This window comes from Xenopus tropicalis, chromosome 10 (assembly GCF_000004195.4).
Source record: "Xenopus tropicalis strain Nigerian chromosome 10, UCB_Xtro_10.0, whole genome shotgun sequence".
In the NCBI taxonomy this organism is placed as follows: domain Eukaryota; kingdom Metazoa; phylum Chordata; class Amphibia; order Anura; family Pipidae; genus Xenopus; species Xenopus tropicalis.
In genome coordinates, this window is record NC_030686.2 from 7,721,405 (window position 1) to 7,793,493 (window position 72,089).

General features: G+C 41.5%; 3 protein-coding genes and 1 non-coding gene across 4 annotated transcripts; 3 read left to right on the forward strand and 1 right to left on the reverse strand.

Moving 5' to 3' along the window:
* Positions 1-6,656: 6,656 nt before the first annotated feature.
* krt15.1 (keratin 15, gene 1) lies at positions 6,657-16,038 on the forward strand. Its single transcript, XM_004918697.3, has 8 exons — positions 6,657-7,347; positions 9,468-9,550; positions 10,757-10,913; positions 10,992-11,153; positions 11,245-11,364; positions 12,918-13,138; positions 14,139-14,167; positions 15,746-16,038. Exons 1-8 carry the CDS (start codon positions 6,934-6,936, stop codon positions 15,820-15,822), a joined length of 1,263 nt encoding a protein of 420 aa, XP_004918754.1. The 5' UTR covers positions 6,657-6,933; the 3' UTR covers positions 15,823-16,038.
* A 5,124-nt stretch (positions 16,039-21,162) lies between these two features.
* krt15.2 (keratin 15, type I gene 2) lies at positions 21,163-29,941 on the forward strand. Its single transcript, XM_002939037.4, has 8 exons — positions 21,163-21,696; positions 23,251-23,333; positions 24,121-24,277; positions 24,721-24,882; positions 26,553-26,678; positions 27,876-28,096; positions 29,027-29,055; positions 29,179-29,941. Exons 1-8 carry the CDS (start codon positions 21,241-21,243, stop codon positions 29,274-29,276), a joined length of 1,332 nt encoding a protein of 443 aa, XP_002939083.3. The 5' UTR covers positions 21,163-21,240; the 3' UTR covers positions 29,277-29,941.
* Positions 29,942-39,903: 9,962 nt separating this feature from the next.
* krt34 (keratin 34) lies at positions 39,904-46,179 on the forward strand. The gene is made up of 7 exons (XM_002939036.4): positions 39,904-40,351; positions 41,128-41,210; positions 42,067-42,223; positions 42,777-42,938; positions 43,315-43,440; positions 44,589-44,809; positions 45,676-46,179. The coding sequence occupies exons 1-7, from the start codon at positions 40,001-40,003 to the stop codon at positions 45,776-45,778; spliced, it is 1,203 nt and encodes a 400-aa protein (XP_002939082.4). The 5' UTR covers positions 39,904-40,000; the 3' UTR covers positions 45,779-46,179.
* A 19,588-nt stretch (positions 46,180-65,767) lies between these two features.
* On the reverse strand, positions 65,768-65,839 carry trnac-gca. Its single transcript has one exon. It is a non-coding gene; the product is annotated as a tRNA-Cys (tRNA).
* Between the last annotated feature and the right edge of the window lie 6,250 nt (positions 65,840-72,089).

Here is a 72,089-nt window from a genome sequence, read left to right on the forward strand (position 1 = left end):
AGACAAATGTGCCACCAACAAGCTGTGACAAATTCCCCGAATTTTGTTTTAGCTACATAAGCAAATAAAAGTTGTAGTAACAAAGGACAGCAATGTCCTGTTGTGACATCAGCATAATCCTGCCATTTTGGTAGCGAAACCAGACTGCCTTTCTGTGCAAACAGAAATAAACATAATTAACTTGAAGGCTGATGTCACTCACAGAGATTTACAGTACAAGTTTTCAGCCAGCTGAATAGGGCCCATTACTGTCTTCTGTGGCTGTGAAGGTTCTCATTCATCCAGGTCATCTGACCGGACTTTTCAATTGAGATAGGTAGTTGGATGACTTTTCATTTGAGATAGCCAGTCGGATGATTTCTCAATTGAGGTAGGCAGTCGGATGACTTCTCAAATGAGATAGCCAATTGGATGACTTTTCAAATGAGATAGCCAGTCGAATGACTTCTCAAATGAGATTGCCAATCGGATGACTTCTCAATTGAGATAGCCAGTCGGATGACTTCTCAAATGAGATATCCAATTGGATGACTTCTCAATTGAGATAGCCAGTCGGATAACTTCTCAAATGAGATTGCCAATCAGATGACTTCTCAATTGAGATAGCCAATCGCATGACTTCTCAATTGAGATAGCCAATCGGATGACTTCTCATTTGTGATAGCCAGTTGGATGACTTCTCATTTGTGATAGCTAGTCGGATGACTTCTCAATTGAGATAGCCAATCGGATGACTTCTCAAATGAGATTGCCAATCGGATGACTTCTCAATTGAGATAGCCAGTCGGATGACTTCTCAAATGAGATTGCCAATCAGATGACTTCTAAATTTAGATAGCCAGTCGGATGACTTCTCAATTGAGATAGCCAATCGGATGACTTCTTATATGAGATAGCCAGTCGGATGATTTCTCAATTGAGATAGCCAGTCGGATGACTTCTTATATGAGATAGCCAGTCGGATGATTTCTCAATTGAGATAGCCAATCGGATGACTTCTTATATGAGATAGCCAGTCGGATGATTTCTCAATTGAGATAGCCAATCAGATGACTTCTCAAATGAGATAGCCAGTCGGATGACTTCTCAGTTTAGATAGGCAGTCGGTTGACTTTCCATTTAAGATAGCCAATCAGATGACTTCTTATATGAGATAGCCAGTCAGATGATTTCTCAATTGAGATAGCCAGTCGGATGACTTCTCAGTTTAGATAGGCAGTCGGATGACTTTCCATTTGAGATAGCCAGTTGGATGATTTCTCAATTGAGATAGCCAGTCGGATGACTTTCAATTTGCTATAGCCAATCAGATGACTTCTTATTTGAGATAGCCAGTCGGATGATTTCTCAGTTGAGATGCCAATCGGATGACTTCTCAAATGAAATAGCCAATCCGATGACTTCTCAAATGAGATAGCCAGTCGGATGACTTTCCATTTGAGATAGCCAGCTGGATGACTTCTCAATTGAGATAGCCAATTGGATGACTTCTTATTTGCGATAGCCAGTCGGATGACTTTACATTTAAGATAGCCAATCGGATGACTTCTCATTTGCGATAGCCAGTCGGATGACTTCTCAACTGAGATAGCCAGTCAGGTGACTTTTCATTTGAGATAGCCAATCGGATGACTTTTCATTAGCCAGTCAGATGACTAAGTGCATTTGATTTGACTTATTACTACAGATATGTCTGTGTGGCTGAAATACTCTGTGTGTGAGATAATAAACCTAAAGGCCTGCTCCTCACTGTCACCCACACTCATTATACAGTCAGCAGGGAACTTTTGTCCTTCCGTCCTTTCATCACAAAGATAAACAACATCTTGTGCAAATATTTACACCAAGTCCAATCATTTACTGCATATTTCCCTTTATCCGCTCTGATGCAAAAATGTCACTTTTCTTGTTGAACACCGTAAAACTCCACTGTCAAACTGAGAGCGGTTATAATGAAAAATGATAAATGTACAAACAAGGTCAGGGGCAATATATGAACTAAAATGTCTGCGCTGTTTAGTTGATGAGTACAAATCGTCCTTCCAAAACCAGTTGCAAATTGAGCTCATATTCCATTAAATGAACTGGCGGGGCAATCAGATAGATATATGGAATATTTGCCCTGGTGGGAATGAATTCTGGACCAAGTGCCAAGAAAATCTGTTTGACTTTATGGCTGTAAAGCCCAGAGCTAGAGGTGAGGGCTTAATTTCCCCAGTGACTGGCAAGTAGTCTAACTACAAATATTAGGTATCGTCCACCTAGCTTAGTAACAGTGATCCCAATAAGGCCGGTCATTCATGGCCCTGATTGGTTTGGGTAGTTTGGCTCATTTCAACCATAGAGCCCAACCATCTGGGCAAGTATGGCCAATCAGGGGGCAGTTTAGACCATTAACCCTGATAGATAGAGGATTACAGGTCCTGATGGAAAATTACCTTTGATTGGAAGAAAGGAAGTGAAGAGGAGCCAGGTTACAACTGCCACGTAATGGATGGGGCTACACACAAAACGGGTGTTTGGGTGCATATGAGGTGGCTTTTTGGACATGTCTTTAGGTGACATGAGTGTCCTTTTTCCATGCCCTGCAATTTGCCAATAGTTAATGGCAGATGTAACATGGGCCACTTGGCTTCTCTAAGGGTGAAGACACACAGAGCTACTAGTAGCAGCTACTTGTTGTGGCTACTAAAATAGACAATGCTGATCATTTACTGATAACTCTACGTGTGTTTTAGCAGAGGCAATTCCTAGTATTGTCTATGGCAGGGGATTTTCTGGAGTTGAGTAGCCGTGACAAGTAGCTGCCACTGGTAGCTCCGTGTTTTTTCACCCTTAATCAAATGTTGGCAAAATGTACGTCAGACATTTGCTGCCCTTTTTAATTTACCTCCAGATCTCAGGTCAGGACTCAGGTCATGCAGCAGTGTTAACCGGGTTTGGCATTCCCATAGCCTGGTCATCTGTTTGCTGTCATGGAAGGACACTCAGGTTTGCAAATGTGTAGGTCAGAGTTTGTTCTAATAGCAGGCTGATATCCCCCCCCCCCTCACCCCCAGCAGCCGATCAGCAGAACAATGGGAAGGGAGCAAGATAGCAGCTCCCAGTAGGTATCAGAATAGCACTCAATAGTAAGAAATCCAAGTCCGGCTTGGGACTCCTCCAGTTACATGGGAGTAGGAGAAACAATAGGTTAGCTGAAAGCAGTTCTAATGTGTAGCGCTGGCTGAAAGCTCAGACTCAGGCACACTTTACTGCTGTGCTGCAAGTTGGAGTGATATCCCCCCCCCTCACCCCCAGCAGCCGATCAGCAGAACAATGGGAAGGGAGCAAGATAGCAGCTCCCAGTAGGTATCAGAATAGCACTCAATAGTAAGAAACCCAAGTCTGGCTTGGGACTCCTCCAGTTACATGGGAGTAGGAGAAACAATAGGTTAGCTGAAAGCAGTTCTAATGGGTAGCGCTGGCTGAAAGCTCAGACTCAGGCACAATGCACTGAGATGGCGCCTACACACCAATATTACAGCTACAAATACATTTGTTGGTTCAAGAATAATAGGTTAAATGGCAGAGGGAATTATTTGCTGTGTAACAGTGTCATTTAGAGATAAAAAGTTCCCCATCAGTGACAGTATCGCTTTAACGGTCAGTGTTAGGTATCACTTTTGATAAAATGATTTATTACATTCCTAATGCAGGGGAAGAAAGGAGGGAGTAGTTTATCATATAAATGATATTCTCATTATTGCTATAGGCACGGGTTGAATAGTTTAACATGTTATGCCACTGGCAATAACTGGCAGGTCCCTGCGGCACGAAAGGAGACGAGTGAGCTAAGCGTTCCTGAAGGGAATACATTTTCTACTCCTTGTGGAGCTGTCGGGACCTGTCCTTTTGCTCAGTGGGTATTTATGAGACAGCGAGGGGAGCAGATATATATTGCAGTCAATTAACTGATATTAATATGGTCCTTATTTGCTGTAATCCCATTTAATGCAAGGTCCCTGCACATTTATACACATTCACCTTCCGCCAACTAACCAAGCCAAGGGCAAAGGGGTTAACCCAGGGGTGGGCAAACTTTTTGGCTCAGGGGCCGCATACTTACAGACGGGCCGGGATGGGGCCAGCATTACACCGTTTCTGCTTGTCAGTCTTGCGGAGTCGGTGGGCCAGATTAAGAAGACCAACGGCCCAGACGTGGCCCGTGGGCCGTAGTTTGCCTACTCCTTGGGTTAACCTCTAGAAAAAGTACTATGGTGCATGCAGTTCTGCTTGAAAGTTCATTAAGTAGGGTCATATATGCCCATACTTAGTCTTTTTTTAGCAATCTTACTGGGAAGGTGAGATGGAAATGGCAAGTGAAGGACAAATTATATGATTCAGTTGACTACTGTATGTAAACAGGTCTGTATTGAAGTGGTGGAGAGATTGGTGGATATATATACACTACAGGAGCCCTTGGCTAGATTAGTGTTAAGGTCCCCATACACGGGCTGATTCTAGCTGCCGATATCGGTTCCTTAGACCGATTTGACAGCTAATCGGCCCGTGTATGGGCACTTCCGATGGGACTGCCCGACCGACATCTGGCCTGAAATCAGCCAGATCTCAATCGGGCAGGTTAGAAAATCTAGTCGGATCGGGGACCGCATCGGCTCGTTGATGCGGTCCCCGGACCGACTTTGCCTATACCCATCATTATATACCCTGGATTCTCCCAATATCACCCACCCGTAGGTGGGGATATCGGGAGAAGATCCGCTCGCTTGGCGACATCACCAAGCGAGTGGATCTGCCAGTGTATGGGGACCTTTAGGGCCTGTTCATTCTCCAAAGGCATTCTGTGTCGATCCACAAGTTGAACAATGTAATGTTGAGGGATATAACTCAACTGGTCTGGAACCTTTTCTAAAAGCCAGGCATAGATTCTGCTAGTATATTATGGAAAAGGCATTGTTTGCTGTCTATATAGGCAGACTTTGCAGGTAAAAAACTTTCATACATGCACCGGTAAAATAAAATATTTTCGGATCATGAGTGGGCTCCAAATTATTGTCCTGATAATTTTTTGTATTATGGCGATCGGTCGTTTAGTCGGTCGGACAGGTTAGAAAATATCGGTGGGATAAGGATAAAATCTGCGCATGTATCTGTGTATCTGCCGATCCCCTTGGGGGCCCTACAATGGGAGTCACTTTCCTACGATTGGTGCCTGTAACTATTTCATGTTCAGAACATCCTCCCATTGGTTATTTTTAGGTCTTTATCCTACAATTTCAGCCTGAATGTGAGTTTTAGATCGTTGCATTTAAACGTCCGATTCATATCTCAACGTTCGCCGGAAGAAAAGTTAAATCTAAACGTGTATGGCCAAGCTTTAGAGTAGTGTTTATGGTGCAGACACAAAGATTCAGTCATTCATAGCAAAAATATAGTAAAATGCTAGAGCAGTAAACTCAGCTTACTAAGGGTTTTCTTGAGAAGGTAGGTTATACTACATATTTCAAACAAGGCACAAAGCACAAAATGGAGATGAAGATGTCCTTTCAGGTAAGATCAATAAGGACAGGGACTAAAGCCGGCCATACACACACCGATGATATAGTACAAAACCTCGTATGATACCTGTGTGTATGGCGGATCAACGAGACTCGTTGATCGGCCAGGGTAAAAGATTTTGATCGGGCGCCATTGAAGGCACCCAAACAAAATCTACGTTTAGCACTGAATCGGCAGGTGGAGGTAGAATTTCTATTGTTTCTACCTCCATATCTGACGATTCAGCCCTGAATATCAGTGGGGGAAACAAAAGATCAGAATTGCTACGTGTATGGTCTCTTTAAGTCTCCCACCTCCTCCGATAACCCCAACCTTGTGCCACAGACTCATACCTGGCTGCCCTGCCATAACCAATCTAGCTTTTTCCAAGCAATCTCACATTTAATGGTGAGGACAGGAGAAAAGTCCAACAGACCACATCTCAAATAAAAAGTGATGACAGAGCATTAAATAAAAGTACGAGGCAGAAGTCTAGGTGATTTTATACGGGTCATGGAACTCCAAGGTTCTAAGCACCAATTACATGGATAATTTGCAGGATATTGTGCATTATACCTGTAATGTTCTTTTGTAAATGTCCATATAAGTCTCATAATTAACACCATATTCTATTTGTAAGTTGTTTAGTAAACAAGATATGTTCCTATGAATACAATGGAATATTGTCTCAATAGGGCACCTCAGCCACCAATTCTTCCAAAATCTAAAACTATTATTTTTTTATTTACTTGTGTGTTTCTGGCTTCATTACAGATTAAAAAAATTATTCCATTTTCTCTTGAAACCCTGATCCACCTGATACAAATCTCTCTCAGTGTCAAAAGTTGATGCCTGTTTATTCAAGAACCTGTTTCTACCGTCAAGTTCATCGATGGGCTCTTGGCAGAGATGCGCAAACAAAGAATAATGAAAAGAACAAGATAAAACCAAGATTCAGCTTTGCGCTTGGTCATCAATCTTGACGTTGACCTTAAGAACATAACCCTTGTATTTTGTATTATTTGTCCCTCTGCAAACAAGGAAGTGTGTGTGTCTTTGTCTAAGCTGACAGAACTCCAATAAATGCAAGCTGGCCCTTGCATAACAATCATAGCCTAAAGGATAGAACTGAATCTGAAGGAGGCTTTTTGAGAATCCAAGAGAAAGAAACCTTGATACACATCTGTCACAGAAGCATCTGTACTAAGTAAAGTTTAATATCTGGCATGTCTCCAAATAGGAGGGACATTAGAAAATAACAAAAAACAACTTTGTCATGACAACACCAGTTAACAGAATAAAGGGAGCCTCATTCAGCTTAGGACACGGACAATCCAACTGCAAGCTCAGTAGAGTTTTCTGAAGTCTTTTTGCTTCTCTGCCAATCTCATCATGAGCTTTAGCTCTTCTAGAGTAGGCAGATTATCTACTGGTGTTTATGGAGCACCATCAGGTCTTCAAGGTGGTTATGGAGGGTCAGGGATTTCTAAAAGCACAGTTAGACTGACGTCTTCAGCCTTGGGAAGTAATGACCTGTCTGGATTTGGTGGCAGTGGAGCTTCTGGCTTCAGCACATCCTTGGCTTTCACCAATGGAGATGGCTTGCTGACTGGGAATGAAAAATCCACCATGCAGAATCTGAATGACCGCTTATCCAATTACTTAGAGAAGGTCAGATGTCTGGAAGAAACCAATGCTGACCTTGAGAAGAAGATTCATGGGTGGCATGAGAACCAGGGGTCAGTTACTGTGCATGAACAGAACTACTTGCCATACTTTGCAACAATCGATGAGCTACGTCAGAAGGTATGAGGAAGAATGTAATTCCCTTTGACATGTGTATTCTATAGTAAAACGTAATTACCTTCAGTGGTGGATGCAAGACATTATTCTTGTTTATGTACATTAAGTCAATATCTATTGAGATGACTGGCAACAACCTTTATTGCTGTAGAACATAACTGCACATCCAGAATTCACACTCATAGTCAATGGATGGAAACTATATAGATAATATAAGTAAAGATACATTTTGCATGTTATATTAATACATAATATTGGCTGGCATCATTGGGTAGTTACATATAGTTACATAGGGTTGAAAAAAGACCAGAGTCCATCAAGTTCAACCCATCCAAGTAAACCCAGCACACACAACCTATACTGACCTATCTATACACTCACATACATAACTATATATACAACTACTAATACTAACTGTAGATAATAGTATCACAATAGCCTTGGGTAATCTTAGATATAGTCAAAGAATCTTAAATAACCTTCCCAGGTCTTAAGCACAAGACCTAAAGTATTTTAAAAGCTTTGCAAATTACCCATCTGTTTTACTTCACAAAGGACATTTTTACCAGGTTTATTGATGACTAAATATGAATTATGACCCTTCCTAACCACAATATTGATAGACTTTGCTTAGTAAGAGCAACAAAGAAACAGTAAAATTGTTGTTATCTTTTTAATGTCTCCCATTTGTCTAACAGTTTTATATTGATTTTGGAATCACAGGCTGCTTTTTATTCGCACCAATAAATGGGCAGTTCCCTCATATATGGTCATTGTAGACTCTGGCTGTAAAGCACTCTGGTTGCTTCATCATAGATTATAGTGATTCTTTCATTTCTATGTAAACTTGTGTTTTGTTGGGCAGAAGGATCTTTTGCTTATCAAAAACTGACAATAAAAAGTTTATATTCCAAAATGCACAACCAATTCTTACCCCACAACAGTTTCTCTGGTGATATATTGGTTCATCAAGCAGTTTTATCTTTGCCTTAGCTACCATTGTCCATTGGCCCCTAACCTTACTTCTGACCTCTCATAGCCCTCCTCTTGTGTTGCCCTGAATAAAGGAGCATAAGCCAATGACATAGGGAGTGTGGCCATCTCAACAGGGCAGTAAGAGGAAATCTCCATAGCAGGGAGACCTCCTTAGATTTTGTCATAGACTGTACTGAATGATACTACAGACGGTGCAGACATAGGTATTCCCCCAATACTGAGCAAAATGATACAGGAAGGTTTGATGGTAGATTGGTCCTTTCTAAATGAAAAATACTATAAAGAAATTTGTTCCTGGTATTTATAAAAAAATGTAACATGAACAATCCCATAATGCTTCCTGTTGATTCTACCCCAGTTTTATGGAAGGTCAGGGAGACATACATCTCCAATATACTTTGCGTACCTAACAACTATTTAGTAGTGATAAGCGAACTTTTTCCCCAGGCACGGATTCACAGCAAATTTCCGTATTTTGCCATTGGCGAATTGTTTTGCGAAACTTCCGTGAAAATTCGCTGCGGAAAAATTTGTTGCGCGGAAATTTTTGGTTTGTCGGGTGTCAAATCGGGCGCGGTCGTTTTAAAAAAAGGCCGCGGTTGCATCAAATAAGGCATGGTCGCATCAAAAAGCACGGGCGACAAAAAAATAGACGCGGGCGACAAAAAATAGACGCGGGCAACAAAAAAAAATCACGCAACAAATGCGCTTCATGAATTTTTCGACAGATTCGCTCATCACTACTATTTAGACATATACAGTATGTACTAAAAATATTGCTGGATCACGTGAATGCAGTAAGGCTTGAAAATTCAGAGTCCTACCATAGGTTCCAGTATTCAAAGGAAGTACTCATCAACAGGTAACAGGCTGGCTGTACAACTTTCAAATTCAATCCAAGCAGTAAGGCTTGATCCCAAATAAACAATCAAGGATTCTAGAAAGCTTCTTCCGTGCTTGTGTAACCCCAAAACATAAGTATAAAGCATATGTGCTGTGGCCTCTGCTGAGGCTGCTGAGGTTGGACCAGACTCAAACTCACTAGGTTTAACCAGACATAGACAATCTAAGCCAAGTCCATGTGTCACTATTCTGACTGAACTATTGATTCTCCTTTTGTACCGCAGATCCACGCAGCATTTATTGATAAAAATCGCGTCCTTCTTGGGTTGGATAATGCAAGGCTGGCAGCAGAAGACTTTAAATTTAAGTGAGTTAATATAGATGGTTTCAGCCATAAGGCTAGGTGAGAACATTGCCATAGGTTGCACTCTGCAAGGATGGTGAAAGCTCACATGGAGTGCAAGCAAGAAGCAGCTTTTATTGAAGAAAGAGAGTGACTCCTCCTTGCTCATCCATTGGAAAAACATGGGCCTCTGGAAAGAGAAATGGTCTACCAGGAGGCCAGGATGTGAGATGTAGCAATAGCAGTATTGGGGAGCTCAACCCTCTGTTAACTTACCCAAACGGGTATCAGGTGCAAATACTGGAAGAACCTCACCTTGCAAGTTTCTTTTGTCAATATTTTTGTCTCCAATAAAGCCTAAATGTTAGGTAGTCCTTGTTTGTATGTATATTTTTATACACATAGGAACTTGTTGATATAGAACAGTGATCCCCAACCAGTGGCTCAGGGGTAACATGTTGCTCACCAACCCCTTGGATGTTGCTCTCAGTGCCCCCAAACCAGGGAGTTATTTTTGAATTCCTGACTTGGGGGCAAGTTTTGGTTGAATAAAAACAAGATTTCCTACCAAATAAAGCCCCTGTAAGCTGATAGGGTGCATAGAGGCTGCCTAATAGCCAATCACAGCCCTTATTTGGCTCCTCCATGAACTTTTATGGTGCTTGTGTTGCTCCCCAAGTCTTTTTACATTTGACTGTGGCTCAAGAGTAAGAAAGTTTGGGGACCCCTGGCTTAGTGGCTCTTTGTCACCCAATGGTAAAAAAGATTATTTAAGGCACAGCATGAAGGCCAAACTTCAACCAAGACTAATTAGTAAGGATAGAACATATAAGTCCTCCTTCTTCTCTTTTCTAGTACTGCATTATTCCTTGGAACCTAAATTCCAAAATATCTCAGAACCACTATCCCCCATATGTAATATAAGGCACTAACTTTGCCCAAGAGCATGAACCCATAGCAACCACTAAGATGTTTGTTTTTAAACAAGTTTCTCACCAACCCCTTTGGATGTTGCTCCCAGTGGCCTCAAAGCAGGTGCTTATTTTTGAATTCCTGGCTTGGAGGCAAAGAGAGCCTTCTGTAGGCTGCCAGTCCCCATAGTGCCAAATAGCCAATCACACCTCTTCTTTAATTGTGGCTCATTGGTAAACAAAAGGTTGAGGACCTTTATATAGAGCTATATCATTATACACACACACACTCACAAACACACACTACTTGTTTTGCCAGGTATGAGAATGAACATTCAATGCGCTTGAATGTAGAAACGGATATTAATGGTCTCCGCAAGCTCTTGGATGAGATGACCCTCTCTAGGGCTGATCTGGAACTACAGATTGAGAATCTTAAAGAAGAGCTCACCTATATGAAGAAAAACCATCAAGAGGTGGGGTTCAATAGCCAAGGTGTGATAGACTATTGGTATTTATGGAGCTTGTGACTCTTATTTTTGGCTTATTAACAGGAAATGGGTGCGAAGAGCCAACAGGTGATAGGAAACGTAAATGTGGAAATGGATGCACCGCCAATGAATGATCTGACCAAGATCCTGAGTGAAATGAGGGAAAATTATGAGTATCTAATGTCCAAAAACCGTCGGGATTTAGAAACTTGGTATCTGTCACAGGTACAGTATCTATTAAAACTTGATATCCCACTCACTGTATATCGCTGGTTATGTGTCAGTGGATCATGACATTGAATGTTACTGGTTCCAGAGTGAATCTTTGCAGAATAAAGTGGAGTACATTACCGAGCAGACCAGCAAGAGCGAAATCACAGATGTAAGGCGTAATGTGCAGGGATTGGAGGCCGAACTGCAGTCCCAGTACAGTAAGGTGAGTCTTCTGCTGGTGAGCTCAAACATCATGTCTTTCTTACTTATTGTGGTTTTCAATCACTACAATATTTTTAAGTTATTTTCCAATATACTTAACGGAATTCTGTTATGGGCCAAACGATAGAATTAAGGTCCCCATACACGGGCCGATTCTAGCTGCTGATATCGGTCCCTTAGACTGATTCGGCAGCTAATCGGCCCATGTATGGACACTACCGACGGGCCTTCCCGACCAATATCTGGCCTTAAAATCAGCCAGATATCGATCGGGCAGGTTAAAAAATCTAGTCGGATCGGGGACCGCATCGGCTCGTCCCCGGACCAATTTTGCCTCTACCCGCTGTAATAATTCGATCTTTTGGCCCCAGGGCCAAATCGATCGAATTAGCCTGGATTCTCCCAATATCTCCCACCCGTAGGTGGGGGATATCGGGAGAAGATCCGCTCGCTTGGCGACATTGCCAAGTGAGTGGATCTTAAAGGGGAAGGAAAGGCAAAGTCACTTGGGGGTGCCAAAATGTTAAGCACCCCCAAGTGACTTTAACCGCTTACCTTGTACCCCGGGCTGGTGCCCCTGTTAGGAGAAAATAGCACCAGCCCGGGGCACCTGGAGCGCATCGCTTCCTCCTTCCGCCTTCCACTTCCTAAACTGCCGGTGGCCGGGCATGCACAGTAGAGCGAAAAAGCTGACTTAAATGTTTAAGTTCGGCTTTTCACTCTACTGCGCATGCGCGCGCAGCGAAGCCGGAAGGAGGAAGCGCCGGCAGCTACCCCGGGCTGGTGCTGTTTTCTCCTGACAGCGGCACCAGCCCGGGGTAAAAGGTAGGCGGTTAAAGTCACTTGGGGGTGCCTAACATTTTGGCACCCCCAAGTGACTTTACCTTTCTTTTTCCTTTAAGGTGTATGGGCACCCTTACAATGATGGGAGTAGGATCCGATGGAGTAAAGACTGCATCAATGACCCAATGCGGTCCCTGATCGACATCTGGCCAGATATTGGTTGGGTAGGCCCACTGGTGGTCCCCATACAAGAGCAGATAAGCTGTCAAATTGGTTCCAATCTGCAGCTTAAATCTGCCTGTGTATGGCCACCTTAAGTCAGCAAAATCATTTATCTGCCCAATAATCCATTGACTGGACTTTGAACATCCTACCCAGAAACTGAGGGTTGTAGTATTTTGTCCCATGTAGTTGACATCTCCAGAAACAGTAACTTTACATCTGCAAAGAAGGAGAATAGCTACACACATAGTGAAGGCCATTAGAACTGTCTTGGCAGCACTGGCACCGGAATCGGTTCTAATTGGACTGGTTCATTGGAAAAAGGCCATGGCAACATTTGATTTAACCCAACCAACACTGTGAATCCTACAGAGCAGAGTAGCCCCCCAGGAACATGTATCTAAAAATGACAATTTAATTACCCCCCCCCCCCACATATATGCACCGTTCCACATCTCCACTCCTCCACACCTCCTATAAAAACGAAAATTATGTTAATAATGATCTAAATGATGTTTAAAAATCTATTTTATGTTCCATAATCAACAGAAAGCTGCAATAGAAGATGCTCTTGCAGACACCGAGGAGCGCTACGCCATGCAGCTCAGTCACATCCAGTCCATCATTGGCGGCATCGAGGCTCAGCTGTATGATCTCCGATATGATCTGGAACATCAGAACCAAGAGCATAAATCTCTTTTAGCCATTAAATCCCATTTGGAAGCAGAGATTGCCACCTATCACAAGCTGCTCGAGGGCCAGGAATTCAGGTAACTGTGAATTTATCAGATACATCGATTTGGCAATCTCAAATCTTAGAAAAAAGTACAAATGTATAAGCTGGTAGGAGCAGCAAGCCAAACATTGCATACTAAAGTTGCTTTGTGGTGGGATATTACCTGAAAATACCCCAAATAAAACAAAAAAGTTTATTCAACTATGCAATAACAAATGTAAAAAAATTACAAGTGTTTATGAATCTCCTAGTAGGGATGACCGGTAGGAAAGACCTGAATCCATCATTTTTGAATGTGGCAGAATAGAGTAGGGTTGTCTAACTGAAGGCCCTGGGCCTGGATGTGGCTCCACTATATGACATCATCCAACCTGCTGAGGTATTATTGACCCACTACATGTACAAAAAAATTTGACCAAATGGTTCAGCCTCAATGGTTCACCCAGGCACTTGTGTCCTTAAACATATTCTGGACATGGTACAAGCCTACGAATAAGCTCTCTTCATGGAAAATGTTGACCAGCACCAAACAGAGGATTCACTTTCTAGACCGGGGATCCCCAACCAGTGGCTCAGGGGCAACATGTTGCTCCCCAACCCCTTGGATGTTGCTCTCAGTGCCCCCAAACAAGGGAGTTATTTTTGAATTCCTGACTTGGGGGCAAGTTTTGGTTGAATAAAAACAAGATTTCCTACCAAATAAAGCCCCTGTAAGCTGATAGGGTGCATAGAGGCCCCTAATAGCCAATTAATAGCCTAATAGCCTAATAGCCCTTATTTGGCTCCTCCATGAACTTTTATGGTGCTTGTGTTGCTCCCCAAGTCTTTTTACATTTGACTGTGGCTCACGAGTAAAAAAGGTTGGGGATCCCTGTCCTAGACCAAAAACATTTGCTAAGTTGTTTTACCCAACAGACTAATTTCCAGCTAAACATATGAAAAATCCATAATAATTTGGATTATTTTAAAATAATTGTACTTGAAAATAATGATATCAATATAAATAAATTAAACATAACTATTTTTAATTGCAGCATTGGTGACTCAAAAAAGGGGAGTGGAGGTAAGTATATACTAATCCATCAATCTGTCTATCACTATTGGGGCATTGACAAAAATTTTTTTTTTTGTATTTTTTTTCTGCCAAAATATGATTTTGCGAAAAACCACTCATAATTTTCTTTACATTTATTATGAGACAAAATTGCAACAAATCTGAAAGAAAGAATACGCCATCGTTAAGACCACGTATAAGTCAATGGCCGGTGTCCTTTATACAACTGGAAGATCTTTTTGTTTGTTTTTTGGTTTTAGAGGTTTTTGTTGTTTTTTTTATGATGGCATTTGTGCGCCAATACAAAAAGTCACGGTTTTCACCTATTTTTCGGGTCTCTCTTCGTTCCTGCTTTTTCAATTCGGATCTTTTAATAAATGACTAGACATTCATGAGTTTAGTGGTGGTTTAAAAAACCTCTAAAACCATGAAAACAAGAATGTTGATAAATGGGCCTCCCAGGGTGGGATTTTTTTTCCACAATTTGTATTTTTTTGCTCAAAAATCTGATTTTGTGATGGAAAAACATACTTTTTTGTGATCTATTATGCACCAAAACTGCAACGCATTCGAATGAAAAAATACACCGTCTCCATAGCTGTTGAGATCATGTAGAAGTCAACGTCAGATGTCCCTGTTTACTACTGGAAAATCTTCCTTTGCTTTGTGGTTTTAGAGGTTTTGGGGTTTTTTTCACTTGCATTTGTCCAACAATATGAAAAAGTCAAGTTTTTTCCAAGTCTTTTTTCGTTCTACTTTTCCCGTTTGGATCTTTTGATAAATTACTAGACATTTTTGGTTTTTTGAAAACGAGTTTAGTCTTGGTTTAAAAAAAACTCTTAAACCACAAAAATCCCAATGTTGATAAATGTCCCCCTAACATTATGAAACTCCACCCTCCCCCATATATATGCTGTAGGAAATGAGGAGATACTGTATATAGTTGCTGCAACAGGAAGGGGTCACAATAATCACAATTTATGCACTGTTGCTGCTTTATAAATTTCCAATATGTCCCTTTCAAGGCATTTGAAACAAAACAAAGTGTGTGGCTTGATTGAAGGGTATTTAAAGGAGAAGTAAAGTCATAGATTCAATACATTAGTGCCACCTAGAACTCTATATTTATTCTGCAGAAAGCTTTACCATACCTGAGTAAAGAGCAGTAGTAGCTTGGTCTTTATAGCTTCCTGCTGCAGCTCTAGCCATTGGTAGCTCAGATTACACATTCCTAAGGGAGGGGGGAGTGAGTTTTATGAATTCTTATGGGAGGAGGAGGAGGAGCAGGAGAAAGAAGAGAGCTGCACAGACTCCAGCCCGGGGAAAGAAGGATTTTTCTGGGAGACAGTCAGATACCCAAGAACATGTTTACAAAAAAGGAGACAAGAAACCCAGTGCTTCCTCAAGCTATCATCTTTTTGAAATACTGGCCTGGCTAAGACCGATGTTTCCAATAACTTAATTCTTTATCTTTCTACTACAGTACCTCTCTGTACTCCACTCCTATTAGCCACTATACCCAATTCTAGCAGTAGTAATCGTCACTAATTGCTCTATTGCAACAGACTATTTTCTTCTGTCCTGTAGGCACTGCCACCATCACCACCACCATCACTACAGTTGTGAAAGAAGAAGAAGTGTCTTCGGGTCAAAAACAGAACTGAATTTTACCTTCACGTGATCCTATAACAAACTGACGGAAAGTCTGCCCCAGGCTGTGACTTGATTCTAAGCAATAAATAACTATTTGATGTCTTCTTGGTCAAACAAATATGTACATGTAATGAATCTGCTCTGAATACTTTCTCTCCTTTACTCTCTGCTCTGAATACTTTCCCACCTATACGATGCTCTATGTGCAATTAAAAATTGTAAAATAATAAGTGACTAAAGAGGAATATTTTTTATTATAAATGCAAATTTGTTTTTACAACTTTTATTACACTTCCCCATTAAAGAAATGCAGTCGTAATGAAGATCCACGGAATATGTCCTTTGTAGTCCCCTTTGTTTCTAAATCTTTTTGGCCCCACCCTTGCTATCAGTAAAGGTGGCCACACACGTGGCGAACAGCGATCTTTCGTGCGACCATCAGTCGCACAAAAAATTGTCAGACTCGCCACCAACCTTCAGGGCTGAAACGGCAGGTAAGGAGGTAGAAACAATAGGATTTCTACCTCCTTCTGTCGATTCAGCCCTGACGGCAGATTTTGCTCAGGCGCCTTCTATGGCGCCCGATCAAAATCTTTTGACCTGGCTGATCGGCGAGTCGACCGATATCAGCAGCTTCCTGCGATACTGGTCGACTCACCGACTTGCCATACACGCACCGAATATCGTACGAAACGAGGTTTCCTACGATATTATCGGTGCGTGTATGGCCAGCTTTACACTGCTCAGCTCACCGTAGATAAAAATTTTATAAGATGTGGTACTTGGGTAGCATATTTAGAAGTATAGGTATTCCCTATCTGAGCATCTCATTGCCTCAAGGATACCCAAACTTTTTCACACGTGAGCCACATTCAAATGTAAAAAAGTTGGGGAGCAACACAAGCGTTAAAGGTTTCTGGGGCTGCCAAATGAAGGCTGTGATTGGCTTTTTGTCAACTGGCAGCCTACAGGAGGCTCTATTTGGCAGTACCCATGGCCTATATGCCTCTAAACTTGCCTCCAAGCCAGAAATGAAAAAATAAGCCCCTGGTTTGGGGTCACTGGGAGCAACATCCAAGGGGTTGGGGAGCAACATGTCGCCCTTGAGCCACTGGGGATCACTGGCTTAGATACCAGTTATGTTTACTGGGTTGTACTGTAATTGTATTTTGGATTACAATTATGTCATGGGCTCCTTCCTCTATTACTGTATATATGGGTTAGTTAGAAGGAAGGGTGGTCTTATGCAACCATAGATACTTAGTTATGTTATTTTTAAATACATGCTCTAGGGCAGTATTGTCCAACTTGAGGCCCATGGACCAGATATGGCCCACCAAAGGATTTTTATAGCCCCCAGACTTCATTGTAGGACATTTTAATCTAATAAGTATCTGATAAGAAATAGTTGGCCCACTATATGTCATTAGTTGGACAGCACTGCTCTAGGGGTACAAAAGAGTTGGTAGGAGTGACTCCAACAAGTACTAAAGAAAAGCCTTCATCCTAGGCTGTGCTGGTTATTTTTTTTTTGTCAGGCATGGATTTGCAGAGAAATTCCGCATTTTGCCATTGGCGAATTGTTTTGCAAAAATTTGTGGTTGCATCAAAAAAGGCGCGGGCACATAAAAAAGGGTGCAGTCGTGTCAGGAAAAAAGTTAATGGGCGCGTCGAAAAGGGCCCCGGTTGCTTAAAAAAGGGCGCGGCCGCGTCAAAAAAGTCACGTGGTACCAACATTTCACAAATTTTTCCAAGGTTTTGTGAATTTTGCGCCAAAACAAGACTTATCGCTCATCACTAGTGCTGATGACATTCTCTAATTAGTGTAGTCTGATTTGTAACAGGTCTTTTTTTTCAAAAACAAACTTTTACTGCAAAACTCTCATTTGGTATGAAGGCAAAAATGAGAATTTCAGCTGAGTCTGAGTGGCTGAATCTCCTGTTTCCTAGAATACATTAAAAAAAAACAAAAGATTTGTAGTTTTATTCTCTTTTTTTGCTACAGGAAATAAACCACATGATATTGCCCTGTAGGGAAACCAATCATGTCTCTACTGGTTCTGAACTAGAAATGAGATATATAAATTATATATTTAATTTGAGCCTTCCACTTCCCTTCATGCCTGACAGCTTTAACATATTTCAAAGTGAGTATAATTTTACGCGTAAACTAACTGTAAAGATGATATGACAATAATATTCTTCAATTTAACATACATTTTCTTTTTAATGAAATGATTAGTCTCCCTATTCTGCCTCTCAGTCATCTACAATGTAAAGTACAGGTATGGGACCCCTTATCCGGAAACCCATTATCCAGAAAGCTCAGAATTACGGGAAGGCCATCTCCCATAGACTCCATTATAAGCAAAAAATTGATTCCCTTTTCTCTGTAATAATAAAACAGTACCTGTACTTGATCCCAACTAAGATATAATTACCCCTTATTGGGGGCAGAACAGCCCTATTGGGTTTATTTAATGGTTAAATGATTCCCTTTTCTCTGTAATAATAAAACAGTATCTGTACTTGATCCCAACTAAGATATAATTACCCCTTATTGGGGGCAGAACAGCCCTATTGGGTTTATTTCATGGTTAAATGATTCCCTTTTCTCTGTAATAATAAAACAGTACCTGTACTTGATCCCAACTAAGATATAATTACCCCTTATTGGGGCAGAACAGCCCTATTGGGTTTATTTCATGGTTAAATGATTCCCTTTTCTCTGTAATAATAAAACAGTACCTGTACTTGATCCCAACTAAGATATAATTACCCCTTATTGGGGCAGAACAGCCCTATTGGGTTTATTTAATGGTTAAATGATTCCCTTTTCTCTGTAATAATAAAACAGTACCTGTACTTGATCCCAACTAAGATATAATTACCCCTTATTGGGGGCAGAACAGCCCTATTGGGTTTATTTCATGGTTAAATGATTCCCTTTTCTCTGTAATAATAAAACAGTACCTGTACTTGATCCCAACTAAGATATAATTACCCCTTATTGGGGCAGAACAGCCCTATTGGGTTTATTTAATGGTTAAATGATTCCCTTTTCTCTGTAATAATAAAACAGTACCTGTACTTGATCCCAACTAAGATATAATTACCCCTTATTGGGGGCAGAACAGCCCTATTGGGTTTATTTCATGGTTAAATGATTCCCTTTTCTTTGTAATAATAAAACAGTACCTGTACTTGATCCCAACTAAGATATAATTACCCCTTATTGGGGCAGAACAGCCCTATTGGGTTTATTTCATGGTTCAATGATTCCCTTTCTGTAATTCTGAGCTTTCTAGATAATGGGTTTCCGGATAAGGGATCCCATACCTGTACTTGGAATGCCAGGGCCTATTTTGAATCCCAGTCTGGGTACTTCACTACCAGCTGAAAGCCATATGATCCTATTATTGGTACTGGAGTTAAATGGTTTATTGCAGGACTTACCATCTATGTAAAAAGTAGCTGAGAATCTGAATAATCTGTAATAAAGAAACAAGTATTGTGATGTCTATTTCAAGAAAACAAAGCAGAAATAAAAGCTGATATTTTATACAAATATTTCTGATCCCAGCAATGGGGGGGGGGCAAGATCCCTTTAGTGCCCCACAGGCATTTTATCAGTTATTACAAACTTTGACTTGTTACACACGTTGCTGCTCCTGGGCAATAATCCCGAGGCTGCATTCACTGGCAGCTAAAAAATGTGCAAGAGAAAGGGGCCACGAGCGGTGAGATGGAAGATATATGATACGTTTAAGGACAGGTGAGAAGTGTCAATTTTTTTCCATACAGCGATTATCCTAGAGGTTTTTGCACGTTAACTATGTAGCTGCTGCTAACGGGCAATATTTGCTGTTATTTTTTTTCTGACCTGCCCATGGCAAAGGTTATTTTTGTGAAAAAAAACTTATTTTTGGTCCTTATAATATAATATCCATATAATATATATCCTCCATGCTCCCTAACCTTGTCCCAAACACAAAGAGCCCCGCATAACACAGAAACCCCTAATATCCCTATCCCTGTAATCTGTTCCTTCAAACAGTAGGAATAAATACCATTTTTATATGCTGAAATCCAGCTGCAAAACTGTTCTTCTCTTTCTGCATCATTTGTAATCCTGGCAGGGGAGGAGGGACTAAAACACTGATGTTACACATTGTAACAGCTTCTCCTCAGCTTACAGACAGCATGCAGGAACTACATAACCCACAATGCATTGCACTGGGATGTTCCTTATGAAAGAATATATTTGGACTTCAATCATTTCTTAGTTATAGTCAGTTATAGACATATATATTGCTGTTTGTTAAGGCAGCATCCACGGGCTGACCAGGAAAACTATACCCCCCTAACCAACAGTTTATATCATAGTAAGTGGCCTATTAAAGAATCTTACCAAACTGGAATATATATATCAGTAAATATTGCCCTTTTACATCTTTTCCCTTGATCCGCCATTTTGTAATATTCTGTCTGCTTCCTCAGAGATCAGCTGACAGGAAGTAATGTAGCTCTAACTGTAACAGGATGTAGTGTGGGAGTAACAGGCAGAACTCTGCCCATTCATTGGCTGATGGGGCCTAACATGTATGTGTGCCTTGGCTTGTTTGTGTGCACTGTGAATCCAATGATCCCAGGGGGCGGCCCTTAGTACTTAAAATGGCAGTTTGCTATTTAGGATTACCCAATGGCACATACTACTAAAAAAGAATATTTTTATGAAGCAGGGTTTTACATATGAGCTGTTTTACACAGTATATTTTGATCGAGACATTGTTCAGGGGTATAGTTTTCCTTTAATCTCTACAAGATACACCATGACGCTTAACCTCATAACAGTACAGCAGTTCTGATTAGCGTCCTAAATAAAACACTGATCTCTGTGGGAGCACACAGCCCAGCACAAAATGGCGGCTCAAGGGAAAGGATGTAAAAGGGCAATATTTACTGATATGTATATTCCAGTTTGGTAAGATTCTTTAATAGGCCACTTAATATGATATAAACTATGGGAATGAATCAACCCCAGCAATTGCTGTACATTTATTCGAATCAGATCAAAAAGCTTGAAATATTTTCTGTGCGGTGTTTCTGAAAAAAAAAAAAATAGAAAGAATATGAAAAATGTATATAACCTGGGGCAACGCTCGTATACGGTAATTACGGCTTAAAAATGCAGCAGTTAAAAAGTCATCTGCTGCTTAAAAAATGTCCAAATGGCCAATGAGGGTTTGTCCGTCAACGTAGCATTTTCCTAGGGGCAGAAATCTTCAAAAAAAACAAAACATGTCATTAGTAAAGTTACACCCTAGATGAATAGTATAAATGAAGGTTCAGGCAACAAGGTTACTCGCACTGCGGGCTGAAACGCTGTAAGACACGCGTCGCTCTTGGAACCATCTCCCACCATCGCAATGAGCTATAGCCTCTCTCAGAGCAGCTCATCTAGAATGAGCAGTGGAATCTCCTCCAGGCTCTCTGATGGGATCTACAGAGCTGCTAGTATGCAAGGGGGTTATGGAGGATCTGGCGTTTCCATGTCCAGTGCCAAGTTCACATCAGCAGCTGGGTCAGGGATGGGCTTTGGCTCTGGATTTGCCAGTGGGGCATCCGCTGGTAGTGGGGCCTTCTATGGAGCCAGCTTTAGTTCAGGGGGTGGAGATGGGCTGCTGTCTGGCAATGAGAAGTACACCATGCAGAACCTAAATGACCGCCTTGCCAGTTACTTGGCTAAAGTGAAGACTTTGGAGGTGGCCAACACTGACCTGGAGGCCAAGATACGTGATTGGTATTCTAAGCAAGGGTCAGTCGCTGTCAGTGAACAAAGCTTTGGAACCTTGTACACCTCTATTGGTGAACTACGTCAAAAGGTGAGTCAATATTACTGGGAAAAATCCCAGTTCCTCAGTGAGTGCAGCAATACCCAACACCAACAGGTTGCGAGGTTTCAATCAAAGGTTCATTTATTTTACTTTTCTAGGATTTCTAAATGCAACACAACAGGATAGTTTTAATTGCTGTTTTTTTGGATAGATACAGGTATCGGACCCCTTATGCGGAAACCCATTATCCAGAAAGTTCCGAATTACGGAAAGGCCATCTCCTATAGACTCCATTATAATCAAATAATTCACATTTTTAAAAAAATTCCTTTTTCTCTGTAATAATAAAACAGTACCTGTACTTGATCCCAACTAAGATATAATTACCCCTTATTGGGGCAGAAAAGCCCTATTGGGTTTATTTCATGGTTAAATGATTCCCTTTTCTCTGTAATAATAAAACAGTACCTGTACTTGATCCCAACTAAGATATAATTACCCCTTATTGGGGGTAGAACAGTTCTATTGGGTTTATTTAATGGTTAAATGATTCCCTTTTCTCTGTAATAATAAAACAGTACCTGTACTTGATCCCAACTAAGATATAATTACCCCTTATTGGGGCAGAAAAGTCCTATTGGGTTTATTTAATGGTTAAATGATTCCCTTTTCTCTGTAATAATAAAACAGTACCTGTACTTGATCTCAACTAAGATATAATTACCCCTTATTGGGGGCAGAACAGCCCTATTGGGTTTATTTCATGGTTAAATGATTCCCTTTTCTCTGTAATAATAAAACAGTACCTGTACTTGATCCCAACTAAGATATAATTACCCCTTATTGGGGGCAGAACAGTCCTATTGGGTTTATTTAATGGTTAAATGATTCCCTTTTCTCTGTAATAATAAAACAGTACCTGTACTTGATCCCAACTAAGATATAATTACCCCTTATTGGGGGCAGAACAGTCCTATTGGGTTTATTTAATGGTTAAATGATTCCCTTTTCTCTGTAATAATAAAACAGTACCTGTACTTGATCCCAACTAAGATATAATTACCCCTTATTGGGGGCAGAACAGCCCTATTGGGTTTATTTAATGGTTAAATGATTCCCTTTTCTCTGTAATAATAAAAGTACCTGTACTTGATCCCAACTAAGATATAATTACCCCTTATTGGGGCAGAACAGTCCTATTGGGTTTATTTAATGGTTAAATGATTCCCTTTTCTCTGTAATAATAAAACAGTACCTGTACTTGATCCCAACTAAGATATAATTACCCATTATAGGGGGCAAAATAATCCTATTGGATTTATTTAATATTAAAATGTTTTTTAGCAGACTTAAGTTATGGAGATCCAAATAACGGAAAGTTCCCCAGGTTCCGAGCATTCTGGATAACAGGTCCCATACCTGTATCAGTAAACATGACACCATGTACGTTTAAGAGTTGCTGCCATTTCCTATGCTAACGTCTGCCATCTTAGTCCTGATCACATTTCTGTCACAATAATCTTTCCCCGTTGAAGTGTTTAAGACGTTATCACTGGAGATCATTGGCTTATTCTCCAAAGCTGACTCCTGTTTGCCTCCTAGATTTTAGCTGCCACCATTAACAACTCAAAGCTTGTCCTGGAGATCGACAATGCAAGATTGGCTGCTGATGACTTCAAACTCAAGTGAGTATATAGATTAAACACATCTTTCAATAAAGATGTCTTATATGTACAGTTGGAGGCCCATAGCTCTCTCATTGTCCCATTATATTTTTTCCAAAACAGGAGAAAAAAAATTGAAAAAGAGTAAAAGGCATGAATTTCATTTAGATCAGGGTTGTCCAGCTCAGGCCTGCAGGGTCCATGTGGCCTACAAAGAGATGTTTATGGTCCACTAGACGGCTCAAGAGTTCCACTGATGTCTTTGGATCACATCATCATTTTATTATAATCTGGGCCCTGAACATGAAGTATTTTATTACATAAACCCTTATATGGAAAAAGGTTAGAGGTAGGGTCCCCATACACGTTGAGATTCGCTCGCTTGGCGAGAACGCCAAGTGAGTGGATCTTCACCCGATAACCCACCTACGGGTGGGCGATATCGGGGAGCATGTAGGAAAAAAAAAAATATTCCAATCGTTTGGCGGCAATGGGGCAGTTGGTTCGGGACCGCATCAACAAGCTGATGTGGTCCCCAATCCAATTGAATTTTCTAACCTGGCTGATCGATATCTGGCCAATTTTAGGCCAGATATTGGTCGGGCAGGCCCCTCGTTTCTGCCCCTACACGGGCCGATAAGCTGCCGAATTGGTCTAAGGGACTGATATCGGCAGCTACTATCAGCCCGTGTATGTGGACCTTTAGAGGTACATTTTATGGTGCTCCTCAATGATTGTTTGGCTTACAGCATCACTGTTATCTGGATATATAGACCTTTTTGAACTCAAAAGTAATATTAATTGACAGGTATGAGAATGAGTTTTCCCTGCGTCAGACAGTCGAAAATGACATCAGTGGCCTGAGACATATCTTGGATGACCTGACCATGACCAGATCTGATCTGGAGCTCCAGATTGAAAGCCTAAAGGAAGAACTGATTTACTTGAAGGCAAACCATGAGGAGGTAGGATAGGCACATCAAACACACATCTATAAATACACCAATACCAATCATTAATTGTCATCTTCCCATGAAAGAATGGATTTTTTTGAGATATAAAAATGTTGCTTTCAGTTGTCTAGTGGTCTAAGGTCACATCATTTGAAACATCTGAATTCAATTCAGCCAGGCTATAAGGCTTCGGCTGAATTAAAATCCTATAAAAAAGTCTTAGTTTTGGCCGATTGGGATTTGGTGCATTCCTAATTTTAATATTTACATGACAAATATCAATTCGGCTGCACTGGGAAGGGATGGGTATGTACGTTTGCTTCTTTAGACCTACCATATTAGAGCCAATGGTTGTCTCTCAGCAGTACACGGTCTATGTTGTCTACTACCTGAACATTGGTCATTGAAATGATTAATGTAATAAAATATCACGTGTCCATGTTTGTTTTGGGTAGGAAGTCTCTGAGAAAAAGCAGCATGCAGCAGGAACGGTGAGCGTGGAGTTGGATGCTGTTCCTGGTGTCGGCCTTCTAAACACACTGAATGACCTTAGGGAGCAGTATGAATCTATTGCGGATAGAAACAGACGGGAAGCTGAAGCTTGGTTCCTCAGCCAGGTGGGGACTGTTTTCAATGCTTTATTAACGTTTTTACTGATTTACTGGTTTATTTTCATTCATTTATATTAGCGGGTTAGCTCTGTAAGTCAAAAATACTTGTATGGGGGGGGAGGGGTACCACAAATGCTCTGTTCCTACGACTGGACTATGATTCTGACCCAGGCAAAAGGTGGCCATAGACATAAAAGGAGAAGGAAAGGCTAATAAAGAGTTAATCTCAAGTTGCAGGCATACCTTCAGTTCTCTCAATAGTGCCCTTAAGTCTCCCCATATTTCAGATGATCAGAAGCCAAACAGGAAGAAAAAACGCTGAGCTGTGTAAAGAAAGTTCCCATAATGCCTCACTCCTGCACCAAGACCCAGACCCGTGTACATGCTCAGTTAGTTAGACTATGAGGAAGCTTCCTGCTGATTGGTTCAGATTCACCTTCCTAAGGGGGGGGGAGTTCTTAGCATTCTTGAGGGAGGAGGAGCAGAAGAGAGGAGAGAGCAGAAAGCTGCGTGTCTCTGGCAGAGGAAAACAGACAGAGAACTCAGTGCAGCGTTTCTGTGAGTGCTTATGGCTGTATTTACATAGAACTTTCTGATAAAGCTTACTGAGTTTTTACATTTCTTTCTCCCTAATGACCAATTTCAGTGTGATCCGATAAATCCTAAGGTTAATGGGCACCCAACGATCGCACATCTACCGATTTTTCAAATCGATTGGGCAGGTTTGAAAATCTTCATTGGTAGCAATGAAATTTGCCCATTGTCCAGTTGTTTGTAGGACCAAGCCTAATTTCAACAAGATGATATAGCTTGAAACGGTTGTTTTTGTTGATGGACAAATTGTACTTTTAAACTATCGTTTTCAAGTAAAAGATATTAGTTAAAGGGCCTAACTCCCAGCAGCTCCCAGTAGGCACTTCCTCAGGTGAGCCGCTACTTAATATGGAGGAAGGGTTACCACACCAATGTGTGCGCACAGCATACACTCTTTCAATAACTTTGGGTGCCACTGGTTCTTAAAAAACATCACAATGGTTTATTGAACAACTTCATACAGTCTCAACAGCCAATCTCTATAGCTCGGGGGGGGGGGGGTTCCTAATTGATGTTGAAAGTATATCACAAGTGGCAGCAGGTCAGTGCACAAATAATATCATCACAATATCATTTATATCTCTATCTCAAATCACGAGGTAGTATTGCCTGCTTCCTGGTGACCAATCTCCATTACTAGGTAAAGCTGATAGAGGTGAATTACTCCAGGAACTATTTAGTCCTGAGCCGAGGCAGCCCAGATGCAGAGGTACCGCAGGGAACTAACCCACATTTATCTCCTCGTTGGAGCACAAGACTGCTCACTGAACTTTCACTCCTAGAGTGAACTATGACAAAATCTGACCTGTTGCTTCTTTTATGCTGGGCCTACCTCTGCCCAGGCCCTCTGGAGAACACCTAACCTCTTCCTGCAAGTGGGGGAATCCAAAAAAGAAAGAACACTCAGACTTTCATTTATATTACCTTGAGGAAACCTGACACCCTTGTCACAAGGGCAACTACTTCCTCTCCCATCTTATCAGGACCAGCCTAGCTGTCTCAATGCCAGGGTATAATAGCTAAAGGTTTTGGGGAAACCTTGCAAATATATATAATTTATAATTCTACTCTCATTGTATCAGGTTGAAGGTCTACAGAAAGAAGTTGTCAGCAGCACCCAGCAAATACAGAGCACCAAGAGTGAAAGCACCGAACTGAGACGTGGTTTGCAGAGTCTGGAGATTGAGCTGCAGTCCCAGTTGAGCGCTGTGAGTACAACATTGATTCTTCTGTACTCAATGCCGGCAGTGCTGGCTCTCCATATTGGAAGACCAAGAGCAACCAGCACAATACACATAGCAGGGAAGTTGGATCCCATTTATTAAGGACAAAAGAAGCTCAATGTTAATTGGCTGGGTTCCTCTGAGAACAAAAACTCTTTAGTTAACATGGCAAAGGAAATGGTTGGTTCCAAATAGTCATCAAAGTTAGAGCACAATTCTCTTCAAATAAGTAGAACAGATAGCTCGTTAGTAAATGAATATTTGTATTTAGTAGATTCAGTTGTACAGGTTTGGGACCCATTATCCAGAAAGCTCGGGACCAAGGGTATTCGAGTATTGGAGGCAATAGGGCTGTTCTGCCCCCAATAAGGGGTAATTATATCTTAGTTGGGATCAAGTACAGGTACTGTTTTATTATTACAGAGAAAAGGGAATCATTTAACCATTAAATAAACCCAATAGGGCTGTTCTGCCCCCAATAAGGGGTAATTATATCTTAGTTGGGATCAAGTACAGGTACTGTTTTATTATTACAGAGAAAAGGGAATCATTTAACCATGAAATAAACCCAATAGGGCTGTTCTGCCCCAATAAGGGGTAATTATATCTTAGTTGGGATCAAGTACAGGTACTGTTTTATTATTACAGAGAAAAGGGAATCATTTAACCATTAAATAAACCCAATAGGGCTGTTCTGCCCCCAATAAGGGGTAATTATATCTTAGTTGGGATCAAGTACAGGTACTGTTTTATTATTACAGAGAAAAGGGAATTATTTAACCATTAAATAAACCCAATAGGGCTGTTCTGCCCCCAATAAGGGGTAATTATATCTTAGTTGGGACCAAGTACAGGTACTGTTTTATTACTACAGAGAAAAAGTAAATGCATTTTAAAAATCTGGATTATTTCATTAAAATGGAGTCTATGGGAGAAAGGCATTTCGTAATTCGGAGCTTTCTGGATAACAGGTTTCCGTATAACGGATCCCATACCTGTAATAAATGTAAATCCGTAGCTAGCTGCCCTTATTATATAATGTATTCTGATTATATATTGTGTGGTTCCTTACTTGGGACCTAGGGAGCTTTGATTGGATGCTGTATTGGTAGGACCCTCAGTATATGCCACATCTGGTTGGTACGAGTGTGTGGAACGTAGATTTCTTTGTTTCATATCTAGAAAGCCGGGTTAGAGGCATCGTTGGCAGAGACAGAAGGTCGCTACGCTGCACAGCTCTTCCAGATTCAGAACATCATTAGCAGCATGGAGGCTCAGCTTTCAGACCTTCGTTCAGACCTTGAGCGACAAAACCAGGAATACAGGACTTTATTAGACATCAAGAGTCGCCTAGAACAGGAAATTGCCACATACCATCAGCTCCTGGAAGGACAGGGAGGCCTGTGAGTACATTGCTTAAAGCATTTCCCTTGGTAAATAACTCATGGTCTGCTTCCCATCATCTTAAATTATAGAGGGACATTAAAGGACATGTAAAGCCTGCATTTTCCTACTGTCTATATAAGTTGGGCACCTATATTGCATCATTTATACTGCATATATCCCCTCTGTTTGCCAGCACCATCACATTTGGCAGCCATTTTCTCTCTGAAGCATCATCAGTGACATTTAAACATGTACACTGTTCATGCAAATAAGAATGCAGGTTTACACAGGCAGAACTTACATTGATAAAAAAGCACTGTGATGTTTAAGCAGTGGACAGCTAGAGCAGTGTTTCTATGGGAACCAGCAATGCCATCTCTTCAGTGGCTTCTAGACTGGAGGGCGTGTTTAGCAATCTGATCTGAGAAGAACTGAGCATGCTCAGTAGCCAACAGCCAAAGTAAATTCCTGAGGGAGGGGGTTGAGTGGGTTAGAGGAGGAGAAGGAATCCCAAGTGATTAAGGGGATGTTGCAGCCTTACTATTTCACCAAATGAGTGAATCTTTCCCATGATATATCATGTTAATGCAATTGTTTGGCCCTAGGGATTACAATGAAGGAGATATGAAAAGCCGGAGTGTGGAGCACATCAGCTCATTGGTGAGGTCTGCACTCCGACTTTTTGCATCCCCTTCATTGTTATGTGATCATTTGGCCCTAGGGCAAGAAAAATCAAGAAAAAAATCAAGCCTGTCCAATCGACGTCTGTCCGATTTTGCCCAGACATCAGTTTAAGTGGCTTGTCCAAGAGCCCCATACACGGGCAGATAAGCTGCTGAAATCTGCCCGTGTAAGGCCACCTGTAGAATGGAAAAAATCTCCAAACTGTCTGTTAATCTTTGCGCCTTTGAAGTCCAACTAATATCGGTACCGTTTTATTCTTGCAGAATCGCAGCTGGAGCAAATAGCAGTTCAGGTAGGAGTTGTTTTTTTTACATTTCTAAGAGGGAAACTAATGGGAAAATTAAGATATTGGGATCCTTCGTCAAACATATAGATGTAAAATGTTGTAAAATACTAATTACTCTATTTCCATCAGGGTCCAGCAGTGGAAGCACAACTACCCGGGTACATGCCATAATAAAGGAAGAATCTGGTGGAAAGGTGGTGTCTTCCACACTTCTCAAGTCTTTCTGAGATGTTCCTGCCGACCAGAGACACCTCCAGCATGGGATTTAGGGGCAGAGAATAACGGTGTGAGCTGCTACGGAACCCTCTTTCATACCCAGGGGCTTCATACAGAAACACAGAGAAGGCTTTGTGCTGTCTTCCCATTCTCAGACTATTAGACAAGAGCTCTCTTAAGGTCCCCATACACGGCCGATTCTAGCTGCCGATATGGGTCCCTTAGACAGATTCGGCAGCTAATCGGCCCGTGTATGGGCACTACCGACGGGCCTGCCCGACTGATATCTGGCCTGAAATCGTCCAGATCTCGATCGGGCAGGTTAGAAAATACAGTCGGATCGTTGATGCAGTCCCTGGACCCACTTTTCCTATTCCCGTCGTTATAATTCGATCGTTTGGCCTGGATTCTCCCGATATCGCCCACCAGTAGGTGGGGATATCGGAGAAGATCCACTCGCTTGGCGACATTGCCAAACGAGCGGATCGGCCCATGTATGGGGACCTTTACTGTGTGTAACCCCATAAAGCGGAGAAGGTTTTACTAAAATATTGAATAAAATGATTTCAATGTAATAAACAAACATAACTACACTGATAATCTGCAAAACCTTGTCACTTGGTGGAGAATGTTCTTTCTAAGTCAAATAAAGGTCTTCATGGGTTGTGCAGATGTTGATTTTGTTGTTGTTTATTTGCTACTTTTTAGGTGATTTCTTTCTTATAGTCACCATAAAGGAATGGGGAACTTCCATAAAGGGGAACTCCACCGAAACACAACTTTTTGAAAATAAAACATAATATCAAGCAACTTTGCAATATACACCAATTAAAAAATATGCAGCCTTTTCATGATGTTTAATGTAATAATCAGTTAATGTAATAAAACAGTTCCCTAAGCCCCCCCCCTGTTCCCTAAGCCCCACCCCCTGTTCCCTTGCTGATCTGGCTGACTACTTTGTGACTCAAATAAAATGTAACAGTAGACGCCTGTCCCTCAGCCTGCCTTCAGCCTGCCTCCTCCCAATCCCACAATTCCCTGCTGCACATGTGATGTAAGGAAAGGAACATCCCAGTGCAATGCATTGTGGAAGAAAGGTTTGTGAGTGATACTCAGCGCTATAGGTGTCCTCGTGCTTAATTGCTTTCAGCCTTCAATGTAGACAATAAGCGTGGTGCTCAAATCTCCTGCTGCTTCCTCCAAAGAAAATACCCCTCTTGGATGGGTATTAAAACATGTGCAGACCCAGTGTGTTGGAGGCGCATGAAAAATAAAAAATAAAAATACAAAATAGTGCAATATGTTTCAAAAGTTAATGAAACTGAAAAGAAAGAGTTATGCCTATAACTCTAAATAATGGCAAAGTGCAGATAAAATATACAAATGGCAGAGTGGTGTAGTTGCACACTCACCAGATGGTAGTTAAGATATGCAGAGGTAAGTAAAGTCCACTGTTGATAGAGGTAGGTTCAAGGTCTCCATTCAGTTTGGGAAAACAGAATATAGTGTAATACCCTTTATTAAAAATAGTCCTGCTGCAGTACAGGCTACTTACAGTATCTGGATAAGAACAAAACGTATCAAAAATAGCTCAACCACTTAACAAAAGAATACAAAAATTATTATGTTATGTAGTTCCTGCATGCCATCTGTAAGCTGTGGAGTAGTTCTTACAATCTGTAACATCAGTGTTTTAGTCCCTCCTCCCCTGCCAAGATTTCAAATGATGCAGAAAGAGAAGAACAGTTTTGCAGCTGGATTTCAGCATATATCAAGCTTCATAAATCAGCAATTGTATTCTGACAGATGTAAAAGGAAATAAATGTTCCATCCACGCTGATACGGGTATCTTCATGAAACGTTCTGCTTATGGCAATGAGGTGTTAAAAAGATACTGATCGCTTAAAAATGTCTTAAGTACATGATAGATTTCCACTGTGAGAATGTGGCAGTGTTTGTATGTAGGTAACTCCCAAGCTTCATGGAATATTCAGGGATAGTAAAAGTGGAACTCAGCCAACATATACTTGGAACTTTCCGGCCCGTTCCGACCCTACAATGTTTTCCAGCCATTTTTCCCACAGCACCTGCTTCAGATAAGAACTCAGTTGGGCTTTTGCCAAAAGACAGGACTTTTTTTTTTACAACACCCCCGTTATGTGAAATGTTATCATGTCCAACGCAACTGTTGTTTTCTACTGATATTCTGAGACAATTTGCAATTGGTATTCATTTTTCATGGGTGAAAAAATTCGCCAGGCATGGATTTGTGGCAAACTTCCGTGTTTCGCCATTGGCTGATTTCTTTTGTGAAATGGGCGACAAAATTTGCTGCAGAAAAATTTTCTGTGCATCCAAAAATTGTCACCCCCGTCAAAAGAATTGTCTTGCGTCAAAAAGAACTGTCTCTCATCAAAAGAATTGTTTCTCGCGTCAAAAAGAACTGTCTCTCATCAAAAGAATTGTTCCTTGCGTCAAAAAGAACTGTCTCTCATCAAAAGAATTGTTCCTTGCGTCAAAAAGAACTGTCTCTCATCAAAAGAACTGTTCCTTGCGTCAAAAAGAACTGTCTCTCATCAAAAGAATTGTTCCTTGCGTCAAAAAGAACTGTCTCTCATCAAAAGAATTGTTCCTTGCATCAAAAAGAACTGTCTCTCATCAAAAGAATTGTTCCTTGCATCAAAAAGAACTGTCTCTCATCAAAAGAATTGTTCCTTGCGTCAAAAAGAACTGTCTCTCATCAACAGAATTGTCTCGCCCCAGCGGCCCAGTCCGACCTTTGCCAGCGCTCCCCCTACTGACTGTTCCTCCCCGACACGTTCAATTTATACGCTCTCGGGGAGGACGTCAGGCGGGGGCCCTGCGGGGGGGGTTAGGGGGGCCCCTGGGGGGGTTAGGGGACGCGGCTGGGGCACCTGCAGGGCCCCTGGGGCGGGAGCCCCGGTGGGCCCTGCACCCCCCAGTCCGACCCTGTCTCTTGCGCCAAAAAGAATTGTCTCTCATCAAAAGAATTGTCGCGTGTCAAGTGTATTATCGCTCGCGGAATTTTTTGGCGAAGCGAAATGGGACTAATTCGCTCACTACTATTCTCCTGTTTTAAAGCAAATATCATATTGGTTGCTATGGGTTACTGCTCCAGGGCAAACTTAGTACCTTTTATTACATATGGGGGATAGACTAGTATCATGAGTTGATTATTTGATTAGCCACTGGCCAGCATATGGCTTATTTTTGTCTCCTTTTTCACCCCAGTCTCAATGTACAGGGAGAACATATAGCGATACTTCATAATCAGCATTTTTGCTATGTGCAAAACTATTTATGCACAATAAATATGGCATTTTAACATGTGTAACTGCCTTGAATTGCGCCCCCAACAGGAGCTGAGCCTCAGCGGATATTAGTGGTATTGCAGCCTTTGGTTTAGAGCCCAGACCTGGTTCTGTTGTGGTTTAACATAAATATTTTCCCTTTAGTATAGAAACACCTGGAACAGAGCCACAAGCACTGGAATAGAAATCATTGTAAAATGTTGTTTTACAAGCAGAGAAATTACTTTTTATAACTGTTCAATTAGATAATTACTGGGTGTGACCCGAAAACTGTGCCGTGCACCCACAGAGGCTTCGGTTACTGTATTTAGTGCCCTAAAACAACACAGAATGATTTATGTAGCTGTTGGCAGCCTGACAGGCATATTGTGTGTGTGTGAAACAGCTGAGATACAGTGTAAGGCATTAGCGGCATTAAAATAAAAAACAAAGCTGAAAAGAACTGGAAATCACTCAATTCCTAACCTTTTGCAACTTTGCACTATTGATTTTTTTATAGTTGTTATAATATTTATGTTATAATATTTTCTTTTTATTTACATAGCCAAACAAAAAGTTTCGCATTATATAGACAGCATGATTAATGGCTATATCATTACAGACAAACTACAGAAGAGAAATAACAGGTAAGGACAAAGGAAGAGAGACAAAGAAGAAAAAAAGATAATGAGAAGCATAGCAAGATAAATTAAATGTAGAGGTATGGGATCCCTTATCCGGAAACCTGTTATCCAGAAAGTTCTGAATTACAGAAAGGCCATCTCCCATAGGCTCCATTATAAGCAAATAATTCCAGTTTTTAAAAATGATTTCCTTTTCCTCTGTAATAATAAAACAGTACCTGTACTTGATCCCAATTAAGATATAATTACCCCTTATTGGGGCAGAACAGCCCTATTGGGTTTATTTCATGGTTAAATGATTCCCTTTTCTCTGTAATAATAAAACAGTACCTGTACTTGATCCCAACTAAGATATAATTACCCCTTATTGGGGGCAGAACAGCCCTATTGGGTTTATTTCATGGTTAAATGATTCCCTTTTCTCTGTAATAATAAAACAGTACCTCTACTTGATCCCAACTAAGATATAATTACCCCTTATTGGGGCAGAACAGCCCTATTGGGTTTATTTCATGGTTAAATGATTCCCTTTTCTCTGTAATAATAAAACAGTACCTGTACTTGATCCCAACTAAGATATAATTACCCCTTATTGGGGGCAGAACAGTCCTATTGGGTTTATTTCATGGTTAAATGATTCCCTTTTCTCTGTAATAATAAAACAGTACCTGTACTTGATCCCAACTAAGATATAATTACCCCTTATTGGGGGCAGAACAGCCCTATTGGGTTTATTTCATGGTTAAATGATTCCCTTTTCTCTGTAATAATAAAACAGTACCTGTACTTGATCCCAACTAAGATATAATTAGATCCAAATTATGGAAAGACCCCTTATCGAGAATACCCTTGGTCCCGAGCATTCTTGATAACAGGTCCTATATCTGTACTCTGGAATGACTGTTGGGTATTTCTTGCAGGGGGAATAGATGGCAATATTCTCTAACAATTCCTGGCATAACAAAAACACATGAAACAGGAAGTGATACTTGTAAAGAAAATGTCAGGGCGACACCCCATATAAATCCTAATACATTCCCAGCATTGTTTAAATTATATGTAATAATGAGTTCATGTAACCATGTATGTGTGCGTTTTACAGTGTGTCCAAAACCCAGGCCAAAGGGGGAGATAAAATGACCTTACAATAACTAAAAGTTAGCGTAACAAAGGCACAGATGTGAACTCTGCAGGTATTGGTGGGAAACAGGTATATACAGGGAATATGAAGATACACAGTGACACTATTTTGCTTGAATGGAGTTGGTCACAGGAAAAAATGTTTTTTTTCCCAGCAGAATCCTGCATTGTAGTCTGTTTTTCAAAAGAGCAAACTGATTTTTTAAAATATTTCTTAATTTCCCAGGTGCCCTCAGTCACACTTTACTGCTGCGCTGCAAGTTGGAGTGATATCCCCCCCCCCTCACCCCCAGCAGCCGATCAGCAGAACAATGGGAAGGGAGCAAGATAGCAGCTCCCAGTAGGTATCAGAATAGCACTCAATAGTAAGAAATCCAAGTCCGGCTTGGGACTCCTCCAGTTACATGGGAGTAGGAGAAACAATAGGTTAGCTGAAAGCAGTTCTAATGTGTAGAGCTGGCTGAAAGCTCAGACTCAGGCACACTTTACTGCTGCGCTGCAAGTTGGAGTGATATCCCCCTCCCCCCCAGCAGCCGATCAGCAGAACAATGGGAAGGGAGCAAGATAGCAGCTCCCAGTAGGTATCAGAATAGCACTCAATAGTAAGAAATCCAAGTCCGGCTTGGGACTCCTCCAGTTACATGGGAGTAGGAGAAACAATAGGTTAGCTGAAAGCAGTTCTAATGTGTAGCGCTGGCTGAAAGCTCAGACTCAGGCACAATGCACTGAGATGGCGCCTACACACCAATATTACAGCTACAAATACATTTGTTGGTTGAAGAATAAAAGGTTAAATGGCAGAGGGAATTATTTGCTGTGTAACAGTGTCATTTAGAAATAAAAAGTACCCCATAAAAATCATGGCAGAATCCCTTTAAGTTGTCTTTGAGATTGATAAACAATGAAGTATTCAAACAGCTTTACTAGATAATTACTGAAGGGAATAATGTTAAAAACATAATTGTGAATGTAGCATATATTATTAATAAAGAGTCAATGGTGACCAAATGCTCTTTCCATTTGGCAGCTGCTTTCTGTTCTGCCTTAGGCACAATGCAGCCAAGCACAATTAAAGATAAGGGTGCAGCCCCCCCCACCCTAAAAAAAATTCCACCTGCCATGTATATAATTAAAGAAAAACTATACCCCAAACAATGTAGGTCTCTATAAAAATATATTGCATAAAACAGCTCTGTGCTTCATCTATATAAATCATTTTCATAATAATATACTTATTTAGCAGTATGTGCCATTGGGTAATACTAAATAGAAACTGCCATTTTAAGTACTAAGGGCCGCCCCCTGGGATCATAGGAGTCACAGTGCACACAAACAAGCCAAGGCACACATACATGTTAGGCCCCATCAGCCAATGAATGGGCAGAGTTCTGCCTGTTACTCCCACACTACTTCCTGTTACAGTTAGAGCTGCATTACTTCCTGTCAGCCCAGCACAAAATGGCGGCTCAAGGGAAAGATGTAAAAGGGCAATATTTACTGATATATATATTCCAGTTTGGTGAGATTCTTTAATAGGCCCCTTAATATGATATAAACTATCTGTTGGTTACATATTCATTCTGGGGGGTATAGTTTTCCTTTAAAGGGGAACTCCACCCAAACACAACTTCATCATTTTGAAAAGAAAACATACTTTCAAGCAACTTTGCAATATACATCAACAAAAAAAATAGGCAGCCTTTTCATGATTTTTAATGTAATAATTAGTGATGAGCGAATCTGTCCCTTTTTGATTCTGCAAAAGTTTCGCAAAATGTCTAAAAAAATGTGTAAAATTGCAACACATTTGCAAAATGCAGCTACTGGACAAGGTTTTTAACACACGCAACTTTTTTGATGCAATGGTGACTTCCCCTCACTCTGCAAATTTTTGTTGTGGCTAATTTTTGCACCCGTTTCCCCTAAAAAATTCACCAGTGGCAAATGTCGGAATTTGATTGCGAAACCATGCCTGGTGAAAAATTTCTCTCATCTCTAGTAATAATATATTTTGGAACAGTTCCCTAAGCCATGCCCCCTGTTCCCTAAGCCCCGCCCCCTGTTCCCCTGCTGGTCTGGCTGACTACTTTGTGACTTAAATAAACTGTAACAGTAGTCGCCTATCCTCAGCCTGCCTCCCACAATTCCCTGCTGCACACGTGATGTCAATAAGGAAAGGAACATCCCAGTGCAATGCATTGTGGGTTATGTAGTTCCTGCATGCTGTCTGTAAGCTGAGGAGAAGTTGTTACAATGTGTAACATCAGTGTTTTAGTCCCTCCTCCCCTGCCAGGATTACAAATGATGCAGAAAGAGAAGAACAGTTTTGCAGCTGGATTTCAGCATATAAAAATGGTATTTATTCCTACTGTTTGAAGGAACAGATTTCAGGGATAGGGATATAAAGGGGTTTCTGTTTAACACATTTTTGTTTGGAAGCCGGAGTTCCCCTTTAAGATCCCTACACGTAAACAATGACACCTGAGTAGGTATATACCTTATTAATAGATTATAATTAGGTTTAAACAACTATCAATCATCTATGAAATCATTGAGAGCAATGGCTTTCTTTTCTAAGGGTTCAGATTGTAACTATAATCTACTGTAGACAAGAACAGGAGCACCAACGGATCTTTCATTGCTCCACATCTTAGGAGAATTCCCATCAGCCCACCTGCAGGGCCCCTGGGGCAGAAGCGCTGGTGGGCTCTGCACCCCCCAATCCGACCCTGGACTGCCATGCTTATTTTAGCCAGACACTGTGGGGCATTTGTCATTCAGTCGGCAGTTTCATCTCATACACTGTGCAAAGCCCTTTAGAGGGAAGCCTATAAAAGCTGGAAAGGTAGAAGTAATAGCTGCTAAAGCTTATAAACACACCTTTCTGCTTACACATGGTTTTCTTACTTTTCTTGCTTTGTAACTCCTGGTTTAAAACTGTTGATGTGGGTGAATTCATTTTCAAAGATCTTATATCTGATACCGGTATGGGATCCCTTATCCGGAAACCCATTATCCAGAAAGCTCCGAATTACGGAAAGCCCATCTCCTATAGACTCAATTTCAATCAAATAATATAGAATTTTAAAACTGATTTCCTTTTTCTCTGTAGTAATAAAACAGTATCTTGTAATTGATCCCAACTAAGATATAATTACCCCTTATTGGGGGCAGAACAGCCCTATTGGGTTTATTTCATGGTTAAATGATTCCCTTTTCTCTGTAATAATAAAACAGTACCTGTACTTGATCCCAACAAAGATATAATTACCCCTTATTGGGGGCAGAACAGCCCCATTGGGTTTATTTCATGGTTAAATGATTCCCTTTTCTCTGTAATAATAAAACAGTACCTGTACTTGATCCCAACTAAGATATAATTACCCCTTATTGGGGCAGAACAGCCCTATTGGGTTTATTTCATGGTTAAATGATTCCCTTTTCTCTGTAATAATAAAACAGTACCTGTACTTGATCCCAACTAAGATATAATTACCCCTTATTGGGGGCAGAACAGTCCTATTGGGTTTATTTAATGGTTAAATGCTTCCCTTTCCTCTGTAGTAATAAAACAGTACCTGTACTTGATCCCAACTAAGATATAATTACCCCTTATTGGGGGCAGAACAGTCCTATTGGGTTTATTTAATGGTTAAATGATTCCCTTTTCTCTGTAATAATAAAACAGTACCTGTACTTGATCCCAACTAAGATATAATTACCCCTTATTGGGGCAGAACAGCCCTATTGGGTTTATTTAATGGTTAAATGCTTCCCTTTCCTCTGTAGTAATAAAACAGTACCTGTACTTGATCCCAACTAAGATATAATTACCCCTTATTGGGGCAGAACAGTCCTATTGGGTTCATTTAATGGTTAACTGCTTCCCTTTCCTCTGTAGTAATAAAACAGTACCTGTACTTGATCCCAACTAAGATATAATTACCCCTTATTGGGGCAGAACAGTCCTATTGGGTTTATTTAATGGTTAAATGCTTCCCTTTCCTCTGTAGTAATAAAACAGTACCTGTACTTGATCCCAACTAAGATATAATTACCCCTTATTGGGGCAGAACAGCCCTATTGGGTTTATTTAATGGTTAAATGATTCTCTTTTCTCTGTAATAATAAAACAGTACTTGTACTTGATCCCAACTAAGATATAATTACCCCTTATTGGGGGCAGAACAGCCCTATTGGGTTTATTTAATGGTTAAATGATTCCCTTTCCTCTGTAATAATAAAACAGTACCTGTACTTGATCCCAACTAAGATATAATTACCCCTTATTGGGGGCAGAACAGCCCTATTGGGTTTATTTCATGGTTAAATGATTCCCTTTTCTCTGTAATAATAAAACAGTACCTGTACTTGATCCCAACTAAGATATAATTACCCCTTATTGGGGGCAGAACAGCCCTATTGGGTTTATTTCATGGTTAAATGATTCCCTTTTCTCTGTAATAATAAAACAGTACCTGTACTTGATCCCAACTAAGATATAATTACCCCTTATTGGGGGCAGAACAGCCCTATTGGGTTTATTTCATGGTTAAATGATTCCCTTTTCTCTGTAATAATAAAACAGTACCTGTACTTGATCCCAACTAAGATATAATTACCCCTTATTGGGGGCAGAACAGCCCTATTGGGTTTATTTCATGGTTAAATGATTCCCTTTTCTCTGTAATAATAAAACAGTACCTGTACTTGATCCCAACTAAGATATAATTACCCCTTATTGGGGGCAGAACAGCCCTATTGGGTTTATTTAATGGTTAAATGATTCCCTTTTCTCTGTAATAATAAAACAGTACCTGTACTTGATCCCAACTAAGATATAATTACCCCTTATTGGGGCAGAACAGCCCTATTGGGTTTATTTCATGGTTAAATGATTCCCTTTTCTCTGTAATAATAAAACAGTACCTGTACTTGATCCCAACTAAGATATAATTACCCCTTATTGGGGGCAGAACAATCCTATTGGGTTTATTTCATATTTAAATAGTTTTTCAGTAGAGATTTAAATTACAGAAAGACCCCTTATCCAGAAAAGCCCAGGTCCTAAGCATTCTGGATAACAGGTCCCATACCTGTATATGTATTTTCTATGCTATCAGCCATGGTAAAAAAATTCTACACCAATAAAGCATGCGTCATTTTAAATACAGACAAGCTTTAGGGAGTTGTAACCTCCAAACAATACAATTTACTTTGCTGGGTCATATACATATAAAAGATTTTATGAAAACATTATTTTTCAGAGCCAGCAGAAAAAATAATGAGAGGTTAACAACCCCTTATAATTATATTCTGCATCAGGCTAAATATTGTCTTTGTGCGCAGATTCCAAAAGAATCATATACTGTAAAATGTCATTTTTGTTGGGAGGGTGCATCGGTTTTTATAAAAGAAATAAAATTGTATACTCAGAAAACCAACCACTAACCCAAAATGGTAAATTTTATAGCTAGTGCTTTATGGCGTTTAATAAAAAAACGTCATATTATGTGTTTTTGTATCAAGACTGTAGACTGTCAACACCCACGGCTTTGATATAAAAAGGCACAACGCAAGCCGATGAGTTGCAAGAGACATTTGTTGGACACATCGAACTAGAGGTTTCCAGTCACCACCATGAGCGTCAAGCAAAGTCATCGTTTTTCATCCGGGTCTGGCTGCTGTGCCGTTACCCACAGCCTACATGGAGGCAGAGGCTTTGGAGGCCTCAGAGGTTCCTTCGGAGGGCACTGTGGTATGGGAGGTGGCCTCGGTGGTAGAAGCGAAGGCCTTCTAAATGTCGGCGAGAAAGAAACCATGCAGCAACTGAATGACCGCCTGGCCAACTATCTAGGCAGAGTCCGCTCTTTGGAGGAGGAAAACGGCCAGTTTGAGAGGAGAATTAGAGAATGGTATGACAAACAGGTTCCATACAACTTCCCTGACTTCAACAACTTTTTCAGGACTATTGAAGAACTTCAGAATAAGGTACTTTATCATATACTTTTCCTAGCACTGGGTTGTGGTAATGAATTCAGCTTATTATCTTGACAACATTAAGGTGTTTTATGCTTTTAGTATTTGAGAGAGGTGAGGAGACTGAAGTGGTATGTTATCCAAGGGAACTCAAAAGTTTTAAACAATATAAGTGCATGAAAGCTCTTGCTGTACCATTACCTAAACTTTTCTAGGCTTTTCTGTCCTATCCTTTTCTGCTATCTTCATCTACATACATATCTAATGTATCCGAAGTCACATTGCCTTTTGATCCTTTCCTGATTAATAAAACTGGAACATGATGAGCCCCTGGACTTTTCTTGAAAATGTTTCACGAACATGTTTCCCCGCTCATCCAAGTGGTTTCTTCAGTTGAACTTTTCAAGACAATTCAGAAAGTCCAGTTGCTTTAGACTCAATTTTACTAGATACTGTATATCATGACCTGGATGAATGAAAATCTTCATAGACACATAGTCCAGAAAGCTTGGAAATACGCCAATGCCATTTCCCATGGTGTCCTATTTCAACCAACAGTTCTTCATTAAGACTTGCCTTTTCTCTTTAATAAGAAGCCATTGCCCTGTATCTGATGGTATCTAAGATAGTTTAAATTCATGTTTTTCATTTTCAAATGGTTTTCAGTAGCATAGGGCATGGTTTTCCACATTATAGAAGGAGCCTATATCTGAAAACCCCAGGTTTAAAGCAACTCATACGTGCACAAACTAACATCCCATGTATCACTTAACTTTTACATATTCCAGATTCTCCATGCATGTACAGGAAATGCCAACTTAATCCTGCAGATTGATAATGCCAGACTCACCTCTGATGATTTTAGGAACAAGTAAGTTTTTATTTTTAAATCATATCATGTTATATAAATGGAAAGATAAGTAATAAAAGTGATAATAACAATAACATTGCAGTCTCACAGATCATGTCTTTTGGCTGCTGGGGTCAGTGACCCCCATTTGAAAACTGTAAAGGGTCAGAAGAGGAAAACAAATAATTCAAAACCTATAAAAAATAAAAATTGAAGACCAATTGCAAAGTTGCTGAGAACAGGCCATTCTATACCATAGTAAAAGTTAAGCTAAAGGCAAACCACCATTTTAATAGGGTTATGTAATATAAGGTGCAAAGTCTCTTCCAGTTATCAGAAGGTAGCATTTCCTGGCCGCCTGTTTAAAAGCAACAATCTTATTGGTTGCTATGGATTACGGCATCTGGGCGTCTTGTGCCTTTTATTACATTTAAGGGCTAGCTCTTTGAATATTTACAGAGATATTTCCAAGATATGCCTTGAAACCAAGAGATAGAAGTCATCATCTGCAGGAGCACGGTGGGATGATTAGAAAATAAACCCATCGTGGATGATCAATCTCCATATCTAGGACCCTCTGTCTTCCTTTTTTGGACTTTTTGTAGTTTCATAAAAAAATCAAAATGATTCACCACCCAGTACATTGATGGAATTCCCAGAAGGCCATAGCTCTTTTTGGAAACATTAATTCTTGCTTAATGAAACTTTATAACATTGTCTTTTGTGGACAGTGAATACTGATATATCTTGTACGCAAACCCAAACACCAAATTATATTCCTAAGACCTTTTTATTGGAAAAAAAACACACTTACCCACATTTCCAGTTCTTAGCAGAAGCCATTTTTAGTGCTCATTACTGGTCTGCCTTCTCATAGATTTGAAAGCGAAGCTGCTTTCCGCATGGGGGTTGAGGGAGACATGAATGGCCTTCGTCGAGTCCTGGAGGAGCTTAACCTGGGCAACAATGACCAAGAAATACAGCGACAGAATCTGAGTGAGGAGCTGACCTATCTGAAGAAGAATCATGCTGAGGTAAAAAGGAATAGAACCACCCAAACACAACTTAAATTTTTTGAAAAGTAAACATAATTTCATGATTTATTAATGTAATGATCTGGTTTGGAACAGTTCCATAAGCCCCACCCCCTATCCCCCTGCTGATCTGGTTGACTACTTTGTGACTCAAATAAACTGTAACAGTAGTTGCTTGTCCCTCAGGCTGCCTCCTCCCAATCCCACAATTCCCTGCTGCACACGTGATGCCAATAAGGAAAGGAACATCCCAGTGCAATGCATTGTGGGTTATGTAGTTCCTGCATGCTGCCTGTAAGCTGTGGAGAAGTTGTTACAATTTGTAACATCAATGTTTTAGTCCCTCCTCCCCTGCCAGAAACTCATTATTTATGCTTTCAGTTTACTGTCCTAAAGTGGGATCCTCAGTGGGCCAGAACCATATTTTATTTTGAACATCGTACTTGTTATTTCAAACATTGTTAGATGCTTAAAGAGGCCTGATAACATATCTGGGGATTCTATCAAAAAAAAACCCCTGTTCCTCATGACAATATTGTTTCTATTCATTTAGGAAGTCGGCAGCCTGCGCACTCAGCTGGGAGCAAGAGTAAATGTGGAAGTGAACGCTGCTCCTGCTGTGGATCTAAACCAAGTTTTGGGTGAAATAAGAGACCAATATGAAACCATAGTGGAGAGGAACAGGAGGGAAGCCGAGAACTGGTTCCTGAACAAGGTGCTGGGAGTTTTATTGTGGAATTTGGTTGTGAGCTTATTATAAAGCACCCAGAATTACTTACTTTCAATCTTTATGTAGGTCGTGTTACAAAACATTTCCACCATGGTGCATTGAGTGCTGCCCCTTTATTTACACATTGACTTCAAGTCTAGTTTTTGGGTATTAAATGGTAGAATACACACACCATTTATGAACATGACAACTGGTCTTTGTAATGTATTATTCCTGTGATCATTACCTACATTCATTCCATAACATTTGTCTTCCCCTTGATTTTTACTAACATTTCATATGATCAAATATGATTCTTTTTGAAATGCATTTTTAAACATGGCTCCAGCCTTCTGAAAGTTTTTGACTTTTTTGTTTTTAGAGTGAAGAGTTGAACCAGCAAATGAACAGCAGCGCCGATCAACTACAGACAGTCCACACTGAAGTCATCCAATTGAGAAATACTGTCCAAGGCCTGGAGATTGACCTGCAGTCTCAAAATAGCATGGTACATACACTTAGAAAGCTCTACTACTGATTGTAAAACCCAATAGGATTGTTTTGCCTCCAATAAGGGGTAATTATATCTTAGTTGGGATCAAGTACAGGTACTGTTTTATTATTACAGAGAAAAGGGAATCATTTAACCATGAAATAAACCCAATAGGGCTGTTCTGCCCCAATAAGGGGTAATTATATCTTAGTTGGGATCAAGTACAGGTACTGTTTTATTATTACAGAGAAAAGGGAATCATTTAACCATTAAATAAACCCAATAGGGCTGTTCTGCCCCAATAAGGGGTAATTATATCTTAGTTGGGATCAAGTACAGGTACTGTTTTATTATTACAGAGAAAAGGGAATCATTTAACCATGAAATAAACCCAATAGGGCTGTTCTGCCCCAATAAGGGGTAATTATATCTTAGTTGGGATCAAGAACAGGTACTGTTTTATTATTACAGAGAAAAGAGAATCATTTAACCATTAAATAAACCCAATAGGGCTGTTCTGCCCCAATAAGGGGTAATTATATCTTAGTTGGGATCAAGAACAGGTACTGTTTTATTATTACAGAGAAAAGGGAATCATTTAACCATGAAATAAACCCAATAGGGCTGTTCTGCCCCCAATAAGAGGTAATTATATCTTAGTTGGGATCAAGTACAGGTACTGTTTTATTATTACAGAGAAAAGGGAATCATTTAACCATGAAATAAACCCAATAGGGCTGTTCTGCCCCAATAAGGGGTAATTATATCTTAGTTGGGATCAAGAACAGGTACTGTTTTATTATTACAGAGAAAAGAGAATCATTTAACCATTAAATAAACCCAATAGGGCTGTTCTGCCCCAATAAGGGGTAATTATATCTTAGTTGGGATCAAGTACAGGTACTGTTTTATTATTACAGAGAAAAGGGAATCATTTAACCATGAAATAAACCCAATAGGGCTGTTCTGCCCCCAATAAGGATTAATTATATTATTTTAGCATCTAAACCTATTTCCAAAACAAGTGTTGCGTGGATCCCATGCAAAGCCTTATATACTATAGTCCTCTGTAACATTAACAATAACAAACTCAGTTTGTTAATATGTTTCATAAATGACCTAGGACTATTGCCTTTCTTAAAATGACATTTATTTATTTGTAGAGATCAGCTCTGGAAGGCACCTTGGCAGATACCGAATCCCGTTACGGCGGTCAACTTTCCCAACTACAGTTCCTTATCAATAACGTGGAAACACAACTAGGAAGCCTTAGATCAGATCTGGAAAGACAAAACTTTGAGTATAAGGCGCTCATGGATGTTAAGACACATCTAGAAATGGAGATTGCAACATACAGGCGCCTGCTTGATGGAGAAGACAGACAGTGAGTAGACTATGTTTTAAGCATTCGCTTTGTAAAACTGTAGTGCACTATTTGGCAGGTTATTGGCTAGCCAGGATCATAATAACTGCATACAGAATATCAGGTTTTAGCCATCAGTTGGGATCATTTACTATGACCATAGACAGAAGTTCAACAGCACTAGTTTTATATTTTTGTATTTTTTATAAGGATCGCTACAATTGGTTTATACGGGTCTGAGCATGGATCTAGGGAAGGGATATATGGCCATCAGGCTCTTTCCCCCTTGAACACAGCTCTGCCATGGGTTCTTTTTACATTGGAAATCTTTTTGGCTGAAGGGTGGTGGACAAAGTGACCCCCCCAAGTCTTGTGGTAAAGAGGGTCTAAAGATCTTTGCAGCCAGAAGGTCTTGGGAAAGTCGAGGATAAAGGGGCCATCCCAGTCTTAGAACAAAGGTGGGTCTGAAGTCTCTTTTTCATTGGAAAGTTGGGTGCCCACATTTGGAGGAGGGAGCACATTCATGGGGCACATACAGCTCTCTGATGCTCTCTCTCTATGCCCTGAGGCCAGAGACCTGTGGCAATTATTCTACTTGCAGGGCAGGGAGCAAAGTGCAAAAAACATGTCAGATTGTCCTTCAGGTGGTACTAGTATTCTGATGCCCAAACATTGTTCTCATATCTAAGCATCAGACCTGTACTAACATTGTTGAGTTTAGCTATAATTCCTAGTAGACTGAAGCAGTGTTCATAGTAATCCATGTTTTGTGCCAGTTTGGTTTAGAAATTCTTCATTCATGTGACTAGATACAACATATTTGTTCTGCTATCATTCCCAGGGTATATTGGTGTTTCTAACAATATTAAATGTCTTTCTTCTTGCAGACGAGGCTCAAGGCAATCAGGCGAAGTTAGAGACATGGGCTCAAACAGGTCAAGGACAGTGACCATGGTGGAAGACATTAAAGAAGGATTCCGTAAAGCTTAATGGCAATAGAAACAGCAAGATTGTACCCAGTTCTCTCGTAGTGTAACTCAATGTAGGCGATCATTTCTCTTTCCTTGCAAAAGCATTCAGCTAACCGACTTATTATTCTGTTGGTCGTCAGAAGTGGTGAAGGTGAAAGGGCTCATTTATCACACTTGGAAAATCCCACAGAATGCCCCTTGATATTAATGCATGCTAAGACCATGCTCTGAACACCTACATTCCCTTTGTAGCATTTCTAAACTTGCTGAATGGTTTTGCTCTTCTTTATCTGCATTGTTCCTCAGATCTCTCATATCTTGAGATTGTTCTGGTTTTCTTTTGATGGAGAAGCTCTTTCCAATTGCTCAAACCTGTACCTGTCACGTCTCTTAATAAACCTGTCTTATGCATTGAAGGAATTTGCTTCTCTTGCCGTGTTTTTGTGTGCTCTCTGCTCCTTGGCTGCCACTCTACAGAGAGCGGTTATTAAACAAATATCATGTGAGCTTATTCTTGTGGTTAGCAAGGGGAACTCGTATGTGCCAAGAATGCCTTCAAAACAAGAGGAGCTTAAGCTGAATAGATTTCACGCTGCAAGAATGTACTTGTTGAGATACCGGTCACATTGAAACAAAGTAATTAGGGGTAAAAATAAACACTATAGATGCAAATACTTGTCATTACTCTGAGACAGTCTCAAGACAAAGAAATAAAACCCTAGGAATAAAAATGGATATTGCTGAACCATAAAACTATACCCCCGAACAATGTAGGTAAAAAATATATTACATAAATAGCCCATGTGTAAAACCTGCTTCATATAAATCAACCATTTTCATAAAAATATACTTTTTTAGTAGTAGTATGTGCCATTGGGTAATCCTAAATAGAAAATTGCCATTTTAAGTACTAAGGGCCGTCCCCTGGGATCATACGATTCATGGTGCATACACACTAACCAAGGGCACATAGACATGTTAGGTCACATTAGCCAATGAATGGACATTATTATCTGCCATACCATATCCAAAAATGGTAGCTGTTACAGTACTTTACTATTACTCCTTCTTACCTTGGCAAAATGACTTTGCTACTCTTTCTTTTTGACTCTTACATTAGCTTTTACTCCCTAATTTTTGAATGCAATGGCAACTGCAAAACACTAAAATGGACAAAGTTGGGGCACTTAACTACATGCATTAGGCTCTTGCGCTGAGTGCCAATGGAGCAGTTCATTCTGCTCTGATGGATAGTGGACAGTTGCACATATGGACACAAGGGAATTAAGACCATCTTAAACCTTCCCTAAGCTTTTATACCCTTTTATACCTACAAAAGGGTTTGTGGTGAAGTGCACAGCTTTTAAAGGGTGGCAATAGGGTGGCCTAGGTTCTATAAGAATAATCATTAAGGTTTTTCTCTAGTCTCCTCCCACATTCCAAAAACTTAAATGGAGATTCATTGGCTACTTATGAACTGACTATAATGTATATGTAGTGTGAATATTAACCAGGGGTGGGCTAAGCAACCAGGCACCCTAGGCAACCTGGATGGACACCTCGCCCGTGCACCCTTCCCTATTGTGATAGACAGGCGACTGGGGCAAGAGAGTGCACACTAGCGGTAGGCAGAAGAGCTACCTGCCTGGTGTCCCTCTTCGTTGCAGCCTAGGCAAGTGCCCTTTCTGCCTACTTCTGGCCCTGATCTGATCAAAGTTATGACTTGACAGTAGGCTTGTGCAGTTATGATTGTGGTGTGCTTTATAAAGATTGTTTGTCATTTACATCAGTCCCTGCACCAGCAGAGCTTACACTCAAAGATTCATCACATATATTGTACAGTTAAGTAGTATCAAGCTTGATCCATGATGTTTTGTTTTAGAACTTCCTAGAACATAGGCCTCATATGGGTCCACAAATGGAATCGCGGTTCCGGTGGTTTCCCGCAGTCTTGTGTAACACCACTTTCATTAGAGCTACTTGCGACAAAAATGCACAAAATACACTCCACTTGGTGCCGCTTAGTCTTTCCTACCATCCATTCTGAAATAAGCTTTGCTGCGCCTATTGACTCAGGGGAACCCTGGCGCTGCCACCACCTTTAGACCAGTTGGTAGCTACAAGGTTCCCTCAGTGCCCTGCTTCAATTGCCATAGTTGAGTTGAACAAAAAACAAATGAGCGGTGAACACGGAAATATGCCAGTGAACCCTGGAAATTATGGTAGGCACAACTGCGGCTGCTGAAGCATATAGGCAGTCACGTTCATTTTGGCTTATCAGATGCAATTGTGCCAGACACAGTGTGGTTGTGTGGCAGGGTCGAACTGTGCCTGCAGGGGACCCGGAAAAAATCCGATGGACCCCGCTGACCCAGAGGGGAATTTGAGGCAGGGGGCAGGTTTGAGGAAGGATTTGCAAGCTGCAACTCTGGTTGGGAGGGGCCCTAAGGTGGCAGCCCTGGTGGGCCCTGGACACCCCAATCCAACATTGGGTTGTGTGGCAAGCACATTGCCCTCATGTGACCACAATTATGCTGGAATTCTGGAAAAAAAACACTAGCATAGTGGTGGAAAAAAAATGCAGATTGCACTCAGAAATGCTCTTTGAGTAAATCTGTCCCATTTCGCTTTGTCGAAAAATTTGCAACTGCGATTTATTTGCCGCGACTGCAACTTCGTTGATGCTTTTTCTTTACTCGACCGAAACTTTTTCCTCACTCGGAATTATTTTTTTTTCTATTCTATTTTGTGGCTCGTCATTGTCGAAAAGTGGAAATTTGCAGCGAATCCATGCCCTCGCATGTCGGATGCACCTATGGCAGGGTGCAGCAGGAACTCACCATGAAACGTTATGCTTTTACGTTATGATTTCACGACACTGAACCTCTTGTCCCCCCTTCTGAGAATGCATCTGAGTTACATACCTGAATACCTGACAGGTTGGAACTAGAAGGAATTTAGAATATTGTTATCAAAACCTATGTTTTCTTCAAATAATGATTCATCTTTTCCTTGCAGCAATCCGCAGTGTTTCTCTGCCCGTATTGTGTTTGGCTTTCATGCCCAGGTAGATTCTCGTCTGCCTCCTGGACACTGACGCCGCAGAGAGTTTATCGTTAATATAGGATATTTGTCTGGCAGAAAAAATAGAAGCTAGAAGATTAAAGGTTTGGTTTTTTGGAAAAGAAAATTCTCACAGTAATTTAAGCGTAAAGGCCCCAGCGCAGTGATCTGTAGGCTATTATTTTATTTACATCAAGCTTCTAGCAACATATCAATAAATGTTCCATCTATAGATATGAGGATGAGGAGTTGGCCTTTACTGGATAACAGCAGTGTAACTTGGTCGTGCTGGGCCCCCCTGCAGAAAAATCTTCTGAGGGGGCCCGGTGTGACAAGTCCTTCCTCCCTGCCCCCACTCCTGGCCCTCTGCACCGCACTTCTCAGCCCAGACCCAGCTGCTATATTTAAAGGTAGGAGAGGGAGGACTACAGCCCTGTTGCCTGGGCCCCCCCAACAGCGGGGTCTGCTGTATACATAGTTACTGGGACAAGATGCACATATGGGAAAGTGACTTGTAGTTCGGGGGTGTCAGTCAAGAGTAGCCCAATGGGGAACTTTTTTAGTCTGCACCTGTAGGTGCCTCCAGTTCTTGTACTATGAATTGGCTTGGGAAAGATGGTTGTTTCTGATTACCTCCATTGCCTTATTCAGTATAGTTTTGTAAACAGGATTGTCCATCTTAGATACTTTCAAGAAGGGGTTGGATGGCTTTTTAGCAAGTGAGGGAATACAGGGTTATGGGAGATAGCTCTTAGTACAAGTTGATCCAGGGACTGGTCCCATTGCCATCTTGGAGTCAGGAAGGAATTTTTCCCCTGAAAAAGGCAAATTGGAGAAGATTTAGATGGATCAACTAGCAGTTAGGCAGGGTTTATATAAAAATAAAAGGTTTAACTTGATGGACATGTGTATTTTATTTACTTAAGTTACTATGAACTGCATGTTATATTTCATGCAAAGTTACAGATGCAGATAACTAGTGTGTGGGCTCTACTGTAGGAACAAAGTAGCCCGTGACCTTAGCCTAAGCAATACAATAGGTCAGGGAAATAACACAAATGGACTGGTAAATTAGAGAAAAAAATCCAGGGGAATGGCAGATAGTGATGGGAACCAAAGTGCACACACACATGGCCTCTCAGAAATAAGTAACCCTGTGCTAAAAGAGTATAAAGGGACAGCACCCCCACCCCCTTCCTGATGAAGGGGCCCACCCCTGAAACGTTGTTTTGTTTGGCTATGTACAATTAAACATAGGGGTTATGCCCTTTTGCATCTTACCCATGTGCTGGAGTGTTCCATGCAAGTGACGGGAGGCTGGGGAGAGGTTTAAATGGGTGACAGCCCAATAAATAGTGACTTTCTATGGCATCTTACAGCCCCCCTGGCATTCCCAGTACCCAGAGGCACAAACAGCCCCCCCAGCCTAATAAATAGTGACTGTCTGTGGCACCTTACAGCCCCCCTGGCATTCCCAGTACCCAGAAGCACAAACAGCCCCCCAGCAGCCCAATAAATAGTGACTGTCTGTGGCACCTTACAGCCCCCCTGGCATTCCCAGTACCCAGAGGCACAAACAGCCCCCCCAGCCCAATAAATAGTGACTGTCTGTGGCACCTTACAGCCCCCCTGGCATTCCCAGTACCCAGAGGCACAAACAGCCCCCCCCAGCCCAATAAATAGTGACTGTCTGTGGCACCTTACAGCCCCCCTGGCATTCCCAGTACCCAGAGGCACAAACAGCCCCCCCAGCCCAATAAATAGTGACTGTCTGTGGCACCTTACAGCCCCCCTGGCATTCCCAGTACCCAGAGGCACAAACAGCCCCCCAGCCCAATAAATAGTGACTGCCTGTGGCACCTTACAGCCCCCCTGTCATTCCCAGTACCCAGAGGCACAAACAGCCCCCCCCCCAGCCCAATAAATAGTGACTGTCTGTGGCACCTTACAGCCCCCCTGGCATTCCCAGTACCCAGAGGCACAAACAGCCCCCCCAGCCCAATAAATAGTGACTGTCTGTGGCACCTTACAGCCCCCCTGGCATTCCCAGTACCCAGAGGCACAAACAGCCCCCCCCCCAGCCCAATAAATAGTGACTGTCTATGGCACCTTACAGCAGCCCCTCTGGCATTTGCCAGAACCCACAGATTGCTAGTCAGGGCCTGTTGGCAACCCTAAACCTTACTCATACCCCATTATGCCAATAATCTCCCAATGAGCCACCCAAATTCCTCTAACTTCCCCACATGCCCCTACCCCTTTATAACTCCCAAGTTGCACTTTTATGTATTTTGGGCCTCCTGACAGCAGTACCCCCTATACCCCCTGATGGCAGCTCTGGTTAAGCCTTTAATATTTCTGTATGAAAATCAATGGCACAAGCCTATAATACTACTATATCAAAACTATCAGGCACTTTGCCCTTCTGTGGCAGCAGCGGTGCCTGTTTAGCTTGTGAGGGCGGTGTCTCAGAGCACCTACCGCATTGTGTTGTTTTTTATTTTCTTTACATTATAGTTTAGTGTGCTGCTGCTCCCTGCTGGCTTACAACAAAAAATGTCCTTCACTATTTTAGACAATTTATGACTCAATTGCTAAGAGCAGAAATAAAGTAAAATGCAAATATTGTTATTATCCCCCTTGTCGTAACTTCCCCTGATTGCAATTTAACCCAAATTCCAGATTCTTCACACCTATCACAAGCCCCCCCCTTAACTTCTGCACTGCTTTTACATCTCACACAAATTGCATTCACATCATTAGGGGCAAAAATATCTAAAGCCTCATTGGACATCATAGAAGCTTCGGGTCTCACCGCCGGACCGGGACTGTTTTTTAAGTTACAGAGTATGTGATAAGGGAGAGGTGAGGGGGGACGAGGCAGGCTAGTTAAGGGGGCTTTAATAGCTGAGGGAGGGGGTGTAGTTCCCCTTTAATATAATATATAGCACTTATATTGTAGTGTCACCCACTGTGACTTACAGCACTTATATTTGCCTATTTGTGTCTGTAAGTTACCCTCCCATATAGATTGTAAGCTCTACGGGGCAGGGACCTCCATCCTCTTGTGTCTTTGACTTATTGCAACTGTATCTTATATTTATTGTTATGCTTTGTATTTATATATTATTATCTTGATAACCCCCCCGTTTGTATTAATGTATTCTACTGTACAGCGCTGCGTCCATAAGTAGCGCTTTGTAAATAAAGAAATACATGTGTGTATTTATACTTATTTATTGTATTTATTATAACACTTGTCCTCCCTGTGTGTAATTTTGTATATTGTAAGACTGTACAGCGCTGCGTACCCTTGTGGTGCTTTATAAATAAAGTTATACATATATACATATAAACTATCTGTTGATTAGGTATTTCATTCAGGGGGTATAGTTCTCCTTTAAATAAGCCCTGTAATCTAACCCTATTACCAGTGGTGTAAAAATAGCATGGGTGCCTCCCTACAAAAATATTTTTGGAGGGTCCCAGCATGCACAGCAGCTCCTACCCAGCCTTAGCTCCACCTGCCCACCCACTTGCATCCCTCAGGCTACTCACACCATTGCAGATAAGAAAACGCCTGAGGTGAGGGGATTTCTAAAACCTATAGAGAAAGTGGACGCCACGATCCGGACCCCCTGTTCCCCAATAGTGAGGTCTGCTTTCTCTATAGCCACTGCCATTTACACATAATACAGCTGATCTATAAAATTTCTTGTCTATCTATCTATCTATCTATCTATCTATCTATCTATCTATCTATCATCTATCTATCTATCTATCTATATCATGTGCTCTTAATTTGAAACAAAATATAAATAAATGAGTATGCAGCATGTTTATAAATGTGTACTAATAACAATGATAATAATTATAAAAAAAGCTATACATACAGAAATACACACGAAAACAAATTTTACATTTCAATAGTAGCAGAATTTATTGACTATACTGCTATACTGCCATGAATCCATAAGGTGGCAGAATTGCCTCATTTTTAAATTCAATGATTACCTTTACTTTGCCTTTATTTTATACTTTACTTTGCCTGATTTAAGAATACCTGCACACAGATACAGGCAGATTTTCAGATTTTCGGCTAAAGTTTCATAGCTCGCCATGGTCGGATTAACACTGTATGGGAGAAGGAGACTGAACTGTTAGGGTAATGAAAAATTCAGCAGGAAAAGAAAGGTATGGGATTCATTATTCAGAGACCCATTATCCAGAAAGCAAGATGCCAGAACACCACGCACGGCACATTACACAATCATTATAATTAATAAGCATTATATATTGTTTTTTATCCAGCACAAGGTGCATAGAGCAGCCTAACCCCAGACAGAAGTCAATGACTCCTGTAGTTTGGGGTTAATATTTACTAGACTACACCTGCCTTAGTGTAAGGAACACACCTGGAAAGGGACCTCCTCTGATGAAGCACCCAATGGTGCGAAATGCGTTAGGAGAGTGGGTACCATGAGGCACTGGGATGCACCTATCCGTTTGGTATAGCATGTTTGCTGCTTAATTTTGAATTGTTTGTTAACTTGATTTAGAGCCAATAAATGGTTTGTTTATTTCACTGAAATATTTTGTTATTTGATTGTATATTATTTTTTATCCAGCACAAGGTGCAGAGAGCAGCCTGACCCCAGACAGAAGTAAATGACTCCTATAGTTTGGGGTTAATATTCACTAGACCAGTGTTTTTCAACCTTTTTTGGGCCAAGGCACACTTGTTTCATTAAAAAAATCACGAGGCACACCACCATTAGAAAATGTTAAAAAATTTAACTCTGTGCCCAGCAGCAGTGCCCCCCCAGTACATTGGTGCCAAGAGCAGTGCCCCCCTAGTACATTGGTGCCCAGCAGCAGTGCCCCCCTAGTACATTGGTGCCAAGAGCAGTGCCCCCCTAGTACATTGGTGCCCAGCAGCAGTGCCCCCCTAGTACATTGGTACCCAGCAGCAGTGCCCCCTAGTACATTGGTGCCCAGCAGCAGTGCCCCCCTAGTACATTGGTGCCAAGAGCAGTGCCCCCCTAGTACATTGGTGCCCAGCAGCAGTGCCCCCCTAGTACATTGGTGCCAAGAGCAGTGCCCCCCTAGTACATTGGTGCCCAGCAGCAGTGCCCCCCTAGTACATTGGTGCCAAGAGCAGTGCCCCCCTAGTACATTGGTGCCCAGCAGCAGTGCCCCCCTAGTACATTGGTGCCCAGCAGCAGTGCCCCCCTAGTACATTGGTGCCCAGCAGCAGTGCCCCCCTAGTACATTGGTGCCCAGCAGCAGTGCCCCCCAGTACATTGGTGCCAAGAGCCAGCCCCCCTAGTACATTGGTGCCCAGCAGCAGTGCCCCCATAAGTCAGTGTGCCCCGTGGCCCCCCCTAATACATTGGTGCCCAGCAGCATTTTACTTCTGCTCTTCGGCGGCTTCTCCGGTGGCTTCAGCAGCATCTTCGTATCCCTCAGGAGCGCCGCCTCTTCACTTCTGCCTACACGCGACCGCACACAGGCCCTTTTATAACGTTGCGCCCCGTGCGTACTGACGTCACCCGTACACACGGGGCGCAACCAATGACAGGGCCCGGATTTTATTAAAGGGGGCTACTAAGAGCTACTAAGAAAAACTGTAGCATCGCCGGGCCCCCTTTGAAAGTAAAAATTGCGGCCCTGCCTACGGCACACCAGTCAGCATCTCGCGGCACAGGAACAGCGGTTGAAAAACGCTGCACTAGACTACACCTGCCTTAGGCTGATGCCAGACATGGGGTTTTTACGCTGCATATTTTCTCCGCCTAAAAACGCCGCACAAGCCACACAGCCCCTGACTATGGCGTTTTTCAGCCTAGTACTGGTGACGTAGCAAATCCCATTTCCCATGGTGCTAATAGTGCAAAATAGTAAAAATGCAGCGTATTTCCGCTAGGTCTGGCAGCTGCCTTTGTGTACACATAGGAATAGGTAGCTGTGCAAATAACGGCTTATTTCGGCAAACGCATGAAAAGTCCGTGGTAACGCGTTTTCTAGAGTATTTCCGCATTTTGTGTTTTCCATCGAGACTGTTTAAGTTATTTCTATGGATGATGATATCGTGCGTTTTTCAGCCGCCGAGAGAATTAGAAAATATGCAGAGTAAAAACGCCACGTCTGGCATCAGCCTTAGTGTAGGGAGCACACCGGGAAAGGGAGGATTCCACTGGAGGGGATATTGCTGAAGCACACGATTCAGTACCCCCAGGGCTGTATTTATATTTATATAGGCATATGGAGCCCTGTGCATAGGGCAGCAGCTTTAGGGGTTAGACCTTAGGTACCTACAGTATATAATTGGTAAATAAAGTAAAAACCCTCCCCAGATCATTCCTATGCAATCCAGCAGCAGAGCTGGGGGGGGGGGGGGCAGAATGTTCAGGGTTCAGAGGGCCTAAGCACCCCACAGACGGTTACTGGTTAAATAAATAAAAATTGGCTCAGAACCTATTATTTGTACATAAATAGAGAACTGGCTGAAAGATTGTGGTAAATTGTGGTACAAAGTTGTGGTAAATAAACCAATGTTGTTAGTGAAGGGCAGATAGCGTCAAGTTACCAGGGGTGATTATTCACTTTCCCCACGGTTTTTTATTACTTATCTGAGACTACACTAAAGAAGAGTGAGGTAACAATTAACTTTTCTGCACATTGTACTGGAGGCTGACAGCAGCACACAGCAATGCCCAGCCCTGCACTCACTACACAGACAGACCTACAAGCTATGTTTCTCCTCACTAGAGGAGACTAGCTGCTGCAGAATCCCAGCCCCTTTTTCCTAGCCATGTGAACAAGCACAGCCAATGGGGATATCCAGACACATTTTCCTAGCCATGTGAACAAGCACAGCCAATGGGGATATCCAGACACATTTTCCTACCCATGTGAGCTAGCACAGCAAATGGGGATATCCAGGCACATTTTCCTAGCCATGTGAGCGAGCACAGCCAATGGGAGTCTTACAAACTCTATATGTGGTGCTGGGGGAACATGAGGGTGTCAGTCTGCCTATGGCCTCTTATCTGTTTCAGTGTGCTAGTGATAAAGCATTGACAGGAGATTTATTAAAATCTGCTGGAGCTGTAGGGGAAGGGGAGCTGCCTGTGTGGGTGGTGCTGGGTAAAGGTGGAGGTGCAGAGAGCATCATTTATAATTTTACAAGTTTGGGCCACAGTGGGTTCACCTTGATGAGCAAAACTGTAATAAAATATAAAACCCCCAGAAATGTGTTCAAACTTTATACTACCTGCCAAATTTTGTAAAATAGAAGTGGTATTTAGGGGTGTGGTCACAGAAATGGGCCTGGTCAAAACATTTCTTTTTGGCCCTCTTTCCATTTTTCAAATATTGGGAGGTATGGCAGTGTCTGTAGGTGCAGGCCGTGCTGGGAGAGCTTGATGGGGCATACTTACAAGTTCAAGTGCTTGCACGATCAGTGGGGGGGAGATTAGATGGTGCTGAGCTGGGGACAAGGCAGGGGAGGGATTGGTTGCAATCAGTTCTAAAGGAGGCCATACACGTCAAGATGTTTCACAATTTCAGTGCAATCTGTCAAAACAATTGCACATTTGGCAATTTTTCATCTGACATCAGTCAGAAAATCAATTGGGCAGGTTTGAAAATTGTCCAATGGTCTGCAGGACCAAGCAGTTAGTTTTCCTAGCTTTAAATGACCGTTTTAAGATAAACTTGGTCCTACATAACTAAAAGGTCTAATACAAATCTTATTGTGTATGACCAGCTTGAGGGGAGACCGGAGGTTGCAGGGAGGGAGCTGTGTGTGGTCAGTACTGGGAAACCTGAGGCTGCAGAGGGGAAAATGTTACAAATTGGGCCTTGGGTGCAGGGTTTGTGTGTGCAATTAATGCTTGGGGGGGCAGGTTACAGAGGGGAACATTTTACAAGTGGGGGCTGCTGAGGGGCTGGAATCCAGATATGTGTGATCCATGTTGTGGGTGCAGAGAGGATAACTGTACAAGTGTGGGTGAGGAGCGTGGTGGCAATAGATGTGTGCGATCAGTGCTGGGGGAACAGAACGGTGTGGAGGGGATCATTTATAACATTACATGTTCAGGCCATGGGGGGCAGGAGGTGCTGGGGGATTTGTACAAGTTTGGGGGGTGGCGTTGCCGTGTGTGGGCTGTCTGTAGGAGCAGGCAGTGCTGGGGACATTGGGTGGTGCAGAGTCAGGCATAACCTTAGGGTGCAGTTAGGGCCCTGGGGGGGGGGGGGGGTTCAATCAATGCTAGGGGAACCTGGGGTGAACTTGCAGTAAAATGCAGTGCATGTATCAATTTTGCAGTAGCTAAATGACAGAAATTCTAGATCATATATTTTAATTTTGGGCCCCTACATGCCGCATACTTATACCTATTCCAATATGGCACCAAACTGTTCAGAAGATCCCTGATATTTATATTTAGGAAGTGTTATCTGGTTACCTAATGACATGTGGGAGGTAAGATCCTTAAACTTGAAGCTTTGATGACATTTTTCAGAATTTTTTTTAAAAAAGCCAATAACTTTAGGAAAGCATTGCAACTTGGTAGTTAAGAGTAGAAAGACTGATTTACTGATTTTGATTTTGTCCGAATCTGTTTTTCCTAAAATGTATGGTTTCAATTTTTGACCCATACAAGTGAGAAATCTCCATAAATCTCTAAATACTTGTATTGGTGTGTTTAGGAGACATGGGACTTTCTGAATCCGTTGCATTTTCATGCATAATAAAGTCTGATATATTTGTTTGTATATTGTTTAGATATTTAAAAGGGTTAAACTATTTCATAGCCTGCAAATTCCACTAGAAATTCCACAAAACTTTGCAGGCCGTAAACAAACTTCATATCAGACAACAACATTATTTGCCTATCAATACAGTCAGTTAAAGAGTTGATAGTCAGGGCAAGTGCATACTGTATAGGCAAACTGGCCGGTAAAAATAATGCTTGATGGCATACAAGGGCAACCACATTTATTTACCATGTTGTTGTGTTATGTCTCTTCCAGTGAGGGGGAAAAAATACCAAAATTCACCACCAAGTAGCACATGGTCTATAGCGTTTTCTCTTGCTGGCAAGTCTTTACAGTCTAGCACCATCTAGAGGCAGGATTTAACACTCAAAAAATGGTGTCTGGACATAGTAAGAAAAAATGTAAAAGCTGCCTGCTTCTGGAAGTTATTAATTAGAAAGAAAGATAAAAATAGAGGAAAGTTTTTATTTTTCCCAGAAATGGTGGCAATCCTATGGCAGTCCATTTAGTTATAGCCTAGGGAGAACAAGATCGCTCTTTCCTGTTTTGCAGGATGATATATCAGTGATTGCATAGCTGTGTGGTTGTTTGTCACAAGTCAGGGATGTGATGTGTGGGGTTAGAGAATATCAAATGGGGTCATGTATACAGAAAGAGGTGCATAAATGTATATAAAAAAAACACCTTAAAGTAATTTCACAGTAAAGATATGTTAGATTTGTGATATGCGGAGTCCATTAATCTATGTGGAACTCTCAAGTTATGTACAATAGACAAGAGCCGGGGGGGCAGAGAAATTAACCAATAACCATTGAACTTATGCAACCAGTGAATCACTGGGGGACGACAGTGTCAGTGTCCAATAGGAAACAAGTAAGGGCAAAACCTGGGAGTGGCAAAAGGTAAGGGCAAAGCCTGAAGCATATAGAACGTTCTCAGTGTGTCAGGTTTACAATAGGCCACTCCCATCCCTTCAGAAAACTGATAGAAGAGACAGGTGAAAAATAGATTTAACAGGTATAAAAAGTAGCTTTTGCAATGGTCCTTTTACTTCTTTTTATGGAAAATGGATTTTCTAACACATTAAGACCATGGTTAGTGGTTTCATAAGGTTTGGACTTTGAAGTTGAACTTCACCCAATAAGTCCACCTTGCAAGGACCATCAAACAATCTTTAAGAACAAGCTCTGTGGGAAAGCACAACATTATATCCTGGTGCATAATTCATTTCAATGCAAGTGACCAAATACCGTGTGTAAAACCAATTAGTGAAAGTGCAGTGCAATACAAACACATAGAAGGTATGTGAGCCAAACAAATACATGAAGTCTCCAAAACCTTCAGGAATACTGGATAGTGAAGTATATCTTTTCAATAGAGAATAAAATCCCAACTGGGTATACATAGAGTTGTGGCACGCAATATATTATTGATGGCTCAGATTTTTAATTACAATGACATTAACTTTCCATTTAGCACTTTCTAGATTTCACCTAGATGGTAAATTTTGGGGGTGAAACAAAGCTTCCCTTAATAACAGTGTACACAAAATGGCGCCTGCCTGCTGGCTGTGACTGTCAATTCCAAGACTGAAGGAAAAAGAAATTTAATAATTTATAAAGTGTAAGTAAAGTTTATTTTGCTCTACTAACATGATAGAAAAGGATTTGGAATTATTTCTTTGGGTGACTGGTCCCCCTTTAATATCTTTCCAACATGCCATATATAAATTTGCATGGGAAGGAGCAAACTTGCTTCCCATAGCGTTTATCTAATAGGTGTGTAGTGTCACGCAAATATGAAGTTTGTTTCTGTACAATTTCCTGTAAATAAAGACAAACTACTCGCCAAAGAAAGAATTGATACCTGAGATGATTGGTCTATCAGGGGGATCAACTAAGCTCTTGTGGATCTTAGGTAGGTGGTAGTAAACTGCTATAAGGGGGTCTTTGCTATAGAGATAATTAAATACACCTACATCTATTATACCACCCTCCTTTGCTTTTATCAAAATAGACAACAACTCTTACAACATGTAGCTGTTAGTAGGATCACGATACAGTTTCCTATAGGCAGAGGTGTCATTTAATTGCCTATAAGCCTCCCTAAAATAATCCTCCTTTTGTTGAATTACAATACCTTCTCTTTTGTCTTCTGATTTGATAATTATAGTGTCATCACACATCAGATTTTTTAGGGCATCCCATTCTTTCTTATTGATGTTACCACATCTTCCTTATTCTCTACTGCCTCTCCCATAGATCTTAACACAACGTGCCTTTTTAGCGTCATTCCACATACAGACTTTTTCCAATCCGCAAATATTTCAAATTTATTGTCCCTCTCTGTGGGGCAAACTTAAGGCCCTTACTAAGGACCCTTTTCTCCTCTGGAGTCAAAACCTTGTTGGACAAATTGAAAACACTTGCAATGAAATGAAAGACTCATTATTTTAGAAATTTTGCGGTGTCCCATAGAGCTAAAAATGACCTTCATTCTTCATTAATGACCTGGAGGTGGGTGCCGAAAGTACTGTTTCTATTTTTTCTGATGATACTTTCATACAGGTCCCTTATGTGAAAGGTGGACACTCCAATATTTGCATATTCTAGAGAAGTATCACTGCCTTGGGGTTATTGAGTTACTATGGTACTCAGTGATAACGGCAACTCTCTCTTTATAAAGACTGAGCTTAAGGGCCTGAGGAAGTAATGTAATCTGCAGATCTAGTGACCCTTCATTTTTTACCCCCCCTAGGCTGCTAATACCCTACAGCAGTGCTGTCCAACTTCTACGGTGCCGAGGGCCGGAATTTCTCTAGCATACATGGTGGAGGGCCGCTAATGGAAGCCAGTTTTGACCACTCCCCTTTTTGAAACCACACCCACTTCAAACCACACCTATTTTATCACAATGGTGGTAGCAAAGCAAAATCCCAAATGCTTGGCCTTACTGTGGGGATATCAACCATCATTCATATGTGAAAGAATTATGTCATATTAAGATATACCCTTAAATTCCATATGCCTCCTCCTCCCCTGTGGATAGCACAGCAACCCCCAGTACATAATTACACACCTTAGGGACCATTTAATGGCTATTTCCAACTGCTAACAAACTCCCGCAACAAACCCCTGCCAGGTTCACCTCCCACAAGCAGAACAGGGCAAGCAGAGTATGGCACACACAGGCAGCACTCTGCCTGTCCTATGCTGTCTGTGTGTGCAATACTCTGCCTGTCCTACCCTGCCTGTGTGTGCCATACTCTGCCTTCTCTATGCTGCCACTGTCTGCCATAATCTGCCTGTCCTACCCTGCCTGTGTGTGCCATACTCTGCCTTCTCTATGCTGCCTCTGTGTGCCATACTCTGCCTGCCCTACCCTGCCTGTGTGTGCCATACTCTGCCTGCCCTACCCTGACTGTGTGTGCCATACTCTGCCTGCCCTACCCTGACTGTGTGTGCCATACTCTGCCTGCCCTACCCTTCCTGTGTGTGGCATACCCTTCCTGACCTATGCTGCCTGTGTGTGCCATACTCTACCTGCCCTATGCTGGCTGTATGTGCCATACTCTGCCTACAGTACCTATGTCTGAGGTGTGAAGAAGTGAACAATGGGAGTGATTACAGCCTGAGCCTGAGGTGTGAACACTGCAGGGGGTGAACAATGCAGGTATTAAACGGTGTGAAAAACACAGGGGATTACATTTTTAAACAATACAGAGGGATTACAGCCTGAATCTGAGGTGAGAACCATGCAGGGGGCCAGTTAGTTAATCTCAGTACTGATACCATTTAATGCTTACTCAAAGGTAAGCCATCAAAGCAGCCAGACAGGTGGGGGGCCACACAGAGGGGGGTCGCGGGCCACATGCGGCCCGTGGGCCGCCAGTTGGACAGCACTGCCCTACAGCATCTTTTTGATCACAACAGATCAACCAGAAAGAAAGCAGGTAAATGCCTGTACTGTGTACATTGTGTTATATTGCTAGACCCCAGGCACAAGAAGGCCTACATTACACTTCGACTGTAAGCTCTACGGGGCAGGGACCTCCTTCCTACTGTGTCTCATACCACATGGCACTTATTCCCTGTGTATTTATATATATACAGTATTTATTGTATTTATTTATTATATCACTTGTCCTCCCTGTGTGTAATTTTGTATTCTGTAAGATTGTACAGCGCTGCGTACCCTTGTGGCGCTTTATAAATAAAGTTATACATACATACATACATTGTTGTTGTTCAATGCAGAGCTTTTTTTTCATACATTATTCATTTGTTGTAGTTATTTTGGAACATGATTTTTCCCATCTCCTATGCTATTAAAAGATAATGATTTATGTGCTCCTGCTCCTTAAATAAATGTAAATTTTAATATTACACCCAACACGTCTAGCAGACAAATCAACTAGAATAGTAAACAAGGGTTGGTTGCCCAGCCAGTCTGAACATGAATTACTAGTATTTTAGATTAAGTCATGTCATCTCACCAAGTTGCTTCAAACAATAGGAAACTTGAAGGATCCCGTCAGATTCTGGGCAGGTTCCTTCATTTTTTTATGCATTTAACAATGAAACATAACCTTCATAGGCTCTAGAAATTGGACTGTCTTCCCGAAACTGGTATCTGGAATTGCTATTCATTGATAAAACTGGATACACCCAGTTATTAGGTAACTGCTACATTCCATTATCTACACACACTTCCTTCCTATAGAACTGCACCTCGAGTTGGGGGTTCTAATGCTTAAACATCTCACACCCAGTGATAAGGAAGCACTTTTATTCATGATAGAAAATTCAGATATTACTAGCTCTAAGATAGTTCTTAATATAGTGATTATTGTAAAATATAAGGATATTATCAGTCGCCGAAGAGTTCCATGGCCATATAAAAGCAGAAGGCAAAATGATGGAACTCCAAGGTGATTTCTAATATCTTCATATTTTACAATAGGGAGTACTTTATATATTGTAATACACAAGTTTCAGTGAATCATGTGACAGAAATTACATCACTAAGCACTGATTATAACTGATAACATCACTAAGCACCATTTATAAGGATATGTTTCACAGGATATTCATGGATCTTGTGCGTTATAAACAGCCTTACCAAATAGAATTTGTAAGGAGGCTAAATGATATATATTGGAGGGAAAACTGCTGGTTGAACAGATAGATATGGTATAATTGGCCGTACACCGGTATAGCCAAATGCTATTGTTCCATTCTTTTGGACCCACAAGCTGAACAACTGGATCAGCAGAAAGCCAAGACGAACTTCTGCCGAGGGCCACCAAACAGATGACAGTTTCTGTAGGGACAGATCAGGGCAAATCCAACAGGATCACTGTCACGGTCGGCACCCTAAACCAGAACTGATGCCAAGTTCCCTGGTCTCGGCTCGGCTTCACCAGTATTGTGACCGCCTTTGGCTTCGGGAGGAGCCCTCAGCTACTCAGATGCCACCTGGACTTAACGAAGGGAACAAGGCTAGGAGTTCTGGCAAGCAAAGGGGCACGACTGTAGTTAAAGTCAGTTAGGCCGAAGATCACGGTACAAAAGGATTAAGCAAGTTCGTAGTCAGGCAGGCTGGGTCGAGGCAGGCAGAAATCAAGGAACGTCAGACAGGCAAGGGTCAAACCGAATAATCAAACAGCAGGTGGAAATCAAGGTCAATATACAAGCTGGGGTCAGGATAGTCGGGAACAGGCCGGGTCAAAACCACAGGAAAACACTAGCAGGATACAGGAACTAACGCACAAGGCTCAGAAAAGGCACCAGGAATCAATCCTATCACGGGCAATCAAAAATGTGAACAATGTCCCTTTAAATACCTTTAAATTTCGCGCCATTGCGCGCATGTGCCTTTACTATGCGGAAGTGCGCACACTTAGGAAGAAGCCGGCGAAGGGAGTGGACAGCACGGCCGGCGTCCCCTCCGAGCAGACTTATATGCCAAAACAGTGTGGCACTATGGTCAATTTCAGAAGAAAAGCTGGCCGTGTATCCAGGCCTGGATATGTGACAATATCAGAAAGTCTCCAAAGTTAAAAAACAACAATTTTACACCATAAATAGGCTGTTTTTTGCATGTCACTCAATTGGCAATGCTCCATGTGTTTGATTACCTTTTTTTTTTTTGCACATTTTGACAAATAGGTCCCATAATGTAGATAAAGAACAAGAAAGACTGAGCACCTAATGTCACACGTGGGGTTTTCTACACCAGCGTAAACTTGCATTCACGTGAGCTTCCTACTTGAATATTTTAATCTAACCATCTATTTATTAATATGACAGCGCTCTTAATGGTTAATAGTAAATCATTATATATAATTAGCCTCGTGCTAATTGTATCAAGGAACCCTAAAATACCAGCAATGAGCTTGGAGGTAATGAGGCTTTGGCAGGAAGCTCCAGGCAGTGATGCAGTCTGTGGACAAGGAACTGTGCTGCAAAAATACTTATTAAAGGGGACCTGTCACCCAGACATAAAAAGCTGTAATAATTTTGCCTGTTTTCCTGACCACGATACTCGCTGCGTGTCTTGACCTTAGCCTGAATTGACCACGTTTTCTTCAAGTTTTTCGAGTGGCGATGAGCAAATTTTTTTGCCAGGCATGGATTTGCAGTGAATTTCCGCATTTCACCATTGGCGAATTGTTTCCCAAAACTTCTGCATAAATTTGCCTGGAAAAAAATTGCCACATGTCAAAAAAAAAAAAGTCGTGGTCGCATCAAAATGATCGTGGTTGCGGAAAGAAAAGTTGTGTGTGACAGAAAAGTCACGCGACGCCCGCGTTTCATAAATTTTTCAATGGTTTGCAAATTATTCTATAGTTTTGCAAATGTTTTCGCTCGTCGCTAGTCCTGAGCTCCCCAGTGATTTTGCCAAATTATGACCGTACTTCTGGTTCCCGAGTTAGTCCCACCATCACAACATCACACGGTATCTTTGAATAAGCATAGCAACATAGTCATTTGAGTTGAAGAAAGACGCCTGTCCATCGAAGTTACCGTATTTTTCGCCGCATAAGACGCACTTTTTCTTACCCAAAACTGGGGGGGAAAAGTTGGTGCGTCTTATACGGCGAACTGGCTCTTCCTCTATATGCCGCGGCTCTCTGCCGCATCCTCGCTTTTATAAGGTTGCGCCTGTGCGTACTGACGTCACACGCACAGGGCGCAACCTTACAAAAGCACAGAAGCAGCTGGGAGCCACGGCACAGAGAGGAAAACATCACGGGAGCCGGAGGCCGCTGGGGGCAGGTTAGGGGGGAAATGAAAGGTGCTTGGGGGCCCTGGAGGAAGCTGAAGAATGCTGGGGGTGCCGTGGGGGAGCTGGAGGATGCTTGGAGGCCCTGGGGGACGCTGAAGGATACTTGGGGGGGGCCCTGGTGGAAGCTGAAGGATACTTGGGGGGCCCTGGGGGAAGCTGAAGGATACTTGGGGGGGCCCTGGGGGAAGCTGAAGGATACTTGGGGGGGGGGCTGGGGGAAGCTGAAGGATACTTGGGGGGGACCCTGGGGGAAGCTGAAGGATACTTGGGGGGGGCCCTGGGGGAAGCTGAAGGATACTTGGGGGGGGCCTGGGGGAAGCTGAAGGATACTTGGGGGGCCTGAGGGAAGCTGAAGAATACTTGGGGGGGCCCTGGGGGAAGCTGAAGGATGCTTGGGGGGGGCCCTGGGGGAAGCCTCATTATGTGCGAGCCCAGAGACAATTAACTTTATACAGTTGATATAAAATATTTTACTACAGTATTTGGTTCAGAATCTTTTTTTTCTAGATTTTCCTCCTTTAAAATTGGGTGCGTCTTATATTCCGGAGCGTCTTATAGGGTTAAAAATACGGTAACCTTTTTTTTCTAAATAAAGTAGAAAAACTACATCTGAAGCCTCTCTAATTTGCCTCAGAGGGAAAAACTCCTTCATGATTATAAGCTCTTTTGAGCAGGGTCCTCTTACCTCTTGTATCAATCAAACTTTGCATTTAATTTGTAATGGCCTTATCATCTCCTCAACTCCATGTGGTAGGGAGGGGGATTATACCTTTGGTGTCAGTTTTCAGTGCAGGGAAACAAAATAACATAAATATTTTCCTTTATTCTACATACACATTTATTATCATGTTAATTTAGCATAAATATGGGAAGGGGGCACCCGGACTTGAACCAGGGACCTCTTGATCTGCAGTCAAATGCTCTACCACTGAGCTATACCCCCGTACCCTGGACATAACAATATTATTCACACAGGTGTGGTTTAGGTGTTAACATGACCATGATGACTGTAAGAACTTGTTTGTACATTATTACAGTATTTACTTATGACTCAGTTTGGCTGAATGTGAAATGGAAACATTTACAAGCTACAGTACCTCTTGTTGCCAGCTGAGGGCGTACTAGTAGGGAGCTGTAAGAGTGCTCCTCCTCAGCCTCCTGGTTCCAGTACTTGGTAAGCTTGACACACTGGCATTTACCAACATTTGTATTTTTTGCACCAAAATATGACTTTATCATGTAGAAGATCTTTCTTTGCTTCGTGGTTTTAGAGGTTTTTGTTTTTGTTCGTGCTTTTTCAATTCGAATCTTTAATAAATGACGAGAAATTGATTTTACCTTTATGTTTGGCAGTATAGCAAAGGGCCCCAAGTGCCAACGCACACAAACCCCTAATATACCTATCACTGTAATCTCAGATAAACACATTAAAGGGGAACTCCAGCTTCAGAACCATCAATTGTTACAGAAACCCCTAATATCCCTATCACTGTAATCTGTTCCTTCAAACAGTAGGAATAAATACCATTTTTATATGCTGAAATCCAGCTGCAAAACTGTTCTACTCTTTCTGCATCATTTGTAATCCTGGCAGGGGAGGAGGGACTAAAACACTGATGTTACAGATTGTAACAACTTCTCCCCAGCTTACAGACAGCATGCAGGAACTACATAACCCACAATGCATTGCACTGGGATGTTCCTTTCCTTATTGACATCACGTGTGCAGCAGGGAATTGTGGGATTGGGAGGAGGCAGGCTGAGGGACAGGCGCTACTGTTACAGTTTATTTGAGTCACAAAGTAGTCAGCCGGATCAGCAGGGGAACAGGGGGCAGGGCTTAGGGAACAGGGGGCAGGGCTTAGGGAACAGGGGGCGGGGCTTAGGGAACTGTTCCAAACCACATTATTACATTAAACATCATGAAAAGGCTGCATAGTGTTTAATTGATGTATTTTGCAAAGTTGCTTGAAATTATGTTTACTTTTCAAAAAGCTTATGTTTTTGGGTGAAGTTCCCCTTTAATGGTGAGCAAATTTTTTCACCAGGCGTGGATTCATCTCAAAACTCCACATTTTCCTATTGGCAGCCATTCCCTTTTTAACCTTGTAGGAATGTGTGATTTAAAAAGGATTTAGAAGGAAGTGACAGAGTGAGTCACGTGACTGCGTTACACGGACACGCATGGGGGAACTTTCAGTACTGATTCATAATTAATATCCAAACTCTTATCAGCAGCCTGACGCACTAACCATTGTGTAACGACATGCCACAAATGTTTGTGTTGATGACAAAAACACTCACACCTCCCAATTATAATTGTGTTCCAGTTAACTCGGCCTTCTGGGAAGTTCAATTCCCTCCTTGCTTTGCTGCTTCAAGGACCAGTCATGGCAGAAAGTTTGTATGTGTTGATTTAGCAATAAAGCTGTTTGCTGTCCCTGGTAACTTAGGCGGGTTTCCCAACTCGCTTTATGGCAGCAGTGCCCCCGATACTACTTTTTACAAACATTGCTGTTTTCTTACATCATAAGCAATATCTTAAAGGAACAGTGCAGTGTAAATATGAAACTGGGCAAAATAGACAGACTGCGCAAAATAAAAAATATTTGTAATATAGTTAGTTAGGCAAAAATGTGATCTATAAAGGCTGGAGTAGGCAGATGTCTAACATAATAGCAAGAACACCACTTCTTCATTTACAGCTCTTTAAAGGTGGACATACATGCTAAGATCCGCTTTCTTGGCAAGGTCACCAAGCGAGCAGATCTTCTCCTGATATCCCCACCTACGGGTGGGCGACATCGGGCTAATTTGGTTGTTCAAATTAGTATGGAGGGTATAGGCGTCCGTCGGTTCGGGGACCACATCAACGAGCCAATGCGGTCCCTGATTCAACTAATTTTCAAACCTGCTTCATCAAGATCTGCCCAATTTCAGGCCAGATGTCGCTTTGTAATATAGTTAGTTAGGCAAAAATGTGATCTATAAAGGCTGGAGTAGGCAGATGTCTAACATAATAGCCAGAACACCACTTCTTCCTTTACAGCTCTTTAAAGGTGGACATACACGCAAAGATCCCCTTGCTTGGCAAGGTCACCAAGCGAGCAGATCTTCCCCTGATATCCCCACCTACAGGGGGGAGATATAGGGCTAATTTGGTCGATCGAATTAGTATGATGGGTATAGGCGTCCATCGGACAGATCTCGACCTGCCCGTTCGCGATCTGCCTGATTTCAGGCCAGATGCCGGTCGGGCAGGCCCATCGTTAGTGTCCCTACAGGGGCCGATAAGCTGCCGAATCAGTCTAAGGGACCGATATTGACAGCTACAATCGGCCCATGTATGGCCACCTTAAGCTGTTAGCAGTGTGTAATCAATCAGTGACTTGAGGGGGGGGGGCATATGGGACATAACTGTCAGTTAGTTTGCTTTTGAATCTGACCTGCGTGCTCACAAACTAACTGACAGTTTTGTCCCATATGACCCCCCCTCAAGTCACTGATTGGTCACTGACTGCTAACAGCTTAGAGAGCTGTAAAGGAAGAAGTGTTGTTCTGGCTATTATGTTAGACATCTGCCCACTCCAGCCTTTATAAATCACATTTTTGCCTGACTAACTATATTACAAATATGTTTTATTTTGCACAGTCTGTTTATTTTACCCAGTTTCATTTTTACACTGAACTCTGTGCCCAAGTCAGTCTGTGGCTTAAAATAAAGGACAAGTTGCCAAAACCCGTATGTGGGCGCTGTTGCTATTCTTTCGGATATTGTTTTCTCTTTGAACATATTATGTAATGGCCTCATTTGCAAATCAGCAAAGTTTCATTCCAGTCTATTACATCTCATTATGTGCTGGAATAAGCTGGGTGGGTACCTAGTACATACCTGCAGGTATTAATCATATGTAAGTAATGCTGGACTGTATTCTCTACAGGGGTGAGAAATGAAATGGAAGTTTGTTCGTTCAAGAGAGCAGAAAACGACCCAATAAATGAAAGTAAGTCATTTTATTATGCACTAAGCATCGGTCCAAAGGAAGGATTAAACGATGTTAATGAATTTATAACAGAGACATACCCCCATATGTAATTAAAGTCTGCCCTGGAGCAGTAACCCACACCAAACAATAAGATATTTGCTTCTAAATAAGTGACCAGGAAAATGCTACCTGCTAATTGGTTGCTATGGGTTACTGCACCATCTTACATTACCTCCAGATCTTTGCGGTGACAGATGGAAATGACCCATTTTTTTTTTTGTTTAATGTTTCTATTTTCCTTTTTCAAAAAGAGAAACAAAAATATAAACAAAGAGTAGTCAAGGGGGCACATTTACAAATCCACGAACGTCCGAAAAGCATCCGAATGCGTTTTTTTTTCGTACTGATATGGTATTTTGCGACTTTTTCGCGAATTGTCACGAATTTTTCGAGCGCTCAATACGAAAAAGTCGCTACAATTCGCGAAAGTCATAATGTCTATGCAAAAGTCGCGACAATTCACGAAAGTCATAATGGCTATGCAAAAGTTGCGACAATTCACGAAAGTCATAATGGCTATGCAAAAGTCGCGACAATTCACGAAAGTCATAATGGCTATGCAAAAGTCGCGACAATTCACGAAAGTCATAATGGCTATGCAAAAGTCGCGACAATTCACGAAAGTCATAATGGCTATGCAAAAGTCGCGACAATTCCCGAAAGTCATAATGGCTATGAAAAATTCACAAAAATTCGCGACAATTCGCGCAAGTCGTAACGGCTATGAAAAAGTCGCAACGGTGACGAAGAAATCGCAAAAAATACGAAAAAGTCGCAAAATGTTAGTTTCCAATCTGATTTTTTCCCATTCGGGATTTGGATTTGTGGATTAGTAAATCAGCCCCATTGAGTAAGTTACCAAAAGATTGATTGTCAGTCACAGTCATAACTGGTCTAGTAACGAGGGTATGTACCATCTTGGGCAATGTCACTCACATCAGGGGTAATGGATTTTTATGAAGTCGTCTCTGTGAGTGATTGTATCTGGTTAATTCAGTGACCCCTAAGGGGGAGGCTCTGCATCTGTCATTCTCTTTGGTGTAGTTATTGAGCCCAAACTCCTGTATATACAAATGAGGCAGGGGAGCCACGTCGCACCAGTGGGGGGGTATTGTTTTCCTGGCCAGCCACTCAGCCAAACTTCTTTCGGATTGTGAAAGCCCGACCCATTGTGTGGGTGCCCCAAAAATAGCCCAGGTTATTGTGTATTGTGTCGTTTGCCCAGTTAGAGACTTCCAGTATTCACTAAACTCTCCCCAGAATATTTGTATGTAGGACATAACTATAGACAGTGTATAAGGTCGCGCGTGAGTCCTGACATGTCAAAAAGTTATCCATGGGTAGGGTACCAATGCGAAACCTTCTAACTAGCATTAAGTATCAATAGTATAAGATCTGCAGGGCATTTCTAGGTATTCGCTAGCGGGTTGGGTTTGTATAACACGTCAGTGTAATTGAAGAATTTGGGTTGATTCAATATGGGGAATAACTGAGGTCCATTTGGTTCCTGATTCAGTAGGTTCACTTCTGGTAATGGGGTTATAACTAAGTGGTAAATGTGTGAGGTTGCTCTTTCCATCGTTCATTTTGGCCATAGGGAGTTTATGGGGTTATTTTTCTCAGTATCAGTTAAATGTTGCAATGTCTGTGTAGAGAAGTGTGTTATGTGCAGAATCATTAGAAAGTGGCCGGATACGAGGGGGAATATTTGGATAATGTTTGTGTAGGGAAGTATATCTGACCCGTCTTTCATGGTGTCTCTAATAGTTTGTAGGTTCTCATTCTGCCAGTCCTGAAGGATTATATTATTTCTTCCCACTGTAAAGTTTGTTGTATTTAACCAGGTAAGATATATAGAAGAATTGGTGTCTAACAGAGTGCCTGGCTTTATAAAGCTGGATATACATGCACCGATTACATCTCACGAGATTTTTGTACCATGTTTGGGCTCAGAATTATTGTCCCGATAATTTTTGTACCATGACAATCGGTCGTTTAGTCGATAAGACAGGTTAGAATATTTTGGTCGGAAAACGATAATATATATTGTGTATCTGACGATACCCTTGGGGGGCAGAAGTAACTTTCACATTGGTGCCTGACAACTATTTCATGTTCAGAACATCCTCCCATTTGTTATTTTTAGGGCTTTATCCTACAATTTCAGCCTGAATGTGAGTTTTAGATCATTGCATATAAATGTCTGATCGATATCCGAACATTTGTTGGAAGAAGGCTAAAATCTGAACGTGTATGGCCGGCTTAACTGTTGATGAATAAAGGATGATCTTGCAAGACCTGGGGGAGCCTCACTCTATTACCATCAACTTTTATCCATTGTTTCAACCTATCCCTAATCGGCAGCCCATATGATTGCTGTGCTGGGCTTCAGGTTATGGAGTTTGATGTTCCTTTTCTATAGCTTTAAGATCATTGCTCATACTATATATGTCAATTGGAAGACTTCCAGTAGGCATTGGCCAAATATTTACCTCCACTCGGCAATGAACTGCAATGCTCATTTTATAGCGCTCACAGTAACCTGTGAAAAGTGTGCTCTGACCTGCCCCGCCCCAGACACTATTGTAAAGTTTTAAAAGATTGTAACCCTAGGCAGGTACCGTGTCATTTATATCTACTCATCAATGTGGTAAACTTGTAATATCTAGTCCTCTGCCAGCGGCACGCCTCCGATCCAGTCCAGCCATTAAACCCCCCTTTTAGAGCTCCTCTTCTAGCCCACTTTACTCAAAATTCCCCTCCCATTAGGCTGGTTATGTCATGGCTCTGCCCCATTTGGGTCATTACCCTGATTTTTATGCAATGGACCTGCCCCCACCCAGGCCAGTATGGTAAGTTCCAAAAGGTGGCAAACCTAGTCACGTGCCGTGTAATTTCTATCTACTCATCAATGTAACGGGTATTACTATAGGATCAGTAATAACTTCAAAATAAACGAATACAAGAAATCTTACAATTTAGTTAACATCTTTATTAGAAAATATGTAAAGGTTGGCGTAAATAGATAAGAAATAAAGTCCAATAAAAAAACAACTTTTGGTACAGAGTTGATCCAGGGACTGGTTTGATTATCCCCTTGGCATCAGGAAGGCAAATTAAAGATGGCTTCCGAGGGGGATTTTCTTG

Coding starts and splice junctions, on each gene's coding strand:
- krt15.1 (XM_004918697.3), top strand. CDS start 6,934: ATGAGCTTTAGCTCTTCTAGAGTAGGCAGATTATCTACTGGTGTTTAT. Junction 11,154..11,244: donor AAACTTGGTATCTGTCACAG/GTACAGTATCTA, acceptor TACTGGTTCCAG/AGTGAATCTTTGCAGAATAA. Junction 14,168..15,745: donor CTCAAAAAAGGGGAGTGGAG/GTAAGTATATAC, acceptor TCTGTCCTGTAG/GCACTGCCACCATCACCACC.
- krt15.2 (XM_002939037.4), top strand. CDS start 21,241: ATGAGCTATAGCCTCTCTCAGAGCAGCTCATCTAGAATGAGCAGTGGA. Junction 21,697..23,250: donor TTGGTGAACTACGTCAAAAG/GTGAGTCAATAT, acceptor TTTGCCTCCTAG/ATTTTAGCTGCCACCATTAA. Junction 26,679..27,875: donor TGCAGTCCCAGTTGAGCGCT/GTGAGTACAACA, acceptor TTTCATATCTAG/AAAGCCGGGTTAGAGGCATC.
- krt34 (XM_002939036.4), top strand. CDS start 40,001: ATGAGCGTCAAGCAAAGTCATCGTTTTTCATCCGGGTCTGGCTGCTGT. Junction 42,224..42,776: donor TGAAGAAGAATCATGCTGAG/GTAAAAAGGAAT, acceptor CTATTCATTTAG/GAAGTCGGCAGCCTGCGCAC. Junction 44,810..45,675: donor CTTGATGGAGAAGACAGACA/GTGAGTAGACTA, acceptor TTCTTCTTGCAG/ACGAGGCTCAAGGCAATCAG.